The sequence below is a fragment of the Musca domestica genome, unplaced genomic scaffold, assembly GCF_030504385.1.
Source record: "Musca domestica strain aabys unplaced genomic scaffold, Musca_domestica.polishedcontigs.V.1.1 49, whole genome shotgun sequence".
NCBI lineage: Eukaryota > Metazoa > Arthropoda > Insecta > Diptera > Muscidae > Musca > Musca domestica.
The window spans coordinates 5,684,703-5,752,858 of record NW_026712344.1 but is presented as its reverse complement, the minus strand read 5'-3'; the positions used below and the strand labels follow the sequence as shown (position 1 = coordinate 5,752,858).

At 36.0% G+C, this 68,156-nt stretch overlaps 1 protein-coding gene across 1 annotated transcript; it reads left to right on the top strand.

The window, feature by feature from the left end:
* The first annotated feature begins 8,657 nt into the window (after nt 1–8,657).
* Nucleotides 8,658–28,209, top strand: LOC131800566 (cytochrome P450 4c3-like). Its single transcript, XM_059127924.1, has 7 exons — nt 8,658–8,691; nt 19,613–19,728; nt 22,389–22,505; nt 22,584–22,743; nt 22,957–23,026; nt 26,857–27,419; nt 27,572–28,209. Exons 1-7 carry the CDS (start codon nt 8,658–8,660, stop codon nt 27,910–27,912), a joined length of 1,401 nt encoding a protein of 466 aa, XP_058983907.1. The 3' UTR covers nt 27,913–28,209.
* Nucleotides 28,210–68,156: the final 39,947 nt, after the last annotated feature.

The following is a 68,156-nucleotide window of genomic DNA, read 5'->3' as shown; positions in this document are numbered from 1 at the left end:
TATACACGTATTTTACTAGCTAGGCTAGGATGTTGTATGATTCGAATAACTTGTTAAAAGGTAATGTAAACAAACTAAATGGGTTGTTCCTAAATTAAAATAACAAAATTTTCTCATTACCAAATAATAATTAACGTCGGTATAAACACTTACTTTGGGTTGGTTATAAGTAGTTACGATGACCAAAATTAGGAAAGCCATTATTTGGTAATGAAATGTATTTTTGGTGGGTAATCTATAAATAGAGAAGTAGCTGAAATTATCCTGAAAAGACAATACTACCAAGAAGTGGTTTCCAAATGCCAAAATTGCCTATAAAAATGTCCATAAGTATTTTATAAACTGGAGGCTCTTTTAAAATCTTCTTTACATTAATATCTGTCAAAAGTGTTCTCTTTCTCTTGTTCTCTTTCTCTCCAGGGGTCTTCTACTCAAAGGAAATATTTAAAGGTTTTCTATACAGATAAGACCTCCTGTATTCTGTTATAGGGAAGACCCTAAACAAGACTTTCTGATACTATCTTCGAGAGGTCGTCTCTAGAAATAAGGCCTCCAAAGGTCTTCTATATATAGGAGAATCAGAATACGTAAGATTTTCTCGAAGCCTTCTATAGAAAATTTTCTATACATAGAAAAATATGCTCAAGATCTTCTATATAGAGAAGACCCTCCAGAGGTATATGTTGTAGTCTTCTATGTAAAGCAATTTTTCAGAAAATGTTTTCTATACACATAATCCCCAAATACGGAAAGGCTTCCATATGAAATTGGCCTTGCAGAGATTTTATATTTTTTGATGCATAGGAGATCATTTTGAGGTGTTCTCCAAATAAAGTACAAGGCAAAGATCTTCTATGTAAAGAAGACTCCCGACAGATTTTCTTTTTAGAAAATACAGAATCCGATCCAATGTTTTTTTTGGACAAAAGACGCATAAAGGTGTCTATATAAAGGAGACCCTCAAGAAGTTTTCTACACAGAGCAGCCCTTCTTCTGTATATAGAGAACCCTTCTTCGGTATATAGAAAACCGTTCAGAGACGTTTTTTGAATACAATACCTTCCAGAAAACTTTTGTACAGAAAGAACTCTCCAAAGGTCTTTTACCCAGAAAATGGGTTACAGAGGTCTTTATCGCAGAGAAGACCAATCCGGGATCTTCTATACACATGAAATCTTCCAGAAGAAATCTATATAGTCCGTAGAGCCATATATCACTTCCTCAAATACAAGCTAAAGGTCTTCCAAAAAAAAGTAATTTCAGTGGTCTATCATATACAGAAGATCCTCTAGAGGTCTTCAAAAAAAAAAAAAAACTTCCAAAAATCTTCTGTACAAAAAAGGCAATCCAGAGATAACTCTTCAGAGTTATTTTACCCAGAAAAGGGGTTTTAGAGGTCTTTATCGCAGTAAAGATCAATCTGGCGTCTTCTATTCATATAAAATCTTCCAGAAGAAGTCTATATAGTCCATAGAGTTATACATCCCTTCTTCACATACAAGGCAACCTAAGGGTATTCGAAAAAGGTAATTTCAGTGGTCTTTCATACACAGAAGATCCTCTAGAGGTGTTCAATATATGAACAAGTAAAAAAGCAGCTATGTTCGACCGGGTCGAACTTTTAATACCCTCCACCATTTGAAAGGATCTTTCTTCTGGAAAGTACCACTTAAATGAAAACTGTTATATGGAGACTATACGAAAACGTGACCTGCATACAAAAATTGTTGTCATAGGCTGTAGTACCCACTACGAACTTTAAATATGAACTTTAATAAGAAGTCGTGGACCTGCAAACAAAAGTTTTTGTTATACGTTGTAGTACCCATTACGAAATTTCAATATGAAATTTGAAATAATTCCGGTAAATACTGTCGCTAAAATCATCGAAATACCGAATATGGGGAGGTACCGTTAAACTATGCATGTATGCAAAATTTTAGCCTTCCAATTCAATTCGTTTGAAAGATAGACGATCGCTAGATCGTCTTAGAATTTTACGCTGATCCAGAATATATATACTTTAAAGGGTCTATGATTATATTATTATTATTTATTATTATTAATTATATTAATATATTATTATTTAATATTATTATTATTATTATTATTATTATTATTATTATTATTATTATTATTATTATTATTATATTATATTATTATATTATATTATTATATTATTATATTATTATTATTATATTATTATTATTTTATTATTATATTATTATATTATTCTTTTTATTCTTATTTTTATTATTATTATTATTATTATTATTTTTATTCTTATTTTTATTATATTATTCTTATTATTATTATTATTATTATTATATTATTATATATTATTATATTATAATTATTATTATTACTATTATTATTATTATTATTATATTATTATTATTATTATTATTATTATTATATTATTACTATTATTATTATTATATTATTATTATTATTATTATTTATTACTATTACTATTATATTATATTATTATTATTATTATTATATATTATTATTATTATAATATTCTATTATTATATTATTATTATTATTATATTATTATTATTATTATTATTATATTATTATTACTATTATTATCATTATTATTATTATTACTATATTATATTATTATATTATTATTATTATTACTATTATTATTATTATTATTATTATTATTATTATTATTATTATTATTATTATTATTATTATTATTATTATTATTATTATCTTACTATTATTACTATTATTATTATTATATTATTATTATTATTATTATTATTATTATTATTATTATTATTATTCTTATTCTTATTATTGTTATTATTATTATTATTATTATTCTTATTATTGTTGTTATTATTATTATTATTATTATTATTATTATTATTATTATTATTATTGTTATTATTGTTATTATTATTATTACTATTATTATTATTCTTATTATTGTTGTTATTATTATTATTATTATTATTATTATTATTATTATTTATTATTATTATTATTATTATTATTATTATTATTTTGAGGAGTTACAAACGGGATACCCTCCATAATATTTATGGTGGAGGGTATAACAACTTCAAAAAATCTTCTGCACAAAATAGACAATCCAGAGGTCCACCAACCTGAGAAAATGTCTCAGAGGCTGCCTATACATAGAAACCCTTCTTGTTTATCTTATAGAGTAGTCAGCTGGTATCCGTTTATACGAAACTCAAGACTCGATTTTAATAATTAAATTACAGATGGAACAATTCTAATTACTATTAGAATAATTCGAATTTTAAATGGAATAATTCGAATTACAAATGGAATAATTGAAAATATTAATGGAATTATTCGAATTACAATTGGAATAATCGAATAATAAATGAAATGTTACGTCTTCCAATCATAGACCATATTTTTGTACAACCCCTCCTGAATATCCCGCACACATCAAACTAACGTTGAACAAATGTTTCCAAGCAATTTGAAACTTCTTATCTAATTACATGTTAATGTTAAATTGAATACCAGTTTTGGAACATAATTACCCCAGTTGAGAACCAATCTTAAATCTCTGGTCTGGCAAAAATGAAACTTGTTTTGGACAAAAGCAACAACATTATTCAAATATCTTTTTACATGTGAAATTCAATCAATTCGAAGACAATCAAGGTCAAATTTCAATCGGTGCAATGATCTTGTGGCTAACCAATTTGGATGTAACACAAATTACACACACACACTCACGCACACATATATATACCAATACCAAACTTTACAAGGCTCCACAAGCAAATATCATAAATTTGCTTAGTTAGTGTAGCAAATTAATGTCTGGCGTCTCATAAAACGTTTCACACGTATTTTTTGTTAATGTGATTGATTATTGGGTTCAATATTGGATTGAATTCTGAAAATGTTTTAAAACCTAAGAACAGGATGTCATATTTAACACAAAACATTTTGTAGTATATATGTATTTCAAAATGAATGAATATGTATTTATATATTTTTCATTCCATCCCAATATTATATACTAAAATCATTAACAAAGCTTTTCCAAAAAAATAAATAGATCTTTACTTTGTTCAAATATAATCTTATTCAAACACACAAAATCTGTTTGTATATGTAGTGGTGGCGGCGATCGTCAAATACGATGCGCATTTACTCACGTCTGACATACACACAGAGTGAGCCAGTTCGAGCCAGTTGATTGCTGCTGATAAATAGTAGTTCAAAAGATATTATCGATGCTGCCGTTTTAATGTTCGTTGTTGGTATAAGCAGGCAACAATGCTTCAACGACCAATGGCGCTTTCATTGACAGGTGTTACAGTGGCACGAAAAGTGTTCAACATAATTATCATAGAAAGAAGAAGTAATTCGGAAATAATGGATCAAGTATTGTGAATATAGAATATGAAGAGGTATACAGGGTGAGATGAAAAAATTGCAACCAACTTCAACCTAAAAATGGCTCGTGAGCTGAACATATCGCAATTATCCATTCGGCAAATATTGAAAAATGAGCTCGGGGTAAAGCCATTGAAATTCCAAAAAGTGCAAGAACTTACACCGCAACAGAAAGAAAATATACTCAAAAGAGCTAAAGAGTTGCTTCGCATGGCCAAAAGTGGTGAACTGCCGAATTTGGTTTATTGCCGGATTTTGTTTTGATCGTATTTACTTGCCAAAGAGGTCAGCTGAAAATGTGCACCTTCGGTTGACCACCAGAACTCAAGCGCCGGCCATGGTGATGGTGTATTAATCGTCCGTGACATCAGAATAGATCAATAAATCATAAATATTATCGCGAAAATATTCTGGGGAGCATATTTAAGCCTTGGACACGCAAACATTTTGGCCGCAGACCTTGGACGTTCCAACGAGACTCACTACCATCGCAGTCAGCACGCGGTTGGCGCTAAATAATACCAAAGTGTCGATCACTTCAAGCAAGCGCTTCACCGGGAAAGGGTCAAACTACCGCAGAGCAGCATTCGGGCAGCGTGTGACGGTTTTATTGGCCGTTTGAAGGCCATAATTCTTGCCAAAGGTGACCAATTAGAACAAATCTAAATTTATTATAAAATTTGATACTATTCCCGACATTTTTTGCTTCTATTCAATAACATTAAAAAAAATGTAAAAATTATGGCGTATGGGTAAAATTCTAAGTCGATTTGGCCATGTCCTTCCGTTCGTCTGTTGGAATTACGCTAGAGTCCAAACGGCCTGTGTTAGGAAGCTAAAATTTTGCACATTTGGCACATTTTGCCATTTGCATGCAGTTCGGTTCACGTTATGCTATAGCCCTCATATAATTGTACCTCCCCATATTGGGTACTTTAGTGAGTTTAGCCTCAGTTTCTAGCCATTTACAAATCATATATGCCTGGATACCACTTTTACGGGTCTTCCATGGAATAAAGAGCTTTTATGGCTGTAAGCCTTCTATGGGTCTTCAAGGAGTTCTTAAATGTAAACGGCATTCTCGTCATTGAAATTCCATAGAAGGCTTCCAGCGATAAAAGCTCCCTATTCTATCTAAGTCCCGCAAAAATTTAAATTTAATTTCTAGCGGAATACCTTAAAATTCGGTATTTGAAGTTAATAATATATTACATTTTCTGTGACAGAAAATGGTTTTTCAGCTCATAATGGGTTCTAACTTTAAAATACCATGTACGGATCATGTATATACCACTTTTGCGGTTCTTTCATGGAAAAGGGCTGGAAACCTTCTATGGGTCTTCAAGGAGTTCTTGAATGTAAAAGGCATTCTCGTCATTGAAGATTCATAGAAGGCTTTCAGCGATAAAAGCTCCCTATATAAGTCCCGCAAGTTTTTTCCCGATAAAATTTTATCAAGGCATGCATGACTTGTAAATGGTCTTTTAAAGATTATTGTAATCATTATTGACCCGTATAAAGTCATTTAACAGTAGAAACTTTCTAGTCAAATAGAAAGCATGAAAATTGTTTTAGGCAAAGAAGTTCTCTAAAAGACATTAAAACTATCTACAAAAAGACATTGAAAATTAATATTCTTTTAATAAAAGACCCGTGAAAGATTTCCCAGTTATTTAAAAGTCTTCTACCCACCGAAGACCTATGAAAGGCATCTATCCACATAGAGACTGTCAAAGATTTTTGTAGGATTGCAAGTTTCCTATTTTAAAGATTGTTCCAAAGGATGCATATGGCCTTCTCTCGCATTGTCTAAAAGATCTCCATGAGTCCCCAAACCTATAAAATAACTTAGAAAGTATTTAATCTATGGAAGTTCATTTCTGTATTATTTAGGAAGATCTTTATTATAAATGAACCTTAGAAGGATTTATGTAGAAGAAATTTTAATAGCGTTCTTTAGGCAGAACTCATTTTATATACAGTGCTTTGGTGAAGGACTTGAACAGTTCGTCTACTGCTACATGGCTGTTACAGGATTTCCGTTTGCAGATCTTAAAGTAGTAGAGTTCTTACGGGAAGAAATTTGACAGCTTTCCTAAGGTCAGAAAACAAGTTACACCGATTGTACTGCAGGAAGACCTTAAGTGGGGTAGATTATTTTTTGTACAGGGTTGCCCATATTCGACGGACCTTTGGGCCCTTTGGCTTGTCCGCAGGCAACATTCTTTGCGTCAATTGAATTTTGTACGGGAACAAATGCAAATCAATGCGAATAATCCGTTGTAAAGTGGGCCGAGTCATGCCCAACTGCTGAGAACGGCGTTTTTGGGATGTTCTTGGGGACCTCTCAACACTGGCTCGTACGGCAATGATATTCTCGGCCGATCGCCTTGGTCGACTTTTATATGGCCCCTTCGGATTAGAAAAAGCCTTACCAGTCGAAAATTTTTCGTATAAACGCTTAATGGTGTTCTTAGAAGGCGCACTTCTCATATTTTTGTAATGTTTTAAAAGCACGTTGAGTTTTCACAATTGACTTCTTCTGTTGAAATTTCAACTATTTCAGAGCGCTCACGTGGCGTGTATTGATTCATGGTAAAAATCTGCTTGGACTGACGCTTCAAACGCGGTATGTTATTAAGCGATGTGACATATCTGTCAAAAGTTATGGCGTTGCCAGATGGGTCCGTCGAATATGGGCAACTCTGTATATCTTCTATTTCTAGAAAACCTTTTACTATTCTTCAAGGCCTAGATATCTATTAAAGGTTTTTTGTATTTAATATGCCATTTACAGATCTCCATTTAAGACTTGTAAATAATTGGTTGACATATTACAGATCTATGGCTTGAAGACCATTTAAAGACTTCCAGAGAAGATCATTTAAAGGTCTTTTATGAGTAGAACGACGTATTACAGATCCTCTATGGCATGAAGATCATTTAAAGTTTTTCTATGAATATAAAGTCTTCTAGAGAAGATCTTTTACAGGCCTGTTATGGCTAGAAACATTTGATAGGCCTTACAGATGATTTTTTAAAGACTAGTTTCTGTGGCCAGATGATCTTGTATGGCTAGAGTACCTTCTACTAGTCTTCCATGGCCAGAAGACCTTTTATATAAAAACTATTTTACGTCTTTGAAGACTAGCTTCTATGTTCAGAAGACCTTTTTTCTTTTATGGCTAGAGCAACTTGTACTAGCCTTCCATGTCCAGGAGAACTCCTATATCAAACAATTTTTATGGCTAGAGTATCATTCAGAGTTCGTCTATGCCCAGAAGACTACTTACAAGTCTTATATACCCAGAAGACCTTTTATATGTCCATTCAATGCATTCCTTCTTAATACCGTATACGATTTTTTATTTAGGGAACATCACTTTCGTTGTCTCTCTTTCTCTCCCTCTCTCTCTTTTTGGGGTTACTTCATAGCACTTTAAATCCCAATTTCAAAGAGCATGCGTAATAACATTTTGCTCTGCACTTTCATCTACAGTTATGACCTTCCCGCCCGAGGGTTTAAAACAAACCCGTACAACAATGAAAAAAATTAGACGAAAAATACCGGGTGCAAATTATTTATTAACACTTGGATACTGAATTTTGTTTACCAATTACTAAAACAACAAACAAAAACATTACCTCTACATTTTTTGCGACACCTGTAAATGAAATGTTTGGACATCACATGCTGATGTGTCTGTGTGCGTGTGTCTTCCAGAGTACCCAACTCAAGCAGCATTCAAAGTCACTATAATAATTTATTTGATTAATTCATTACATAAATATAAAAACACATATACATTCAAAGACCTGTACGACATGCATGGACCACCTCATGCTTCCGAAGAAAAAAACCCGCAGCAATGCCATAGAAACGGAAACTACATTTTACAACTACGACAAGTCATCTCACCCATTATCATCGGAGTTATGTCTCCCCGCCAATTTGTCTATTTTGGCTACGCATTACACTTCATTTCAATGGCTCTACAGTTCAGATGCCACAGCCACGATTTGAGTTTATATTATGGCTTTGTTCCAGATTAAAACGATGACGAAGCATCAGTCTAACTGAAGTCTGACCAAAGTCGATAAAAAGCATCTCTTCGGCCGGGCGGTTATATTGTAAAATTTTGTACGCATGTGTGTGTGTGTGTGGTTTGTTTATTTATTCGCATGTGAATGACTGACTTCCACCGGTAGTAGTTAAAATAAACGTCATACTGATATGCTACCAACAACAAATAATGCCCAATGCTCTTGTTCGCAGTGGTCATAAACGTATGTGCTGACATATGTATATCGAACGTAGCCCTCAAGTGACGCTAGTTTAGCCTATTTACATTGTAGTTTGATTACTAATAACACTGTGCGACACAAAATATAATTACAAGGAAACCAAGTAGATTATGAAACAAGAGTATGTGAAAAGTCACGCGTATCGGCGTTTTGAAAGTTTCCATCGGGAGGTAACCAAAAGAGTGGAGTAAGAATTCCTTGAAAATGCATGAATTTTCGGTATATAGTGTCAGAAATCAGGGAAGGATTTTTACAAAACAGATTAACCCACATCGTGTCACAATGAAAAAAAGTACATTAAGATGTTATCGCACTGGAACAAAATAGTTCGAAATAAAATTTTGGGTCTCAGAATACACCAAAATTTACATAAACGCTGGATATCATTAAAATTAATATATAATAACACTCCACCTAAGTTTATGAAAAATAGTTCTATTTAATACCATATGATTCTATGATTAAACCCTATCCTTCCGTCTCTCCATCCGTCAGTGAAAATCACTCTAACTTCCGTCTCTACGTTCAGAGCCATTAACCCGTCTTCCTAAAGCAGCACTAAAACAAGTGTATGCATTGGAAGCAATGTAGTTGTTGTGGACAAAAAATCCATCACTACAAAAAACAAAAAACGTTGCTGTGAAAAAAAGATCTGCCAATAGAACTTGAGTCGAACCTGGAGAGTTTCTAGTGTATAATTCGCATATGCTAATTTGCAATAAGTTCGAAATATATACTACTTTCCAGAGAACGGCCCTTGTAAGCCATCATCCACATCAAATATGCCTGATGAGCCGCTTAACCAACGGCGAAACGCGTCGCATAGTGGTGAGTGTGTGATAGTGTCTATCTGGCTTTCCTTTTCACTGCAAATTTCAGATCATTAGCTCGTCTCGAAAGAGAAAACAAACACTTAAATCATAAAACATATGATCTTCGCCTTAACAAGGCAAAACTCAAAAAGACGTAGGTTGACAAAAGTTTTTTGAAATGCATTTTAGGTATGTACGTAGAATTTTGTATTAAAAATAGGGAATAGTACAGGGTGAGGTAAAAAACTGCAACAAATTCAAAAGCCATAATTTTTACATTTTTTTAAATTTTATTGAATGAAAGCAAAAATGTCGGAAATATCATCAAATTTTAGAATAAGTTTAGATTTGTTAGTATTGGTCACCTTTAGCACGAATTACAGCTTTCAAACGTCCAATGAAACTGTCACACACTGCCCGAATGTTGCTCTGCGGTATTTTGGCCCATTCCCGGCGAAGCGCTTGCTTGAGGTGAACGAGACTTTGGTATTTTTTAGTGCCAACTTTGCTTTCCAAAATACTCCAGACGCAATAGTCCAACGGATTGGTATCCGAGATTTTGGTCGCCACTGTGCGCTGGAAATGAAGCTCAGTGCGATGGTGCTGACTCCTGTTGTAATGTCCAAGGTCTGCGGCCAAAATGTGTGCGTGCCCAAGGCTTTAATACACCCTCCAGATTATTTTCACGATAATATTCGGTCGATAAATACGAGCGGAGAGCAACCATCGGTTGTTATGGCGGCCCACACCATCACCATGGCCGGCGCTTGAGTTCCGGTGGTCAACCGAAGGTGCACATTTTCAGCTGACCTCTTTGGCAAATAAACACGATAATTTTGTTTGTTTACAAACTGCTGGACAACGTATGTGTTCTCATAAAAGAAAACCAAATTCGGCAGTTCACCACTTTCGGCCAAGCGAAGCAACTCTTTAGCTCTTTGAGTCTATTTTATTCCTGTTGCGGTGTAAGTTCTTGCACTTTTTGGAATTTCAATGGCTTTACCCTGACCTCGTTTTTCAATATTTGCCAATTGGAATATTGCGATATGTTTAGCTCAGGAGCCATTTTTCGGCCACTGCGAAGGGGGCTTCGATCAAGTCGCTTCTTTAGTTTTCGAACCAATTCTGCTGATGTTGCTGTGTTCTTCCGTCCACTTCCTTGACGTCGGGCTACGCTACCAGTAACACGGTAACGAGCGATGGTACGAGACACAAAAGATTCATTCACATTTAAATGCTGGAGTGCTCTAACGATAGCCACTTGTGTGTTTCCAGCCAAATATAAAAATAACACGCTTGAATTCCATCACGAATAACTTCTTTGAGCTGTCACTGGAATAATTAAAAAGCTGTTGGACGAGTGGCTTATAAATGACAGGAGTCTGAAGTTAATTGCAGTTTTTTGATCCGACCCTGTCGTCAAAATAGTGAATATAGGGAGGTACTTTATATGGGTGCTATACCAAAACGTGGACCTGCACAGACAATTTTCTGTCATAGGCTGTAGTATGCATTACGAACTTCAAATATCAAATTTGAAACAATTCCGGTGAATAATGTTGCTAAAATCATCAAAATACCGAATAATGGGAGGTGCCGTTATAAGGGCATATTCGACGGACGGACCTTTGGGCACTTTGGGTCCATTCCAATCGACGAGGCTTGTCCGCAGGCAACATTCTTTGCGTCAATTGAATTTTGTACGGGAACAAATGCAAATCAATGCGAATAATCCGTTGTAGCGAGCCTTACCCAACTGCTGAGAACGTCGTTTTTGGGATGTTATTGGGGACCTCTCAACACTGGCTCGTACGGCAGCGATATTCTCGGCCGATCGCCTTGGTCGACTTTTATATGGCCTCTTCGGATTAGAAAGAGCCTTACCAGTCGAAAATTTTTCGTATAAACGCTTTATGGTGTTCTTAGAAGGCGCACTTCTCAGATTTTTTAATGTCTTAAAAGCACGTTGAGTTTTCACAATTGACTTCTTCTGTTGAATGTAAATTTCAACTATTTCAGAGCGCTCGCGTAGCGTGTATTGGTTCATCGTAAAAATCTGCTTGGACTGACGCTTCAAACGCGGTATGTCATTAAGCGATGTGACATCTCTGTCAAAAGTTATGGCGTTGACAGATGGGTCCGTCGAATATGGACAACCCTGTGTGTACACACAAGAAGAAATTTTCAGTACAGAACACCTATGACAAATAAGAATTTAGGTGGCATAAGGACGACCTGAATATCAAATATCTCTCTGTAAGCCCACTGAAGTTTTCAAAATTGTTTATAAATACTTCTTCATTATATACTTCCTGAAAAGGGCAAGAGTCTAGAAAACCACGTTATGAAGAACAAGTAAAAAAACATTAAGTTCGGCCGGGCCAAACTTTTAATACCCTCCACCTTAGGGTAAAATAAACATTAGAAGAAATGTGGCAAAAGCCATTAAAATGCCGATTATGGGGAGGTACCGTAATATGGGGGCTACACCAAAACGTGGACCTATAATTACAATGTTTCGCCACACGAACTAGGACCCATTATGACCCACAAATACCAATTTTTAGGTAAATCAGTGAAAAAATGTGGCAAAAACCATCAAAATACCGAATATCGGGAGGTACCGTTATATGAGGGCTATACCAAATCATGGACCCATACATGCAATGTTTCGCCACCGGAGCTGGAACCCATTATGACCAACAAATACCGATTTTCAGAGAAATCCGTGAAAAATGTTGCAAAAATCATCAAATTACCGAATATCTGGAGGTACCGTTATCTGGGGGCTATACCAAATTATGGACCCATACATGCAATGTTCCGCCACCGGAGCTGGAAACAATTATGACCCACAAATACTAATTTTTAGACAAATCCGTGAAAAAATGTGGTAAAAAAAACTAAAATACTGAATATCGGGAGGTACCTTTATATGGGGGCTATACACAATGTGGACTTATACATGCAATGTTTTCAATACCAACCATCCTAGACACAATGCAAATAGCTCTGCTAAATTTTGGAGCTCTACGTCAAATGTGGGCTGTATCGCGATTTCAACAGACAGACAGACGGACAGACAGACAGACAGACAGACAGACAGACGGACATCGTTAAATCGACTTAGAATTTTATGCTGATTATGAATATATACTTTATGGGGTCTAAGACGAATATTTAAGGATGTTACAAACGGAATGACAAAGTTAATATACCCTCCTTTCCAAGGTGGAGGGTATCAAAACATTCTACATCGCTGATGAGCCATCCACATTAATGGTACTTCAAGAATTCCGTAGCTTATGCTTTTCGACAGCAATTCGAATTAGTTTTCAAACACGGGTAGACACTCAAAGAAAATGTCACAGCTTGACAATTATGAGAAAACAAAACTCTTTGCTGTTAACTTAGCTTACCGGCGCCTTCCACTCCAACAAGATTACGATCTTTCCGTGTAATTTCTAGTAAACATGATTGGACAGCTTGAATTGTTAAAGTTTATATTCAATTATTCAGAAAATTAAACAAAATGATTTTTGGTTGTTGTTTTAATTGTTGTACTTACCGATTGAACAATTTCATGGTATTGACATTCGTATTGTTTTCAAACGAGTGTTGACACTGCTTCAATTATGTACGGTCAATGATTTGTAACGAAAACAGTTAGTGAAAAAAAATAAGAGGAGAATCAAATTTTGGTAAAGTCACTTGTATGATTACTTTAATTGAGAATAAAATTTGTTATATTAGGCAGTTGGTTGGAAAAAAGGCAGCTACAAAAACGAAAGACTTAGAACACAAACTTGAATGACATTTGGTTGGCTGGATTGTGGCGGCTGCAACAACTATTACCACAAATGGAGTTCAAGGCAAACAAGGCCGCCACCATAACCACCACAAAAACAGAATCTTGTGGTTAAAATTTTGTTTAAAATCATGTTACTTGTTAAGCACATTTATTAGGAAACCAACATTCGCACAAGAAAATCTAAAAGGTTTTGTGGCTACACTACTCTTCTCCCCACACATTTTCCCTTCTGATCACATAAATTTGATATCAATGCACTTGAGATTGTTTTTATGAACACTTCAAATACCTGTGATTAAGTTCTTAAGCTTTGGGAATGACATCACAAAAATTTTGCAAACACCTAAAATAATAAAACATCAAATTTTTTGGGTAATTTTTTTTAATTCCCTCCGTTGGGGCCAAACTAAATTGCTTTAGAACCAAGGTCATCAGCATCGTTGGTGTTTTTGTTTTGCCACCATGGCTTAGAATTTTTGTCGTAGACTCTCAACAGATGCGGGAGCCAGTCGTCATCAAGAGGCAAAAAATTGTTCGTTTTGTTCAAAACTACAAACAATAATTGAATTTGGCAAATACTGTTGTCGTTCTTGTTGTTTTTTTTTTCGTTGTTGCTGCTGCGATTGGTAATAACCAGAAATTCAGTTTTATTTTATTAATGCTGAGAATATTTATTTGTTTCTCGCCTGCCTAATGACATTTTAATTTTCACACACAATGCGGTTTTTCTATGTAATTTGATGAAAATGGTGTTTAGTCATTTTGATGGAATTTGGGTAGATTGAAGTATAGAATGAAACAGCGATGACAATTTTTAAGAAGAGAAGTTAGTTCATGGGAAATTTTGAATACATTTATGTTGGGGGTTAGGTTAATGAAGATAGAAGTAAAACCAATCCAATTGGAAAGGGTCGAAGTAGCGATGCACTCCGTTCGAGTTACGTTTCGGGCATTCTAATCTCCTTCTTAGCACAGTGGTTTACTTTTAAACTTTTGTTTAATTCCATAACAAGTAAGAAGAAGACCATAGATGTGCGGGGCGGATCATTTGATATCCTACAAATCTACATTTTGCGGTAAAGTTTCTGCGGATTTGACTAGAATGAAGATACCCCTAAGAAATATCCTCGTATCAACTACATTATAAAAGCAAATCTTGAACCTGATTGCTCCTCTTTTCGAATAATCATCATAGATCTGGAACCAATAATTTCCAAAAACATACTAAAAAAGCATCTTTCAAAAAGAACAGAAATATAACATTAACAAAACCAGTAAAGAAAGTCTTAAAGTTGGGCGGGGCCGACTTTATGATACCCTACACCGCTTTGCTAATTAAGTAGAGCTCCACATAACAATTAAAAGTTTTTATGAGAGAATTCAATCATACGCGCTATGATTATAATTATAATTTAAAGTTCAAAGGACTAAATATGCCGAAGCATTTGTATCTTCATTTGGTGCACAATTAATTTGAAATCGGATAGAGATATATATGGGAGCTATATCCAAATCTGAACCGATCTCGATAAAATTTGGCAAAGATATTTCTGAGCTGTATTTGATATATTTCCCTGAATATCTTTGTTACGGAGTGCATATTACGGTTGTGGGTAACAAATATAACAAATCGGAAGAATAATATATATGGAAGCTATAGCTATATCTGAACCGATCTTCACCAAATTTGACATACTGGCTTCTAGACTCAATTCGGTCGTATGTGCCAAATTCCATCCCATTTGGACAAATATTAGACGTTTGGTGCACAATAAAAGGTAAATCGGACGAAGTTATATATGGGAGCTATATCCAAATCTGAACCGATCCCGATAAAATTTAGCAAATGTATTTCTGAGCTGTATCTGATATATTTCCCCAAATATTGTTGTTGCATATTGCATATTACGGCGGCGGTGGACAAAAATAACAAATCGGATGAACAATATATATGGGAGCTATAGCTATATCTGAACCGATTTCGATCAAATTTGGCATACATATTTTCAGGCCTAATTTGGGTGTATATGCAAAATTCTATAAAATTCGGGCTGATATTACACGTTTGGTGCACAATAAAAGGCAAATCGGACGAAGATATATATGGGAGCTATAACTAAATTTTGACCGATTATCTCCAATTTCAATAGGGTTCGTCCTTGGGCCAAACAAAAGATCTTTGCAAAATTTCATCTGGATCGGGCAATAAATTCGACCTGTACTTTGTTTACAAAAATACATGGACAGACGCACGGACGGACGGACAGACGGACGGACGGACATGCATAAATCGACTCAGAATGTGATTCTATGCAGATCATCAAAAGGAACTATGGGTCTATCTCGTTTCCTTCTGCCTGTTACAAACAAATGCACAAAGACATAATACCCTGACCACCTTGTGGTGTAGGGTATAATAATAAATAAATAAATAAAATAAAACAAGTAAGCAAAGGCTATAGTCGTGCAGGGCCGACCTACAACACTAAATTATGTTAGAAGTCCCTTTATGTCCAAATCCATTTTGGAAGATTAAGCTTTTGAAATTATGTCACAGAGCACTGACCAGATATTACCCTTAGCATTTTGAATAGGGACATTTGCCCAATATTTACACACTCCGTCGTGCTGTTAGTTGTTGTGGTCCATTTTATAGCTAAATATAATCCAGTGGTCATCTAAAATGCTACGATTCTTCCCTGCCATTAACTCTCTTCTTAAGCGTGTCGATTAGCTTCAATTGAGTGATCAGGATTCTTTTCTGTTTTTGGTCCATTTAAACACATAAATATATTGCGGACATCTTTGAAAACAATAGGCCCTGCACTTCTGAGCCTAACCATACCCTTGTCAAAATTTTCGTGAGGATCGTGTTGTGAGGTGAAAAAATATTACAAAACAAACACTTCAATATTATAAGTCAAATTGAAAAAATCGCATGCGATAAAAAATATGAAAAAATAAAAAAATGTCACAAAATACTAAAAAAAATCTATATTAACATCATTATTGGCATCTTTTTATGCGATTTTTTTAGATGTTAAACTTTTATGCAAAGAGGGCATTCTGAATTGACAAAATTTGTCAAAATCGGTCCAGCCATTCTTGAGATGTAAGCATTCTAGCTAACATCCCCTTCCTTTGTATACATACATTTTATATATTTCGCTATATATATCTGATATATTTGCTATCGGCATCTACGTAACGGTCAGAATTAACCTGTTCGTCTATCTGTAATTTTGCCGGAATTAAATATATTCTCGGTTTAATAGAAAATTTGACTTTTATTTATCACAAATGTTGTGGCCTATTTCACCCACTAAATATTACCCGATGACCACCAACATTGGAAGACTTCTGCCCAGCACTAAGCTCTAACCCCATACTAACACCCGCTTCGATTGGTCTATATTGTGACATGTAGAGCAACTGCAAAATCAGGAAAATTTTTTGGTCCATTTCGACCCCTAAATATTGTGCGATCATCTCCAAAAGAAATAGGGTTCTATTCTGGTTCTAGCCCCACCTTCATTCTAAATTTCGTGAAAATCGGGCCATAATTGCGACCTGTAGAGTGATTACAAATTAACATGGACAGGCGGACGGACGGACATACATAGCTAGATCGGCTCAGCTCGGCGAGATAGGAAGATCCATATATACTTTCCTATGTGGGAAACCGATATTTCGAGGTGTTTCATAATTGATGGCCCAATCAAACTTATAATACCCCCAACACATAGTGTTTTAGGGTATATACGACATTTGGAAAAATTCAAAACATTGAATGTGGGGAAGTACCATTATATGGGGGCTATACGGAAACGTGGACCTGCATAAGCAGTTTTCTGTTATTAGGAACTTCAAATACGAAATTTGAAACAATTCCTGTGAAGAATGTCGCTAAAATCATCAAAATACCGAATATAGGGAAGTACCATTATATGGGGGGCAGACGGACGGACATCGCTAAATTAATATATAATTTAATGCTGATCAAAAATATATATAATTTGTAGGGTCTACAATGTATATTTCGTGGTGTTACAAACGGGATGACAAACTTAATATACCCTCCATACTATAGTGGAGGGTACTGTGGCTGAGAGTATACAAAACCGGCAAAACCGACTGATACTTCTTAGCTTGTTTTCAAATGGATTTGGCCCAAAGAGATATGGGATCCGAAGTTGCCAGGGAGAGCATGGTTTGCTCTTAGTTTAATGTAAAATCAAATAAATTCTTATAAAGCAAATTAACCCCAAAAAAGTTCTAATGTAAACATACTATTAGATGGGACAATGTTCTCAGTTTTTACTTTATATCATAGATCATAGATGCCCAGTAGTGGCTGATTTCAGCAATTTCAACTCACACGTATTCTTACGCTCTTTTGTTTGATCGCCAATCAACCAATAGGAAAGCAGAAATATGAGTGGGAGAGACAAGCTACACAGGCAGAAGTTCTGTGTAATATTATACTATAATAATTATAGTTTGAGAAATACACTTTTACTGCGTAACTGCAATAAGAGTACCAACATAGAAGAGTTCATTACTTAATTGCTAATTGAATAATGATTAATTATTTCATGAAAAAAAAAAAAAAAAACAATAATTTTCCATTTCGTTTTTTTATTTTTTGGTTGTTTGTTATAATTTAATAAATCAATAGAATTACTAAAATATGTACATTCATTAATTTTACATTTCCCACAAAAAGAAAAAAAAAAAAAAAAATGACGATACCCGCCACACATGTTGTTTCGTCGCTATCTCGTTGACGACTAAATAAAATGAATTGAAAAAATCTTTTCTTCCAGTGTTATTTCGTCGCTCTCACCAATACTATTACATTGGGCAACTATGCTTTATATCAATATGTAGAACATGAACATACTACTACTACATATGTATTCACACAATGTAAAAAAATTACAACCGTACGATTTATTTGTTTTCGATTTCATTTAAATCCACAATTTTTACATATTTTAAATGCAATTTACTCCAAAGTTGTGGTCAAGTAGAATATATATGAAAAATGTTGCCTTTCTACTCGTTAAAAATGCGTATTATTAATCGCATTTATTGTTGTATCTAATTTTGGGACACATAGTCAGCAAAAACAACAAAGGTTATTTAGAGTTCATTTAAGAAATTTAAAAAAGGTTGACATTTTGCTATTTTTGTTGTTGTTGTCTTTTTGGTTTGCATAAATTATTCTAAAGATTACCTTAACTCCAAAACGACAACATTGAGCGCCACATAATATATTTATTGAATTGCCCCCCTGAAAGAGATAAAAAAGTCATTAATTTATTATTATATACATAAGAAAAAATAAAATACGATTTCTTTAAATTCGCTTTTGTTGAAGCATCGCATATTGAGGAATGCCCACCGCTTTGTTTGTATTGTGTTTTAAGCAAAAAGTAATCCGAGATTCTCTTTTTGTTACTATTCGTGTCCAATTATAACCTCAAACGCATATCTATAAAGGGAAATTGCATTTGATACGAATAAGTTAAAGGTATATTCCTGTGGCCGAAATGTCTTAGGATACTTGACGCGATGTGAGTTCATTTATCTTTCGTTAACGAATTATACTTTTTTTAATTGTTATCTAAAATTCGGGGTCAAGAAACGTGGATTTCTAATAAATATAAAACAAAAACTTAGAATTAGAATTGAAAAATATTGTTCAAAAAAATTTCGGGATATTTTTATACCCCACGTTCCCGTACCTACAATAATCTACTAGTTTTGAAATATTTCAATTTGTAATCAATCTTCAGGTCGCAAGTATGGCCCGCACGAAATTTTGCAAGGATTTGTCATAATACATTTCATACTCTAAATTTATGCATTGAACATCCAAATTGATGTATTCTCCGACCTGTCGTAAACTGAAGACCGACTGTAAAAGCAGGAAAAAATTGTGTATCTGTTCCATTTCATTTTCGAAAGAAAAAATTAAAAACGTTGACCTTTGACCTCGAATAGCTTGGTTTACACACGTGGGATTACTGGAGTCTCTTAACATTCTTTTCGTAGCGCTAAGCTTTACACTAAAATTAAGGTTTGTTGAATTTGTGTATTTTCAAAAGTCTATTTTGGAATCTAGAACCTGTTTTTCGTGAATTTATATCCAACAGAATTCAAAATCAGATTGTTATTTTGCCACAGGCTAGTAACATTTAGTTTAAATATTATTAATTAATAGACATTAATTTATTAAAATAAACATTTTTGTTCTTGTTTTTTTTTTTTACAGAATTATTCTCCCGTCTAACCGGCTCTCAACGCATGTGGGGCGCGCGCATTGGCATGAATAAAGCCTGGCAGGGTCAAACACCTTATGTCTTGTTATTTGATCCAGAAACTGTTGAGGTAAGAGTTATAATTTGAAATTGGGTGTTTGAATTGTCTTTGAATGGCAACAAAAGTCTACTGGAGAATTTTGAACTAAATATTGAGTGAAATAATTGGTATGAGGGAGGACACTTGGACTGCAGAGTAAGGATAAATATAACAAGTAAAAACACCTAAAGTTCGGCCGGGCCAAACTTTTAATAGTTTCCACCTTAGGGTAAAAGAAACATTAGAAGAAATGTGGCAAAAACCATTAAAATGCCGAATATCGGTAGGTACCGTTATATGGGGGCTACACCAAAACGTGGACCTATAATTACAATGTTTCGCCACACGAACTAGGACCCACTATGACCCACAAATACCAAATTTTAGACAAATCAGTGAAAAAATGTGGCAAAAACCTTCAAAATACCGAATATCGGGAGGTACCGTTATGTGGGGGCTATATCATATCATGGACCCATGAATGCAATGTTTCGCCACCGAAGCTGGAACCCATTATGACCAACAAATACCAATTTTCAGACAAATCCGTAAAAAAATGTGGCAAAAATCATCAAATTACCGAATATCCGGAGATAACGTTATATGGGGGCTATACCAAAACGTGGACCTATAATTACAATGTTTCGCCACACGAACTAGGACCCACTATGACCAACAAATACCAATTTTCAGACAAATCCGTGAAAAAAGGTTGCAAAAATCATCAAATTACCGAATATCGGGAGGTACCGTTACATGGGGGCTATACCAAATCATGAACCCATACATGCAATGTTCCGTCACCGAAGCTGGAAACCATTATGACCCACAAATATCAATTTTTAGACAAATTCGTGAAAAAATGTGGCAAAAAAACTAAAATACCGAATATAGGGAGGTACCTTTATATGGGGGCTATACCTCAACGTGGACCTATACATGCAATGTTTTGCCACACGCTCAGGGACCCGTTATGACCTACAAATACCAATTTTTAGACAAATTCGTGAAAAAATGTGGCAAAAAAAACTAAAATACCGAATATCGGGAGGTACCTTTATATGGGGGCTATACCACAACGTGGACCTATACATGCAATGTTTTGCCACACGCTCAGGGACCCGTTATGACCTACAAATACCAATTTTTAGACAAATTCGTGAAAAAATGTGGCAAAAAAACTAAAATACCGAATATCGGGAGGTACCTTTATATGGGGACTATACCAGAACGTGGACCGATATATCTCATTTTCAATACCAACCATCCTAGACACAATGCAAATACCTCCGCTAAATTTTGGCGCTCTACGTCACATAATGTGGGCTGTATCGTGATTTCAACAGACAGACGGACAGACTGACGGACAGACAGACAGACAGACGGACATCGTTAAATCGACTTAGAATTTTATGCCGGAGCTGGAAACCATTATGACCCACAAATATCAATTTTTAGACAAATCCGTGAAAAAATGTGGCAAAAAAAACTAAAATACCGAATATCGGGAGGTACCTTTATATGGGGGCTATACCAAAACGTGAACCTATACGTGCAATGTTTTGCCATACGTACAGGGCCCCGTTATGACCTACAAATACCATTTTCCAGACAAATCCGTGAACAAATGTGGCATAAATCATCAAAATACCGAATATCGGGAGGTACCGTTATATGGGGACTATACCATTTTCAATACCAACCATCCCAGACACAATGCAAATACCTCTGTTAAATTTTGGCGCTCTACGTCATTATTATTATTATTATTATTATTATTATTATTATTATTATTATTATTATTATTGTTATTATTATTATTATTAATATTATTATTATACCCTCCACCATAGTATGGAGGGTATATTTGCGATGTCCTCCCTATTTTTGGTGTTTTCGTGATTTAAGCGACATTATTAAACGGAAATGTTTCAAATTTGGTATTTGAAGTTCGTAATGGATATTACAGCCTATGACAGATGTTTGTCTGTACAGGTCCACGTCCTCGTATAGCCCTCACATAACGGTACCTCCCCATATTTTGGTATTTTGATGATTTTACTGACATTATTCAGCGGAATTGTTTCTAATTTGGTACTTGAAGTTCTTAATGAATACTTCATCCTAAGACAGAAAATTATCTGTGAAGGTCTACGTCTTCGTATAGCCCCCATATAACGGAACCTCCCGATATTCGGTACTTTGATGATTTTAGCGACATTATTCACCGGAATTTTCATTTGTTGGGCAGTACAACCTGTGACAGAAAATTGTCTATGCAAATCCAGGTCTTCGTATAGGCCCCATATATTACTATCTCCCTATTGGCGGTATTTTGTTGATGTTACCTACATTATTTTTTTAAGTTTCGGATTTGAATATTGTAATCGCATATGACAAAAGTTGCCTATGCAGGCCCAAGTCGTCGATTAGACCCTAAAATAACGGCTACATTCGTTATTTTTAAGATTTTAACAGAATTTTAACGGAGTTTATTTATTTATTTTATTTATTTTTTTTTTTTTTTTTTGAAAATTACCAAATTCGTCCCAAATGGTGGCCGAGTATTGAAATTTCGGCCCGTCCGAATTTACAGCTGTTTACTTGTTATTATTGCTATTATTATTACTATTCCTACTTAATGATAAATACTTTAAAATTCATCGCCATTTCTTCTTTTCCAATTCCAGCCCATTCTCAACAGTCAGAAATTCATTGACAAAAGTGGTGATTACGAATACTTGCGACCCTGGTTGGGCACTGGCCTTTTGACAAGTTTCGGTCGTAAATGGCATTCCAGAAGAAAGGTAAATAAAAACACAACATAATTCCCATCATCATCGTTACCATCATCATCTTCTTCTTCTCTTCTCCGCCATCAATAGATTTTAACACCAGCTTTCCATTTCAAAATTTTGGATGATTTCATTGATGTTTTCAATGAGCAAAGTGCCATCTTGACAAATAAATTGGAGCGTGAATTGAACAAAGAATCATTTAATATCTTCCCCTATGTAACATTGTGTACCCTGGATATTGTCTGTGGTAGGTATCATAAATAAGAAAAAAAAAATTACAATCATGACTCTAAAAATAATTACGCCTGGCGATGATTTGATGACCATCAAATGGTCATTGTTGTCATTCGTAATGATGTATTACAGTCTTGCAATTGTAGGGCCTAATTGTTTTTTTTTTGGCCCATTCAAACTTTGTGATGAAAAAGAGTTTTATGATTTCGGTTTTGGTCTATTTCAGAAACCGCTATGGGTCGCAGCATTTATGCCCAGAGTAACAGTGAATCGGATTATGTTAAGGCTGTTTATGGGTAAGTATTTGTGTCATTAAACATTTCTATGCAGCTAATTCGAGCTATAAACTGAAGCTGGCTACTTGGCAGTTATCAGCATCGTTTTTCAACACTTGCATTGTGGTTTAGTGTAGTTTTATTTATTTATTTCCGGTAATTTAGAGGAAATACGTATTTTAAAAATTTGTTTTGTGGGAACTCTTTTGATTTCTAGATATAATCAAGGTTAGGCTATGACACCACTGTTTCAAGGTGAAGGTAGTTAAAATTAATTGAAATAAATATAAAGGGCGTAAATACAAAAGACAATTTTGTCAGAGACGAATTTTTTATGTGCTCTTAAATTAAGGATTTATGTAAAGTTGTAAAAAGAGGTAAAAGTTATTTTACTACGGGAGATATATTCCTCTATTCAAGCGGGACCTTTAGAGTTTCTTAAAATTATTTTTGGACTTTATGAGTTAATCTATCCATAGTGCTTTGGGCTTCTAGCTTTAAAATTATTTCTTTGTTTGGTGGATCTTTATATCTTCTACACGGAAAAATCCCAGAAGTTCTTGTATTCATAAAATATATTCAGAAGGTTGTATAATTTTTTATCCTCAGAAGTAATAAGACTCCTGGCTGTAGAAGGCTTTCAGTTGTCGTTTATACATGTAGCAGACTTTCAGAAGGTCATATATCCCCAGGACGTTACAGTATCATTATTATATTTAGTCCTTTAAAAGGATCGTACATATATAGGGAATCCTTATATAGTGTTCTACCCATAGTTAACATTTGGAGTTATTATATATATAAAACCCTTTAGGAGGGCCTACTACCCTTTAGAGATCTCAAGGAATTATCATAAATTTCCCCTAGAAAGTCTTCTATTCATAGAAGGACTTGCATCAGGGGTTTCCTTTTAAGGTTTCGGTCCACCTGAAAAAGTTATAATAGGCTTTCTATACATGAAGACCTTTAAAATGTCGTATATGCATAGAAGACTATTGAAATATATTTTATCCATGGAAGCCCTTTAAAAAACTTCTGCCAATAGAAAATATTTTAATTGTTTGGTCCATAAAGGACATTTAGAGGTTTTCCGGTCCATAGATATCTCAAAAGAGGTATCTTTTCTCTAGAAGCCCAATTTTTTTCTCAATTTTTTAAAGGATCTATATAATGTCGTCTTATATAAAGTCTTCTGAATATACAGAAAGTCTTCCATCCATAAAAATCTTATAGCCACAGAGGAAAGTCTTCAAGTCATAGGGGAACTATAGAAGGTCTTTCGGTCATAGCAAATATTTTAGCCATAGAATACCTTTAGGATTCCGCCTAACCAGAGAAGGCCTTTGAAAAAGAAAAGGGCATTGGAAGGTCTTTTCCTATAGAAACCCTTAAAAGTACTTGTGACAATAGAAGGAATTCGGTATATAAGAGAACATTTGAAGGTCCTTCGTCCTAGAAGAGCTAAAAGAACTCTTCCTTCTGTAGTAAACACAGTGGGAAGTCTATAACTCATGGATGATTGTTCAAAATCATTCATATCCTGGAAGTCCTATAAAAAGTTGTTTAGCCTGGAAAATTTTTTGGAGACTTTTAATCCATTGAGGGCGTTTGGATGTTTTTATACCCTACACCACAAGGTGGTCAGGGTATTATGTCTTTGTGCATTTGTTTGTAACAGGCAAAAGGAAACGAGATAGACCCATAGTTCCTTTTGATGATCTGCATAGAATCACATTCTGAGTCGATTTATGCATGTCCGTCCGTCCGTCTGTCCATCTGTCCATGTATTTTTGTAAACAAAGTACAGTTCGCATTTATTGTCCTATCCAGATGAAATTTTGCACAAATCATTTGTTTGGCCCAAGGACAAAAATTCAAAAATTTAGATATAGCTCCAATATATATCTTCATCCGATTTGCCTCTTATTGTGCACCAAACGTGTAATATCAGTCCGAATAGTATGGAATTTTGCACGCACGATCAGATTGGACCTCAAATTTGATCGAAATCGGTTCAGATATAGCTATAGCTCCCTTATGTATTGTTCATCCGATTTGTTATTTTTGCCCTCCGCAGCCGTAATATGCACCCTGTAACCACAATATTTGGGGAAATATATCAAATACACCTCAGAAATACATTTGCTAAATTTTATCGAGATCGGTTCAGATTTGGATATAGCTCCCATATATAACTTCGTCCGATTTACCTTTGATTGTGCACCAAACGTCTAATATTTGCCCAAATGGGATGAAATTTGGCACTTACGACCGAAATGAGTCTAGAAGCTAGTATGTCAAATTTTGTAATGATCGGTTCAGATATAGCTATAGCTCCCATATATACTGTTCATCCGATTTGTTACCCACAGCCATAATATGCACTCCGTAACAACGATATTCAGGGAAATATACGAAATACAGCTCAGAAATATCTTTGCCAAATTTTATCGAGATCGGTTCCGATTTGGATATAGCTCCCATATATATTTTTATCCGATTTCAAATTAATTTCGCACCAAATGGGCAATACAAGTCCGAATTTAAAAGATACAAATGCTTCGGCATATTTAGTCCTTTGAACTTTAAATTATAATTATAATCATAGCGTGTATGATTGAATTCTCCCATAAAAACTTTTAATTCTTATGCGTAGCTCTATTAAATTAGCGAAGTGGTGTAGGGTATCATAAAGTCGGCCCCGCCCGACTTTAAGGCTTTCTTTACTGGTTTTATCCATAGGATATTTTTAAAAGTTATTTGATACATACGAGAATTTTTAGGGGTCTTCGGTACGTTGGAGACCTATGGAAGGCCATTTGTCTGATACATGATCTTTAAGACGATTAAATAATGCGGTATTTTTTCTTTAGAAAAAGTCTCTCTTTAGACGATGCCTCTCTTTAAAAGAACTGAAAGAAGTCTTCTCTCTTTAGAAGATCTGAAAGATATCTACTAGCTTTAGATGATCTAAAGGAGGCGGTATTATTTTTTCTATAGAAATTACTCGGTCTCTAGGCAACGTTATGGAGGTCTTCGATCCATTGGAGACCTTTTGAAGGTCTTCCGTATACTTGTCTTCTAAAGAAGAATGTCGTCTTACCTCTTTAGACGGCCAGAAAGAGGTATATTTGTTTGCTTGTATAGGAGACCTTTTGAAGATATTGACCTTTAAGAAGTCTTTAAGAAGGCCGTGTTCTCTCTTTAGAAGAGGTATATTTTTAGTAAAACTGAACCTTCCCTTTTAAAATGACATTAGGTGACTGAAAACTATCTTCTCTTTAGAAAAGCGTTTCCTTTAGAGCTGACGAACTATCGATAATCACATTATTAGAAACATTCGATAGTACTACTTTAAAATAATAATGAACAATAATTAACAATCCCGAAAGGAATTTTCTTCTTAGTATCAAATTCCTCCTCAAAAGTGTTAGACATTTGGAAAGGGAAGAAGGTATAAATCCGGTGTGCTTGTAACATATGAAGTGAATCCAGCCTATGTATCCATATTCTTCCGGGTATTACTACCAATCTGCCAATGGTAGCAAATCCATGTATTTAAAATATCCTTTGAATTCTAATGCCTTTTTTAAAATAACGGGTTTTACATTACCTTCGATTTTTAAAAGCTTTTTTTCCTTTCGAGGAAATATAAAATGTTTTCCTACACAAGAATTGTATAAATGTCCCTATATTATATACGGAAATATGTATAAGGTCTACATAATCTTATTCAGATCAGCTATCTCTAGAAAACTTATAAAATATCGTCCATATATGAGTCAATACAACGCACACATATTCTCTTCATTTATATTAATCAAATGTATTGTTATCTCCCTCCTTCGCAGCATCGGTGAAATTGTCCAATCCCGTCAATCAAAACTGTGGCTACATCCCGATTTCATTTTCCGTATGACCGCCGACGCTAAACGTCACACCAGCTACATTAATACCCTACATGGTTTCTCCAACAAGGTGATTCGTGAACGTAAAGCCGAATTGCGTGAGAATATGAACAACAACAATTACGACAGTGTTGCCGATGCTTATGACGACTTGGGTAAAAAGAAACGTTTGGCTTTCTTGGATCTGTTGATTGAATACTCACAGGAGGGCACAAAATTGTCAAACTCCGATATTCGTGAGGAGGTTGACACGTTTATGTTTGAGGGACACGATACCACATCGGCTGCCATTTCATGGACGTTGTTCCTGTTGGGTTCTCATCCTGAATATCAGGAACGTGTTGTCGAGGAATTGGAGTCGATATTTGGTGATGATCGTGACACACCGGCCACCATGAAGAATCTCATGGATATGCGTTATTTGGAGTGCTGTATCAAGGAATCTTTGCGTTTGTTCCCCTCTGTGCCAATGATGGGTCGTTCCATAAATGAAGATGTTCAGATTGGTAAATATTTACCCTCTTAAAGGGAATAACAATGCGTTTACATTCATGACTTTCAACATGATAATTGGCTAAATCACGATAGCCTACTTCGTCATGATAGAGAGCGGAAAAATATTCTGAATACGATAAATTTTTGGTTTTGTCTTTTCCAGGTGACTATACCGTACCAGCTGGCACCACAGCCATCATTATGACTTACATGCTGCATCGTAATCCTCGTGTCTTCCCCAAACCGGAACAATTCAACCCCGATAATTTCTTGCCTGAGAATTGTGCCGGTCGCCATCCCTTCGCCTATATCCCCTTCAGTGCGGGTCCACGTAATTGCATTGGTCAAAAGTTTGCCATTCTCGAAGAGAAGGCTGTCATCTCCACAGTATTGCGTAAATATAAGGTTGAAACCGTAGATCGTCGTGAAGACTTGACACTTTTGGGTGAATTGATTTTGCGACCCAAGGATGGTTTGCGTGTTAAAATTACCAAACGTGAATGAATGAATGAAGGAATGACGAATTGACTGTAATGTGATTGGTCTATTCTGAGATTATCTTGCCAACTTCGAAAGATGAAAAGAAATTGCAACAAATTATTAGTAGTAGCTATAAGTTTGTAAATAGCTGTCGTCTATCTCTGTAGAATTTTAAGTTTTCCTACCAACCCCCTCCCCCTGCCTTTGATATTTGTATCTCAATTTTTCAGCGGGGCAATTCAGCCGTAGATGTTTATACCAAAATTTATTTTATTCGTTTTAGGCTATAAGTTGAATATTATTTTCGTATATTTGATATTATAAGTAAATATAAAAATAAAAAGAAAATTTTGAAAATTATTTACACTGTTACATCTTGATTAGTCATAGACATTATGGATCCATTTACCTGGTAATGTAAAAAAAAACTACCATTTAATAGGTTGTTCCTTGAAAAATAAAAAAAATATCATATATTCCCCCTATACCAATGAACGGACGAGTACGGGCATCAATCTCGGCAAATCCCCTTGCTGCAAGTTCAATATAAAAACAAGTAAACAAAGGCTATAGTCGTGCGGGGCCGCTTATGTGATACCCTACAACACTACAATATGTTAGAAGCCCTTTTATGTCAAAATCCATTTTAATAGAGTTCGCTTTTGAAATTATGTCACGGAGAACTGCCTAGGTATTAATCTTCGCATTTTGACCAGGGACATTTGCCTAATATTTACGCACTTCTCTTAATATATTGCGGACATCTTTGAAAACAATAGGCCTATCCCTTCTGAGCCTAACCCAACCCTTGTGAAAATGTTCGTTAGGATAACCCCAGCCTGTGTTGTAAGGGGAAAAACATTACAAAATGTATACTTCAATATTATGAGCCAAATTAAAAAAATCGCATCTGATAAAAAAAAAAAAAAAAAAACAAATAACAAAGTCCTATAAAATCTATATTAACAAAATCTATATAACATTGTCATCTTTTTATACGATTTATTTAGATTTTATACTTTTATGCCAAGAGGGCATTCTGAATTGACAAAATTTGTCAAAATCGGTCCAGCCATTTTTGAGATATAAGCATTCTAGCTAACATCCCCTTCCTTTGTATATATACATTGCATACATTTCGCTATATATATCCGTTATATCTACTATCGGCATATACGTAACGGTCAAAATTGACCTGCTCGTCTACTTGTGATTTCCACGGGATTAAAAATAAATTAAATTAAAAATTAATGGAAAAATGACCCTCAAAATTGGAAGGCTTCTGCCCAGCCCTAAGTTTTAGCCCCACGCTAACTTCCGCGTCGATTGGTCTATTATTGCGACTTGTAGGGCAACTGCAAAATCAGGAAATTTTTCAGTTTTTGGTCTATTTCAACCTCTAAATATTACGCGATCATCTCCAAAAGCAATAAGCTTCTATTCTGGCCCTAGCCCCACCTCCATTCTAAATTTCGTGAAAATCGGGCAATAATTGCGACCTGTAGAGTTATTACAAATTAACATGAACAGACGGACGAATGGACATACATAGCTAGATTGACTCAACTCGGCGAGATAGAAATTTCCCTGTATACTTTCCTATGTGGGAAACCAATATTTCGAGGTGTTACATAATTTTTGGCCCAATCAAATTTATAATACCCCCAACACATAGTGTTTAGGGTATAATAAAATAAACAAGTAAAAAAGCTGTAAGTTCGGCCGGGCCGAACTTTGAATACCCTCCACCATTTGAAACGAATTTGGCTATTTTCAAAAAAAAAAAAAAAAGGAAAAAAAATCCGTTAAAAATTCTTTTCAAATCTTAAAAATACCGAATGTAGCCGTTATATTAGGATCTATACGACGACGTGGACCTGCATAGGCAATTTTTGTCATAAGCCATTACAATATTCAAATGCGAAACTAGAAAAAAATCAGTTAATAATGTGGCAAAAATCATCAAAATACCGAATATAGGGAGGTGCTATTATATGGGGGCAATACGAAGACATAAACCTGCACAGAAAATTTTCTGTCATATTCTATAGTATCCATTACGAACTTCAAATACCAAATTGGAGAACAGTTCTGGTGAATAATGCCGCTAAAATCATCAACATAGCGAATATCAGGAGGTATCGTTATATGGGGGCTATACGAAGACATGGACCTGCACAGATAATTTTCTGTCATAGGCTGAAGTATCCATTACGAACTTTAAATATATGGAGGAGCTATACGATGGCGTAGACCTGCACCGATAATTTTCTGTCATAGGCTGTTATATCCATTACGAACATCCAATACCAAATTTGTAACATTGCCGGTGATCAATGTCGCTAAAATCATTAAAATACCAAATATCGGGAGGTGCCGTTATATGGGGGCTATTCGAAGACGTCGACCTGCATAGACAATTTTCTGTCATGGGCTGTATTATCCATTACGAACTTCAAATACCAAATTTGAAACGATTCCGGTGAAAAATGTTACTTAAATCACCAAAATGTCGAAAATAAGAAGAAGGAGCATTATATGGGGCCTATAACTAAAATGAAGACGCATTTCATTCTTCCACTAGCTCAAATTTTAACAAAGTGGGATATTCAAAATTTGCAGTAAATCAGACGTTGAGAGAGGAATTCTTTTCAAATGTGTTGCCCTCAATGATCGCAGTCTGACATCCATGTAAATAGTTTAAACTAAATTGGGTACTCCCCTCGGTTAGTAAAAAATGTGTGTAATTTTTCTGTTATATTTGAATTTTTGTGGAAGTACAAAAAGTGGACCCATACATCTTCGATTTTCACACTTTTTCTAATGTCTGTAAAAATATTCGTATATACGAAATTGAAGAAAAATCGAACATTTATATCAAATTTTATATGAGTAATTGTTAACTTAAATGTTGCCTTTTGGTAGTGGAGGTATTTCAAACAGTGGACCAATATCCTATCCTATATGTATGTAACTTTTCGTTTTGCTGTAGACAAAACGGTCTACAACGTTTTAACTTAATCACTTTCAATAATATTTTATGTATTAATGTTGAAATTACATTTCTACGTTTACTATTTTTAGCTTTCCTTGGTTTTTAATAGAATTTTTTATTTTTTGTTTGTTCCTAAAAGTATGCAAGGAAAAGTGAATAATTATTACTAGTCGAATTTCAAATATACTCATGTGTGTGATTTCGTCGAAAAAGGGTTATCGTTTCTACTAAACAATGTGCCTGCAATGAAAAAATTTCCACCGATAGATGGATATAGTAGTTTGTTGTCATCGAAGACATAAACCGGTACTTGTAGTTTATGTTTCCCTCACCAGGTGCTAATCGTCGTAATATTGTTGTTAATGTATGAATAGTCACGAGCAGTTAGTCAACAGATAGATACAATTAGATGGATGATATTGATGGTTTTAAAAAGTTTTAAATAAATAAATATTGATTTTTCAATTTCTTCGCTCCGCTTCCCTTATACGAGGTGTTTCGGAGACACCATTAATTATGTATTTTGTTGATAACCATACGATTACAAATGAATTTATCAATGTCTGCCTATTTGGTGCAATTATGGGAAGGACTATATGATTTGTATTACAATGGGCGTTATCGGTCGACGTTTATTAGTAGATGCCAAATATCTTTACTTCCTAACTTTCGATATTCTGTAATCAGATATCTGAAATTTTCTCATCCTCTAAAAACTGACTCATGACCATTTTAAAATATCCAAATCATAACTAAATAATTGATAAAAAAAAGTAAGCAAAGGCTATAGTCAATTGGAACCTGTAGAGCGACTGCAAAATCAGGAAAATTTTAATTTTTGGTACACAAAATCTTCAAAAACAAAAGGTTTTAATTCTGACACTACCACTAATTCGATACTATTTCGTTTATATATATATCGTACTTATTTTTAATGCATTATGATTTCGCCAGGATTAAAAATTTTCGCGGTTTAGTGAACATTTTCTTATTTTTTGACATAAAAGTTATGGTTTATTTTACCTGCAAAATATTGTCCGATGACCAAACCCAAATGGTAGGGTTCTGCCCAACCTTAAACTCAAACTCCATGCAAAATTCAACGTCGATTGGTTTATAATTGTGGCTTGTAGAGCAGGAAAATTTTCTGTTTTTGGCTTATTTCAACCCCTACATATTTTTCGAACACCTCCAATCTGATCCATCTTTAATTTACCATTTTCAATTCCGTGAGGATGTGGCCATTAATTACGACCTGGGCCTCAATTCTTGTTTTATGAAAATGTGAAATGAAAACATTCATAAAGGAAAGAAATGTCAAATGAAAAATTTTATAAAGAAAATATTTTTCATTTCATATTTTCATAGAACAAGAATCCACCCTCTGTAGAGTGATTACAAATTAACATGGACATACGGACGGACGGGTATACATAGCTAAATCGACTCAGCTCGGCGAGATAGAAGATCCATATATTGTTTCCTATGTCGGAGACCAATATTTCGAGCTGTTATATAATTTTACTGATCGCAAATAATAGCCAAAAATTACGAGAGTGAATATTAAAGGAGTTATTGCCATTTTATAACAAAGGGTGTTTTTTTACAAAAAAAATTTAAATGTTGATGAAACTTTTTTATTTGTTTCACTATACTCTGACAAATCATCATGAATAGACTCACGCTTGAACAACGCTACGAAATTATCCAAATTTACTTTGAAAATCAGGCTCTAGAGCAGTTGGCAAATGACCCGTGGTTTTATCGCAAAATTGTGTTCAGCGATGAGGCGCATTTTTGGCTTAACGGGTTTGTTAATGAGCAAAATTGCCGCATATGGAGTGAGACCAATCCACAAGAGACCCTACAGACTCCATTACATCCAAAAAAATGCACCGTATGGTACGGTTTTCATGCTGGTGGCATCATCGGACCTTATTTCTTTAAAAATGAGGCCGGAGCTTGCGTTACGGTCAATGGAGATCGTTACCGCACCATGATCAACGATTTTTTGTTTACAAATATGGATTCAACAGAATGACGCTACGTGCCATACAGCGAACGCAACCATCGACTTATTGAAATCAAAATTTGGAAAACCAAAAATTGGACGTCCAAAATGCATTTCGTCAAGAACAGACGCGGTGCCCATATGCCTGAAATCATTTTCAAATTTTAATGTCACGTATTGATCTTTCAAAAAAAAAAAAAAAAAAAAATTGATTAAAATTTATTTTTATACCCTACAACACTATATGTTGGGGGTATTATAAGTTTGATTGGGCCAAAAATTATGTAACACCACGAAATATTCGTTTCCCACATAGGAAAGTATATATGGATCTTCCTATCTCGCCGAGCTGAGTCGATCTAGCTATGTATGTCCGTCCGTCCGTCTGTCCATGTTAATTTGTCTCTACACTCTACAGGTCGCAATTATGGCCCGATCTTCACGAAATTTAGAATGGAGGTGGGGCTAGGGTCAGAATAGAAACCTATTTCTTTTGGAGATGATAGCATAATATTTAGGGGTTGAAATGGACCAAATACTGAAAAATTGCCTGATTTTGCAATTGCTCTACTGGTCGCAATTATAGACCAATCGACGCGGAAGTTAGCATGGGGCTAGAGCTTAGGTCTGGGCAGAAGCCTTCCAATTTTGATGGTCATCGGGTAATATTTGGTGGGTGAAATAGACCATAACATTTGTGTTAAATAAAAGTCAAATTTTCCATTAAATCGCGAATATTTTTAATCCCGGTGAAATCAAAAATTTACGAACCGGTCAATTCTGACCGTTACGTAGATGCCGATAGTATATATATCGGTTATATATAGCGAAATATATACAATGTATATAGAAGGAAGGGGATGTTAGCTAGATTGCTTATATCTCAAAAATGGCTGGACAGATTTTGACAAATGTTTTCAATTCAGAATGCCCCCTTGGCATAAAAGAATAAAACCTAGGAAAATCGCATAAAATGATACCAATAATGATGTTAATATAGATTTTGTAGTATTTTGTGACATATTTTTTATCACATGCGAATTTTTCAATTTGATTTATAATATTTCGTAATTTTTTCCCAACTTAAAACACAGGTTGGGGAAATTATATAAGTATTGCAAATATCGTCCGATCCTCACGAAAATTTTGATAAGGGTGGGGTTAGTCTAAGAAGGGCTAGGCCTATTCTTTTCAAAGATGTCCGTAATATATTAGGGGTTGAAATGGACCAACAACTAAAAATTTTCCTGATTTTGAAGCCGTTATAATAGTCACAAATAGAAACCAAAGGACACGAAATCTCACATGGACCACTAATTTTGTGTGAAAAAATACCAGCATTACTTACAGGCTATATCCGAAATACACAAAAGCCGAACTTCTGGCTTTTTTATGCTGATTTCGTTGACGAATATAGCCAAATATCGTAGACTCATCATCGTAGTATAGATGAGTCTAAATTTGGAGATATAGAGGGGCTTCTTGCTTTTGGAGATTATTGCAAAATATTTAGGGGTTCAAATCAACCAAAAAACATAAATGTTTTTCCGATCACACAATTGAAGCCAATCGACACGCCTGTGAAGAGAGTAAGGACAGGGAAGAATTCTAGCATTTTGGATGACCATTGGATTATATTTAGTTGTAAAATGGACAACAACAACAACTAACAGCCCGACGGAGTGCATAAATATCGGGCAACTGTCCCTAGTCAAAATCCTAATTTCAAAAGCGAAATCTTCCAATATAGATTTGGACATAAGGGGGCTTCTAACATATTGTAGTGTTGTAGGGTATAATATAGTCGCCCCGCACGACTATAGCCTTTGCTTACTTGTTTGTGTTATTTTTTACAATTTCTGTCGGGCATAAAAAACACCCTTTACTTAACAATTCATGCATAAAATATTCATTTAGAATATTTAAGAAGTTATGGTAATTGTAAAATATTTAATAATTGAAGCCGTGATAACTCATCACAAATAATAGCTGAATGCGCCGAAAACTCAATATCCAAAGGGTTATTATAATTTTAACATATTCAATAATTCATGCCTAAATAACTGATCACAAATAATAGCTAAAAACGCCGAAAACTCAGTATTTAAGGAGTTATAGCCCTTTTAAAATATTCAATAAATCATGCCTAAATAACGTGTCACAAATAATAACTAAAACGCCGAAAACTCAATATTTAAGGAGTTATGGCCCTTTCAATGCATGCACAAATGATAACTAAAAACGATGAAAAGTAAATATATAAGAAGTTATGGTGATGTAACTTAAATAATAACTTAAAACGCCGAAAAGTAAATATTTAAGGAGCTATGATCACTTTAAAATATTTAATAATTCATACATAAATAAATGATCACAAATAATAGCTAAAAAACGCCGAAGAATGAATATTTAAGAAGTTACGGTAATTTTAAAAAAATATTCAATAATTCATACCTAAAGCAATGATCATAAATAATGGGTAAAAACTCCGAAAAGTGAATATTTTACGAGTTATGACCATTTTAAAATATTCAGTAATTCATGCCTAAATAACACAAATAATAGCTGAAAACGCTATATAATATTCAGTAATTCATGCCTAACTAAATGATCACATATAATAGCTAAAACGGCGAAACGTGAATATAAAAGGAGTTATGACCATTTTAAAATATTTTACAATTTATGCTTATATAATATTAAAAAACCCCGAAAACTCAATATTTATGGAGTTATGTTTATTTTATGTCCAAAAGTCAATATTTAAGGAGTTATGGCCATTTTAAAATATTCAATAATTCATTCCTAAATAAATGATCACAAATAATAGCTAAAATGCGAAGCCGAAAACTCAATATTTAAGGAGTTATGGCCATTTTAAAATATTAAATAATTCATGCCTAAATAATACATAATTCATGTTCAATAAATATCTGATCACAAATAATAGATAACAAGTAAGCAAAGGCTATAGTCGTGCGAGGCCGACTATGTTATACCCTACAACACTACAATATGTAAGAAGTCCCCTTATATTCAAATCCCTATTGGAAGATTTCGCTTTTGAAATTAGGAAATTTTTGAAATTAGGATTTGGAGTCGATTTTACAGCTAAATATAATTCAAAGGTCATCTAAAATGTTAGAATTCTTCCCTGTCGTTAAGTCTTTTCACAGGCGTGTCGATTGTCTTCAATTGTGTGATCGGAAAAACATTTCTGTTTTTGGTTAATTTGAACCCTTAAATATTTTGCAATCATCTCCAAAAGCAAGAAGCCCCTCTGTATCTCCAAATTTAGGCTCATCTATATGATTTGCTTGTCTACGATATTTGGCTAAAGTCGTCAACGAAATCAGCATAAAAAAGCCAGAAGTTCACCTTTTGTGTATTTCGGATATCGCCTGTAAATAATGCTGGTATTTTTTCACACAAAATTAGTGGTCCATTGTACCCGCTGTCCTAAACTCTAACTTTATTATTGTAACCTTTATAACGGCTGCAAAATCAGGAAAATGTTAGTTGTTGGTCCATTTCAACTCCTAATATATTGCGGACATATTTAAAAACAAGTAAGCAAAGGCTACAGTCGAGCGGGGCCGACCGTTGAATACCCTACAACACTATAATAAACGATACAGTTTATATAGGCGAGATACTCGAAAGAATTGCACAAGATATTGTGACAAATAATAAAAGAAAACCATTTCGAATAATAGCAACTTTAACTAATTTGCTCATTTCGAATTTATTGGAAGATATTGCAGGTAAATGGTCTTCCTCGATCTGGAACCAATATTTCCCAAAGACCTATAATCTCTCAGAAGTGGCAAAAGATTAACATTTATTATTGGTTTTTGACTGAAACGCATCTATATGAGATACAGATATTTGACTATATTCTTCAACGAAATCAGCGTTAACGAAATAGTCAGAAGTGTGTCTTTCCTGTATTTGTGAATTCTCCAAAAAGTCACTGGAATGGACATTTTCGTATTTTGTCTACAAAAGTTGGCAAACTCCTTTACACATTGAATATTTTTGTATGGCCATCCAAAACTGCTTGGCTTTTGCAATGTCCGGTAACCCCCATGCAAAATTTCGGATGTATCGGACCATAAATGTGATCTGTATATGATATGCTGATATCCTAACTACTTAGTTTTGTTAGCTGTAGAAATATAACCAAATGTTTCATTCAAAAAGAAAATGTGCCAAAAATATGACAACATTGAAGAAATATTAGTAAATGTTAGAAAATCAATATTTTCATCTTTAGAGAGATATTTTTATGCGATTTTTTAGACGTTTTTTCTTTCCTGTCAAGAGGCCATTCTAAATTAATGAGAACTGTCGAAATCAGTTCAGCAGTTCTCGACATATAAGAGATCTTTCAAGCATATCTCTTTGATAGACATATATATCGCACATATTTTGATATATATCCGTTTTGTTGGATGTTAACATCAATGTAAAGATCAGAAGTAACCTTGTCATTGCTCTGTGATTTCGACGGGATTTAAAATATTCGCGGTTTAATGAAAAATTTTGAGTTTTTTCAACACAAAAGATATGGTCTATTTTACCCGCTAAATATTATCCGATGACCACCCAAATTGGTAGGCTTCTTCCCCTCCCTAAACTCTAGCTACAAGCGAAGTTCTGCGTCGATTGGTCTATAATTGCGACCTGTATAGCTACTGCAAAATCCGACATTTTTTCAGTTTTTGGTCCATTTCGACCCCTAAATATTATGCGATCTTCTCCAAAAGAAATAGGGTTCTATTCTGGCCCTATACCCACCTTCGTGCAAAATTTGTGAAGATCGGGCCATAATTGCGACCTGTAGAGTGATTACAAATTAACATGGACAGACGGACGGACGGACATACATAGCTAGATCGACTCAGCTCGGCGAGTTAGGAAGATCCATATATACTTTCCTATGTGGGAAACGAATATTTCGAGGTGTTACATAATTTTTGGCCCAATCAAACTTATAATACCCCCAACACATAGTGTTGTAGGGTATAACAATAGGCCTAGCTCTTCTGAGCCCAACCCTACCCTTGTGAAAATTTTCGTGTCACAAAATACTACAAAATCTAAATTAACATCATTATTGGCATATTTTTCTGCGATTTTATACTTTAATGACAGCAGGGCATTCTGAATTGACAAAATTTTTTTCAAAATCGGTCCAGCCATTCTTGAGATATAAGTATTCTAACTAACATCCCCTTCCTTTGTATATACACATTGTACATATTTCGCTATATATAACCGATATATTTACTATCGGCATCTACGTGACGGTCAGAATTGACCTGTTCGTCTATTTGTGATTCCGCCGGAATTAAAAATATTCGCAATTTAATGGAAAATTTGACTTTTATTTAACACAAATGTTGTGGCCTATATCACCCACTAAATATTACCCGATGACCATCAAAATTGGAAGGCTTCTGCTCAACCCTAAGCTCTAGCCACATGCCAACTTCCGCTTTGATTGGTCTATAATTGCAACCTGTAGAGCAACTACAAAATCAGGATTTTTTTCAGTTTTTGGTCCATTTCAGCCCCTAAATATTATGCGATCATCTCCAAAAGAAATAAGGTTCTATTCTGGCCCTAGCCACACCAAAACTTATAATACCCTCAACACATAGTGTTGTAGGGTATAAAAAGATGAATATTTAAGGAGTTATGGCCATTTTAAAATATTCTTATTCTTAATAACTGATCATCAGAACATAGACTGAAGCTTTCTAACTCGTTTCCTATATATTTCTCTACCAATTTTTTTAAGCCACTTCTTCTTTTCTTGAACGCTACAACTATTTTCTGGCATAACTTCTTTAAATGCGTCTCCATAGGATTTTCTCCACTATATATGAATATTTTAATTATTCGGCGATCTTACTGGGGTTTTGTCGAATCCGCAATTCTTCAACAGCATTTGATCACTTTTAAGGTCAAATTATTAATTTTGTGGCGCCTGTGCGTTGCTTATGTTTAAGCGTCTTTGTGTTATCCATAAATGAGGTTTGATGTATCTGGGACACACCTAAATGCAATAATTGATTATTCCATATGGCGAGAGTGTCGAACCATATTGGCGGAATGAATGCACTTTAAAATTAGCAAATTGGCGTCAAATAAATGAGAACAACTGATTTGTTTTGCTCGCTGTCGGAGTGAATCTGGAGTATCACAAGCCTCACGGAATAGAACAACGTTGTTGCTGCCACTTGGTTGGTTGCAGCCTATCTGGTGAACAATGTGGCGCCATAGATTAAGTGGGCCTTACAGTGATTATGGCGTCGATATTTCATATTGAAATACGCCAATATTTCAAATACAAAAACCAATAGAACACTTTGCAATATGTCGATCTATCTGTCTGCCTATCCGTCCGATTGTCTGTCTGTTTTGCGTATCGTTTTGCATTTTTGCGCTCATACAAACTTGCAGACACTAGGACAGCCAATGTAAACGAATGTTCGAACAAATCAATGGACAATCAATTAACTGAGTTGGTGTTAATCGGAAGAGGAGGGCGAGGCAGTGTTGCAAAAAAAAAAGAAGAACAAACAAATATCTTATGAATTGAATGCATTTTAAATCCCACTAAAATATTGAAGTCACTACAATTTTAATACCCAAATGGAATTATGAGGCTTAGGTTTCTTTTTCACACGCATACTGTGGAAAATAAGAAATATGCACAAATACGCAAAAAGTTATTTGTGTGTGTGTAGGGGTTATTTCTACAATACGTGACCAGGGGCTGGATTCTTGTTCTATGAAAATATGAAATGAAAAATATTTCCTTTATAAAATTTTTCATTCGACATTTCTTTTTTTTATAAAAGTTTGCCTTTCACATTTTCATAGAACAAGAATTGAGGCCCAGAATACGTTTTAAATAGAACAGTATACAGGGTGAGATAAGAAACTGCAACCAAATTCAGACTGTTGTCATTTCAAAGCCACTCGTCCGACAGCTGTTAAAATTATTCCAGTCACAGCTCATTATATTGTTTACAAGCGTACAAAAGTATTTTGCTGAGAAATTTCCAGAAAAATGTTATTCGTGATGGAATTTAAGCGTGATAGTGTAATTTCTTTATATGTGGCTGGAAAACCACAAGTGCCTATTGTTAGAGATCTCCAGCATTTGAATGTTAATAAATCTTTTGTGTCTCGTACCATCGCTCGTTACAGTGGTACTGGTAGAGTAGCCCGAGGTCAAGGAAGTGGACGGAAGAAAACAGCAACATCAGCAGAAATGGTTCGAAAAGTAAATAAGCGACTTGATCGAAACCCGCGTCGCAGTGGCCGAAAAATGACTCGTGAGCTGAACATATCGCAATATTCCATTCGGCAAATATTGAAAAATGAGCTCGGGGTAAAGCCAATGAAATTCCAAAAAGTGCAAGAACTTACACCGCAACAGAAAGAAAATAGACTCAAAAGAGTTGCTTCGCTTGGCCAAAAGTAGTGAACTGCCGAATTTGGTTTTCTCCGATGAGAAAACATTCGTTGTCCAGCAGTTTGAAAACAAACAAAATGATCGTCGTTACTTACAAAAAGGTCAGCTGAAATGTGTACCTTCGGTTGGGCACCAGAACTCAAGCGCCGGCCATGGTGATGGTTTGCGCCGCCATTCGACCGTGGCATCAGAATAAATGCCGAATATTATCGCGAAAATATTCTGGAGGGTGTATTAAAGACTTGGGCACGCAAACATTTTGGTCGCTGACCATGGACATTCCAACAAGACTCAGCACGCGCCAGCCAAGAATGGTTACAAAATGAGGTTTCTCGATTCATTTCCAGCGCACAATGGCCATCAAAATCTCCGCATATTAAATCCGTTGGACTATTGTGTCTGGAGTATTTGGAAGCAAACGTTGCCACTAAAAAATACCAAAATGTCGATCACTTCAAGCAAGCGCTTCGTGGGAATGGACCAAAATACCGCAGAGCAACATTCGGGTAGCGTGTGACGACTTGACGCCCATAATTCGTGCCAAAGGTGACCAATTCGAACAAATCCAAACTTATTCCAAAATTTGATGCTATTTCCGACACTTTTTGCTTTCATATAAATTATGGCGCTTGATTTTTTTTGCTGTTTTTTTATACCCTCCACCAAAAAAAGTATGGAGGGTATATTAAATTCGTCATTCCGTTTGTAACTCATCGAAATAATCATTTTAGACCCAACAAAGTATATATATTCTTGATCAGCGTAAAATTCTAAGACGTTGTAATCACGCTACAGTCTAAACTAATTAAGGTAGGAAGCTTAAATTTTGCACAGATCTCTCTTTTGTCTGCATGCAGGTCAAGTTCGAAGATGGGCTAAATCGGTCCACGATATCGTATAACCCCCATATAACGGTACCCCCGATATTCGGTATTTTGATGATTTTAGCCACATTTTTCAATGGAATTGTCTGAAAATCCACACAAGTAGTTCCTTGTGGGTACTTTATACCTCGGCAGAGAATTATCTATATAGGTCCACCATATTGTATACCGCCCATATAACGGTACCCCCGATATTTGGTATTTTGATGATTGTATCCACATTTTTCAATGGAATTGTCTGAAATTCCACAAAAGGAGTCCCTTGTGGACATTTTACCCCCTCAAAAATAATTGTCTATATATGTCCACGATATCGTATATCTCCCATATAACTGTACCCTCCGATATTCGGTATTTTGATTATGTTAGCCACACTTTTCAATGGAATTGTCTTAAAATCCCCACAAGTAGTTCCTTGTGAGTACTTCACCCCCTGAGAGAGAATTGTCTACACAGGTCCACGATATCGTATATCCCCCATATAACGGTACCCCCCGATATTCGGTATTTTTATGATTTTACCCACATTTTTCATCGGAATTGTCTGAAAATCCACACAAGGAGTTCCTTGTGGGTACTTTATACCTCGGCAGAGAATTATCTATATAGGTCCACGATATCGTATAGCCCTCATATAACGGTACCCCCGATATTCGCTATTTTGATGTTTTTTGCCATATTTTTCAACGGAATGGTCACAAGGGGTTCTTTGTACACAAGGGGTTCTTTGTGAGCACTTTACCCCCCGACAGAGAATTCTCTATATAGGTTAACGATAACGTATAGCTCCCATATAACGATACCCCGCGATATTCGGTATTTTGAAAATCCACACAAGGAGTTCCTTGTGAGTACTTTACACGCAGACATAGATTTGTCTTTATAGGTCCACAATATCGTATATCCCCCCATATCGGCAACTTCCTATATTAGATATTTTAAAGATTTTAAAAGAATTTTTAATGGATTTTTTTTTGAAAATTTTCTAATTCGTTCCAAATGGTGGAGGGTATTCAAAGTTCGGCCCGGCCGAACTTATTGCTTTTTTACTTGTTTTATTTCACACAGTAAACGATAATTAAAAGTTTATTACAGTAACTACTTACCGAACTGGTACTCCCGGTTCTCCTTAAATTAAAAGAAAAAAAGTAGCTCCGAGTAGGAAAGAGCTGTAGACTACATAGGCTTCCATATAAGGGAAGACCACAAAAAAAAACGAGAAAATATTTACAGGAAAAATAGGGGAAATATCACATCTCATTATAAGTCTCTGAACAAAGGACAAGTTTAACTTAAAACTTGACCACTGTCAATTTGGGTTGTAGTTAATTTCAAGTGGACCTAATAATATTCCAACCCAATAGAGTTTTGGGATCTCATGCCATTTTTGAGGGTCTTCTTATCAAACAGAAAAAGGTACCAATATTGTCAGCTCTATTTTACAACATTTGAAATTTTTGAAGAGAGCTTTCGATTATTTTATGTATCATTGGCTTAAAAAATTAGTCATGTCGTTCCACTTTTAGGTTATTCCGATATAAGGGTAAACCTCTGTTTCAAGTAATTTTTTGACGCATTTTTCATTTTATTTTGCCAAATGTTAAAATTTTGAGTTCTGATTATGTAAAAAAATCTACTTGCAAAAAATTATCAATTTAAGCCCACGTTTTCGTAATATTTTTCAAAATATTAGAGCCCCTTTTTGTATGGCCAAGGCTATAGAAAGAATCCTAAACGACGTTTTGTCTAAGTACTCAAAAGACTTTTTGGAGTTTGTATATACAAACCGAATACCTCAATTCCACTTGGAATGTACTCCAGTTTAGCTGTTAAGCAGTGGAATTGAGGCATTTCAAATAAAGCAAAATAGATAATGTTTTTAAGAAACATATTAAGTTTGCACATTTCTTTTGTTTGAGGCTTTTAGTGAAATTCCTTTCCCAAAAAAATTGAGTTTTATGGGAGATTTTGGCTCACGTTAGAAGCGTAGTCAAGTAAAAGTCAAATAATGTTCCCATGTCTGTATATATAACAAGTTAAAAAGTATCTGCCAGTTTTGCCGGCAATGCATACCCTCAGCCTTCTGTTGACTGCTGTTATGATTTGAATAATTTGTTTAACACTTATGGAGTGGGTTCCAAAGGAAGTGGCCAATATTGGCCATTTCGTATAGGCCCTAAATAAATATCGTATAGATATTGCGACAAAATCTTGAATCCTATGTGGGCTGGAAGCAAAAGAAATGGTCCGATCTCTACCATCTTTATAACAGATCTTTGGAAATATTGAGATGTACCAAGTCTTGAATGGAATCGGATATTTTATGAGCTTCATGGATATTCAAAATTTTGCGTCTTTGTGGGGAGGTAACAAAAGTAGTGGACCGATATATCCCATCTTCATCTTCTATCTTTTGATAAAAGAAATAAAGGGATGTGTAGAATATAAAGAAAATCTGATGCTTATTTCGGATTTTTGGACTTTGACCCCTTGTGGGGGAGGTACCAGAAGGAGTGGACCGATGTATTTCATCTTAACGCCAGGTCTTGTTTTATTAAAAATATTGGGAGGTGTGAAATTTGAAGACAATCGGACTATTACATCACATTTTATAAGAGTTGTAATTATTCAAAATGTTGACCCTTTGTGGGGGAGGTACTTGATGGAGTGGGCCGATATTGTCCATTTTCGCACATAACCTAGCACTGACGCAAATATTAAGATTTGCAAAGTTGGAGCAAAATCGTATTATCGTTTCTCTTTCTGAGCAGAAAATATATATTTTTTTGGAAATTTCGATCCGAACTCGATCTAAATTTTACAAAAATATTACGATGTACCAAGTTTGGACCAAATCGAATACTCCCTTCGAGAATTATCGTGCGAACCAGTCAGCCAGACAGACGGACGGACATCGCTAGATCGACTCCAAATGTCCTGAAACGGATTTGGTCCAAAGAACAGGTATTTCGACTAGGCTCGATTAGATCGTATCAAATGATATATACCCTCTATAGCCATATGGCTGAGGGTATAAAAACAAATGTCGTTCGTTGGCTGGCCCGATTTGTATAATTTTTATACCCTCAGCCATATGGCTACAGAGGGTATATATCATTTGATACGGTCAAAACGTGCCTAGTCGAAATAACGGTTTTAGACCCTAGGTCTCTTGGGACAAAATCCGTTTCAGAACATTTGGAGTCGATCTACCGATGTCCGTCCGTCTGTCCGTCCGTCTGTCTGTCTGTCTGGCTGGCTGGTGCGCACGATAACTCTCGAAGGGAGTATCCGATTTGATCCAAACTTGGTACATCGTAATATTTTTGTCAAACTTAGATCGAGTTCGGAGATGGGCAATATCGGTCCACTCCTTCTGGTACCTCCCACACAAAATGTCAAAATTTTCAAAGAAAATAATTTATTGCTTAGCAAGAGAAAGAATAATCCGATTTTGCTCGAACTTTGCGAATCCTAATATTTTCATCAGTGCTAGGTCGTGTGCGAAAATGGACAATATCGGTCCACTCCATCAAGTACCTCCCCCACAAAGGGTCAAAATTTTGAATAATTAAAACTCTTATAAAATGTGATGTAAGATTCCGATAGTCTTCAAATTTCACTCATCCCAATAATTCTATTAGCCCAAGGTCGGGTGTGAAAATGGAATGTATCGGTCCACTCCTTCTGGTACCTCCCCAACAAAAGGTCGAAATTTAAAAAAAAAAATATTTTTTTTTGCACAAAAAGAGAAATGATAATCCGATTTTGCTCTAACTTTACAAATACTAATATTTGCATCAGTGCTAGGTCAGGTGCGAAAATGGACAATATCGGTCCACTCCTTCTGGTACCTCCCCCACAAAGTGTCGAAATTTTGTATACCCATAAAGCTCATAAAACGCCAAATTAACATCTGATTCCATTTAGACCCTGTATATTTCTATCAACACAAGATCTGCTATAAAGGTGGTACAGATCGAACCATTTCTTCTCCCCCAAACATAGAGTTCAAGATTTTGAAAAACAAAACGCTCAAATAAAGCGAAATAAACATTCAACTCTCTTCAAATTTCAAATATTATTGCTAAAACAAGATCTGTTGTGAAGTTGATATATATCTGCCAACCTCTTCTGGGGTCACAATTTTCAATAATTTTATCTGTCATAACTTTCGAAACCATTTAGCAATTCTTTACTACTTGCTATGATCAAATATTTCTCCCAATAAGAAGCCTGATATGAATATGAAATTTATCGGAATTTGCGATTTCGCATAAAATTGGACATAAATATCCTTTCTTGTAATGTTGCCCAATATTTCGCTCAATATTTTTTATTTGTATCAGATGAAGTAACAGTGGAATATTTCGTTAGATTCTTCTTGTACATCACGCATATTTTAACATTTTCTAAAAATTATTACAAATCTCATATAAAGTGAAGGAGTTTGCGGATATAATCCATACCAGGAACGTCGGAATATTTATACCCTACAACACTATGTGTTGGGGGTATTATAAGTTTGATTGGGCCAAAAATTATGTAACACCACGAAATATTGATTTCCCACATAGGAAAGTATATATGGATCTTCCTATCTCGCCGAGCTGAGTCGATCTAGCTATGTATGTCCGTCCGTCCGTCTGTCCGTCTGTCCGTCTGTCCATGTTAATTTGTAATCACTCTACAGGTCGCAATTATGGTCCGATCTTCACGAAATTTATAATGGAGGTGGGGCTAGGGTCAGAATAGAACCCTATTTCTTTTGGTGATTATCGCATAATATTTAGGGGTTGAAATGGACCAAAAACTGAAAAAATTCCTGATTTTGCACTTGCTCTACAGGTCGCAATTATCGACCAATCGACGCGGAATTTCGCATGTAGCTAGAGTTTAGGGCGGGGAAGAAGCCTACCCATTTGGGTGGTCATCGGATAATATTTAGCGGGTAAAATAGACCATATCTTTTTTGTTGAAAAAATTCAAAATTTTTCATTAAACCGCGAATATTTTAAATCCCGGCGAAATCACAAAGCCATCACAAGGTTACTTCTGATCTTTACATTGATGTTAACATCCAACAAAACGGATATATAGCAAAATATGTGCGATATATATGTCTATCAAAGAAGATATGCTTGAAAAATCTCTTATATGTCGAGAACGGGTGAACTGATTTCGACAGTTCTCATTAATTCAGAATGGCCTTTTGGCAGGAAAGGAACAACGTCTAAAAAAATCGCATAAAAATATCTCTCTAAAGATGAAAATATTGATTTTGTAAAATTTTCTCATATTTTTTCAATTTTGTCATATTTTTGGCATATTTTCATTTTGAATTAAACATTTGGTAATATTTCTACAGCTAACATAACTAAGTAGTTAGGATATCAGGATATCATATACATATCGCATTTATGGCCCGATGCTTACGAAATTTTGCATGGAGATAAGATGAGGGTCAAAATAAAAGCCTATTCTTTTTGGAGATGATCGCCATATATTAAGGGATTGAAATGGACCAAAAAATTGTAAAAATTGCCAGCAGGTCGTAATTATCGCCCGATCCTCACGCACATTTGAATGGGGGTTACCGGACATTGGAAAAGCCAAGCAGTTTTGGATGGCCATCCAAAAATAATCAATGTGTAAAGGAGTTTGCCAACTTTTGTAGACAAAATACGAAAATTACGAAATCCATTCCAGTGACTTTTTGGAGAATTTACTTCTGACTATTTCGTTAACGGTGATTTCGTTGAAGAATATAGTCAAATGTCTGTATCTCATATAGATGCGTTTCAGTCAAAAACCAATAATAAATGTTAATCTTTTGCCACTTCTGAGAGATTATAGGTCTTTGGGAAATATTGGTTCCAGATCTAGGAAGACCATTTAAGTGCAACATCTACCAATAAATTGGAAATTAGCAAATTAGTTTAAGTTGCTATTATTCGAAAATTAGATAACGAAACCTGATGGTTTTCTTTTATTATTTGTCACAATATCTTGTGGAATTCTTTCGAGTATCTCGCCTATATAAACTGTATCGTTTATTACAGTGTTGTAGGGTATTCAACGGTCGGCCCCGCTCGACTGTAGCCTTTGCTTACTTGTTATATCATATTTTTGGAACCGATACTAAATATACAATATTGGCCCATTCTTTCGGAATCTGCTCCATAGAGGGTCCAAGGTTTGAATAATTGTAACACTAGTCAAATTATATTTAAATAATCGAACACAGGCTGTCGGCAATACCGACTGATACTTTTTAACTTGTTTAATTCAAATATTTGACATACCATCTTAGGTTTTTATGGAAAGAAAAATTGACCACGCCCTGTCATTTGCAAAAATAACGAAGATATCAGCTTGAAAATTACTAAACGATATACTGCAGATTATGTCCCCAACAACTAGCCACGCCTACGTTTTAATTTAATTATTTAAATATGGTGTGTTAAATGTGAAGTGACTCATCAATCAAGAACGGATGTTTGTAATTAAAGTTGAAAGGGTTTTATAATAGAAAATTTTGAGAAAAACTGCAGAAAAGTCAGAAAATGGGATAAATTGAAAGTAGCTTGTAGAAGTAGATTGAATTTTGTATGGAATTGTTCCAGAATGGTTTCCAGAATGCGAAATTGAAAATTGTTGGTGGAAAATTAGGATTCTTGAAATTTTGCATGTCGGTCAATGTTGGTGCGTATGGGTGAGATAAGGCTGGGTTTTGGAAAAAAACAATATATTTGGTATTATGTGAACGAACTGAGCTAAGATCTTGGCATTCGGTGTAAGAATTAAGTTTGACAAGTGGAGTTAAAAGGAGGAGAGGTTTTTGGAGCTATGTACTAAGTGTTTTAAGTGAACGGATAGATCTAGAAATTTGAAATGTTAGTTTTGCAGTCACTTCTGGTGGATAGGCTTAAAATAAAGAAAAGATTTTGGAAAGACGCACTAAAAGTACATGAAATGTCATAAATGGCATTAAATTAGGTATTTCGTGAACGGATAGTGCTTGTCATCTGAAATTTGGCATTAGGGTCTCTGTAAGTTTGTAGGGTTGTGATTTGGCTTGTTTTGGCCACTACTTCGGTGCATCCGCTATAAAGGGTGAACATTTTGAAAAAATTTTTGATATAAAAATTTATTTTAATAAACGGACGTAGGCTGAAGGTACACATCTATCGGCAAAACTATGGTGGTGACCTATGGTGAAATTTAATTAGGAATATTTTTGTGTTTGAAGTCATCCTTCTAAATTGAAATTTTTTTAGAAAATTGTGCATAAAATCATATGAAATACTAATTTAACCTTTAAATGTGTTTTAAATATTTCTAAATTTTTGGAGTTCATTTTAGATTTACAGGGTGAGATAAAAACGGCAACAAAGTCAAAAGCCATAATTTTGACATTTTTTTTATACCCTCCACCATACTATGGAGGGTATATTAATTTTGTCATTCCGTTTGTAACTCCTCGAAATACTCCTGTCAGACCCAACAAAGTATATATATTCTTGATCAGCGTAAAATTCTAAGACGATTTAGCCATGTCCGTCTGTCTGTCTGTGTGTGCTAATTTTGCACACGTGTATATTTTGCCAGTAGGCAGGTTAAGTTCGTAAATGGGCCATGTAGGTCCATGTTATCATATAGCCCCCATATAACGGTACCTCCCGATATTCGGTATTTTGATGATTTTAGCGATATTATTCACCGGAATTGTTTCAAATTTGGCATTTGAAGTTCGTAATGGATACTACAGCCTATGACAGAAAATTATCTGTGCAGGTCCACGTCTTCGTATAGCCCCCATATACCGTACCCCCGATATTGGGAATTTTGATGATTTTAGCGACATTATTTACCGGAATCGTTTCAAATTTGGTATTTGAAGTTCGTAATAGATACTGCAGCATAAAACAGAAAATGGGCCATGTAGGTCCACGTGTTCGTATAGCCCCTATGTACCGTATACCGTACCCTCCGATATTTGATATTTTCATTTTAGCGACATTATTTACCGGGATTGTTTCAAAATTCGCATGTGAAGTTCGAAATGAATACTTCAGCCCATGCCAGAAAATTGTCTGTGCAGGTCCACGTCTTAGTATAGTCCCCATATAACGGTACCCCCTATATTCGGTATTTTGATGATTTTAGCTACATTATAAACAGATTTTTCTTCAAGTTTCGCAATTTAATATTGTAATAACTTATGACAAAAGTTGGCTATGCAGGTCCACGTCGTCGTACAGGCATTCGGTATTTTAAGATTTTAACAGAATTTTTAACGGATTTTATTTATTTATTTTTTTTTTTTTTTTGGAAATTGCCAAATTTGTACCAAATGGTGGAGGGTATTAAAAGTTCGGCCCGGCCGAACTTACAGCTTTTTACTTGTTGAGTCTATTTTCTTTCTGTTGCGGTGTAAGTTCTTGCACTTTTTGGAATTTCAATGGGTTTACCCCGAGCTCATTTTTCAATATTTGTCGAATGGAATATTGCGATATATTCAGCTCACAAGCCGTTTCTTTACTTTTCGAACCATTTCTGCTGATGTTGCTGGCTTCTTCCGTCCACTTCCTTGACGTCGGGCTATGCTATTCACATTTAAATGCTGGAGTGCTCTAACGATAGCCACTTGTGGTATTCCAGCCAAATATAAAGAAATCACACTATCGCGCTCGAATTCCATCACGAATAACTTTTTTTCTGGAAAATTCTCACTAAAATGCTTTCGTACGCTTGTAAACAATATAATGAGCTGTCACTGGAATAATTTTAACAGTTTTCGGATGAGTGGCCTAGAAATGACAGCAGTCTGAAGATGGTTGCAGTTTTTTCATCTCACCCTGTATAATAGACCCTACCGGCTTCTTTAATATGGTAGATGCACCCTTCCATATCAGACCATAGGGGCTTTAATTTTAGGAAATCCCATAGAATGTTCCAAATTAGTGAATACCACTAGATCTTCTGTATTATGGTCTTCTATAATACATGGTCATGGTCAGATCGTGGATCCATCATATAGAAACTGTTTATCCAATTTGACCCTGGAATGGCGACAGTTGTTTTTCACAACAACCTTTTTTATAAATGATAGATGATGCATTTATATGTCAGCAACGGAAAATCGCAAAACAGTCTCATGGCTTGATGGCCCAGCTAATGCCTCCAATCGCAATCACAATTGCCAATATTTGTAAATATAAGCAGTAAATGACGTTATTCAGTCATCGAGTACCTACTTTGGCCCATCAGCCTTGGCAAAAATTTATTGCATTTCTGTTTTTTTTTTTCATTTTTTTTCTAGATTTAATCTCCCCTCATTGTCGTGATTTGCTGGCGTTTTATTGCCGATATTTAAACTCCATCAATCGTTGTCAAATGATGTTGATTCAAATGTTAAATGGATTTTTCCCCATAAGTCCAATCATAAATAATAATTTCTATATTTATTTCACATATATAAATGTATTTCGCTAGATGTACAAATTTTATTACAAATATCTGAGAAAAGTGAGTTCGTGTAAATATCGCAAGCCGAATGATGAATGCTTTTTTAAAGCCACAAATTTTTGCAGATTATTTTAGATTTTGACATTGTGGTACAGAAAAAAATCAGCTAGGATGCAACACATGATTTGGGAGAACTTCCAAAATAGATGAAGATAACATAAACAATTTTTTATTAAAGATTCCGAATAATATATCTCATTTTCAATACCAACCATCTTAGACACAATACAAATTGTTCTGCTACATTTTGACGCTTTACGTCAAAGAATGTAAGTTGTATTGTGTTTTCAACAGACAGACAGCCGGACATCGTTAAAACGATGTAGCGTATCTCGACGTCAAGGAAGTGGACGTCAGATATCAGCAACATTAGCAGAAATGGTTAGAAAAGTAAAAAAACCGACTTATCGAATCCCGCGTCTCAGTGGCTCAGCTGAACATATCGCAACATTCTATTCGGCAAATATTGAAAAATGAGTTTGGGATAAAGTCATTGAAATTCCAGAAAGTGCAAGAACTTACACCCCAACAGAAAAAAAAGACTCAAAAGAGCCAAAGAGTTGCTTCGCTTGGCCGAAAATGGTGAACTGCCGAATTTTGTTTTCTCTGATGAGAAAACATTCGTTGTCCAGCAGTTTGTAAATAAACAAAATGATCGTGTTTACTTACCAAAGAGGTCAGCTGAAAATGTGCACTTTCGTTGGCTACCAAATTTTAGGGTGTATTAAAGCCTTGGGCACGCAAACATTCCAACAGGACTCAGCACGCGCCACCCAAGAATGGTTAAAAAATGAGGTTCCTCTCTCATTTCCAGCGCACAATGGCCATCAAAATCTCCGGATACCAATCCGTTGGACTATTGAGTCTGTAATATTTTGGAAAGCAAGGTTGGCCCTAAAAAATACCAAAGTTTATCGTCTTATATGCAGGTGTGCTACCCTCCAAGGTGGAGGGTATAAAAACAAAGAATAAGTAAATTTGGCAGATCGACCTTTTTAATTATTGGTGGAGTGCAACACCATTAAATTAGTATATTTCACTGCTCTCTACCCCGTGAGCCAGTAATGCCAAATTAAAACCGAATGGTAATAAACTCAACCTTAAGTACCTAAATTCATAGATGCCTGCTACCAACGGACTAACTTGACAGAATATATAATATATTGTTGGACTATGCTTCATTTATAATGATTTTTATACCCTACAACACTATGTGTTGGGGGTATTATAAGTTTGATTTGGCCAAAAATTATGTAACACCTCGAAATATTGGTTTCCCACATAGGAAAGTATATATGGATCTTTCTATCTCGCCGAGCTGTGTCAATCTAGCTATGTATGTCCGTCCGTCCGTCTGTCCTTATTAATTTGTAATCAAGCTACAGGTCTCAATTATGACCCGATCATCATGAAATTGAAAATTGAGGTGGGGTTTGGGTCCGAATAGAAGCCTATTGATTTTGGAGATGATGACAAAATATTAGGTCCACCCAAAAACAGACAAAATTCTTGATTATGCTGTTGCACTACATGCCACAATTATAGACCAATCGACGCGAAATTTGGCATGGAGTTAGAGTTAAGAGCTCGGCAGAAGCCCTACCATCATCGGACAATGTCTATCAAGTAAAATAAACCATTGCTTTTATGTAAAAAAAATACGAAAATTTCCAATAAACAGCGAATATGAAATCGCAAATACATTAAAAGGTCTTTTCTGACCATTACATTGACGCTGCTGGTCAAGATTTCGGATATGTAGCGAAATAGTTACAATCAATATGTTATTTCGCTTATAAGTCAAGGACCGCCGGACAAATTTTGACAATTTTCAAAAAAACAAAAAAACGCGTAAAAGGTTTGATAATTAATTTTTAATTTTTAGGTGTTATAAGTTATGTATTCATTTCGAATATAGAGGTCAGATCTTGTTATTATTATTAGTTTCCTTCGTTCGAACAATCCCCATAGATCTGGAGTCAATAATTTTCTAAAATTTTAATTTTATTCACTTATTTCATAAATATGTAAGTGACGATTACACTGTGTGACGAAATTCAATTTCTTCAATAGTTACAGTGAAAAATTCAGCAAATTATGAAAGTGGAGCTATAAAAGTGGAGCCATTGGGAAGGAACTTGAACAATTTCCAAAAAACTCCGTCGAAAAACATCGCTCAAATGAAAACCGTTATATGTGTGCTAAACAAAGATGTGGACCTGCATAGGCAACTTTTGTAGCACCAATTACGAATTTTAAATACGACATTTGGAACAATTTCGATCATAAATATGTCGCTAAAATCATGAAAATACCGAATATCGGTATATGGGGGCTATACGAACCTGCAGAGAAAAATTTCCGTCATATGTTGAAGTACCCCTTACGAACTTCAAATACGAAATTTGAAAATTTTGAAAAATACCGAATATCGGAGGTACCGTAGTATGGGGGGTATGCGATATCGTGGACCTATATAGACAGTTCTATTCCAGAGAATAAAGTACTCATAAATAACTCCTTGTGTAAATTGCATTGCAAAATGTGGCTAAAATCATACAAATACCGAATATCGGGGGTTATATGGTAACTATACGATATCGTAAACTGATATAGCCCATCTTCGAAATCGACCAGATCTGGGCAAAATTTTAGCTTCCTATTTAAATTCGCTTTCATTCTAGCGCGATTACAACAGACGAATAGAAGGAATAGCCCTGTCATCTTAGCATTTCACGCTGGTCAAGAATATATATACTTTGTTAGGTGTAAAATTATTATTTCGATGAATTACAAACGGAACGACGAACTTAACATACCCTCCATACTATGTATGGTGGAAGTTATAAAAAGAAGGCATGTGTATTGACGTTTTCAATGTTTACATTGAGAGAGAGGAAGAGAGAGAGAGAGAGGAAGAGAGAGAGAGGAAGAGAGAGAGAGGAAGAGAGAGAGGAAGAGAGAGAGAGGAAGATAGAGAGAGGAATAGGGAGAGAGGAAGAGGAAGGGGTAGAGGGAGAAAGATAGGAAGAGGGACAGAGAGAGACATAGAGGGAGACAGGATGAGGGTGATAAAGGGAGGGAGAGGAATAGACTTAGGAAGAGAGAGAGAAAGAGTGAGAGAGGAAGAGAGAGAGAGGAAGAGAGATGAAGAGAGAAAGAGAAAGATAGAGAGAGGAAGAGGGAGAGGGAGAGAGAAAGAGGGAGAGAGAAATAGGGAGAGAAGGTATAGAGGGAGAGATATGAAAAGGGCGATAGAGGGAGGGAGAGGGAGATAGATAAAGAGGAAGAGAGAGATATAGAGATAAAGAGGAAGAGAGGGAGGAAGAGAGAAAAAGAGAAAGAGGAAGAGAGAGAGAGGGAGAGATAGAGAGGAAGAGATAGAGAGGAAGAGAGAGAGAGAGAGGAAGAGAGATAGGAAGAGAGAGAGAGGAAGAGAGAGAGAGAGAGAGGAAGGGAGAGGGAAAAGGTCAATGACCCCTTGACCTGGGGTCAATGACCCCTTGACCTGGGGTCAATGACCTCTTGACCTGGGGTCATTGACCTTTTCTTTCTCCCTCCCTCTTCCTCTCTCTCTTCCCCTCTTCCCCTCTTCATCTCTCTCCCTCTTCCTCTTCCTCTCTCTCTCTCTTCCTCTCTCTCTCTTCCTCTCTCTCTATCTTCCCCTCTCCCTCTCTCCCTCTTCCTCTCTCTCTCCCATTGACCTGGGGTCAATGACATCTTGACCTGGGGTCAATGACCTCTTGACCTGGAGTCAATGACCTCTTGACCAGGAGTCAATGACCTATACCCCTTCCTCTCCCTCTCTCTCTCTCTCCCTCTCTCTCTTCCTCTCTCTCTTCCTCTCTCTCTTCCTCTCTCCCTCTTCCCCAGGTCAAGGGGTCATTGACCCCAGGTCAAGGGGTCATTGACCCCAGGTCAAGGGGTCATTGACCTTTTCCCTCTCCCTCCCTCTTCCTCTCACTCTCTTTCCTCTCCCTCTTCCTCTCTCTCTCTTCCTCTCTCTCTTCCTCTCTCTCTTCCTCTCTCCCTCTTCCCCTCTTCCCCTCTGACTCTTCCTCTCTCTCTCTCTCTTGACCTGGGGTCAAGGACCTCTTGACCAGGAGTCAATGACCTCTACCCCTTCCTTTCCCTCTCTCTCTATCCCTCTTTCTCTCTTCCTCTCCCTCCCTTTATCACTCCATTCCTCTCCATCCCTTTATCACTCTCTTCTTCTCTCTTCCTCTACATCTCTCCCTCTTTCTCTGTCCCTCCTTCGGTCTCTTCCTCTTCCTCAACATCTTTCCCCAGGTGACCCCAGGTCAAGAGGTCATTGAACCCATGTCAAGGGTCATTAACCGTTTCTCTCTCCCTCTTCAAAAGACATCAAAAGCAGGGGTAGGCAAAGAAACTCGAAATTTTTTGATAATCGTATGTATTTTGAAATTACAAAATATTTCAAGTGGTTTTTGCTTCTCTTTATACTGTGAGAAATAATTTATTATATTTAAATTTTTTGTTTTAAATGTTCTGTTTTCAAAACAACTCTAATGCCATGTTTACGTTAGAAGTTTTTGTAGGGTTAACCTATTTTGAGAGGATTTATTTGAAGTAAAAGTAATGGATATGACAATTTAAATCCAAATCCAGTGGGTTAACCCTCATATATATAAACGTACTATAACTTTAATAGTTTATTGTTTAAATTTTCTTTGTTTTTGACGTCAAGGGAGAGAGGTAGAGGGGGAGAAAGAGGAAGAGAGAGAGGAAGAGGGAGAGGGAGAGAGAAAAGGTCATTGACCCCTGGTCAAGAGGTCACTGACCCCAGGTCAAGATGTCATTGACCCCAGATCAATGGGGGAGAGAGAGGAAGAGGGAGGGAGAAAGAAGAGGTCAATGACCCCAGGTCAAGAGGTCAGTTACCCCTGGTCAAGAGGTCATTGACCCCTGGTCAAGATGTCATTGACCCCAGATCAATGGGGGAGAGAGAGGAAGAGGGAGGGAGAAAGAAAAGGTCAATGAGCCCAGGTCAAGAGGTCAGTTACCCCTGGTCAAGAGGTCGTTGACCCCAGGTCAAGGGGGAAGAGAGAGAGAGAGAGAGGAAGGAGAGAGGAAGAGGAAGAGAGAGAGAGAGAGAGAGGAAGAGGGAGAGAGAGAGAGAGGAAGAGGGAGAGGAAGGGAGAAAGAAAAGGTCAATGACCCCAAGTCGAGAGGTCATTGACCCCAGGTCAAGAGGACATTGACCCCCTCTTCCTCCCTCCCTCTTCCTCTCTCCCTCTTCCTCTCTCTCTCTTCCTCTTTCTCTTTCTCCTTTTCTCTCTTCCTCCCTCTCTTCCTCTTTATCTCTATATCTCTCTCTTCCTCTTCCTCTCTTTCGTCAATGACCTCTTGACCTGGGGTCAATGACCTCTTGACCTGGGGTCAATGACCTCTTGACCTGGGGTCAATGACCTCTTGACCTGGGGTCAATGACCTCTCGACTTGGGCTCATTGACCTTTTCTTTCTCCCTTCCTCTCCCTCTTCCTCTCTCTCTCTCCCTCTTCCTCTCTCTCTCTCTCTCTTCCTCTTCCTCTCTCTCTCTCTCCCTATTCCTCTCTCTCTCTCTCTCCCTCTTTCTCTCTCTCTCTCCCTCTTCCTCTCTCTCTCTCTCTCTCTCTTCCTCTCTCTCTCTCTCTTCCTCTCTCTCTCTCTTCCTCTCTCTCTCTCTTCCTCTTTCTCTTTCTCCTTTTCTCTCTTCCTCCCTCTCTTCCTCTTTATCTCTATATCTCTCTCTTCCTCTTCCTCTCTTTCGTCAATGACCTCTTGACCTGGGGTCAATGACCTCTTGACCTGGGGTCAATGACCTCTTGACCGGGGGTCAATGCCCTCTTGACCTGGGGTCAATGACCTCTCGACTTGGGGTCATTGACCTTTTCTTTCTCCCTTCCTCTCCCTCTTCCTCTCTCTCTCTCTCTCCTCTCTCTCTCTCTCTCTCTCCTCTCTCCTCCTCTCTCTCTCTCTCTCTCCCTATTCCTCTCTCTCCCTATTCCTCTCTCTCCCTATTCCTCTCTCTCTCCCTATTCCTCTCTCTCTCTCTCTTCCTCTTTCTCTCTCTCCCTCTTTCTCTCTCTTCCTCTCTCTCTCTTCCTCTCTCCCTCTTCCACTCTCCCTCCTCCTCTCTCCCTCTTCCCCTCTCCCTCCTCCTCTCTCCCTCTTCCCCTCTCCATCCTCCTCTCTCCCTCCTCCTCTCTCTCCCTCTTCCTCTCTCTCTCTTCCTCTCTCCCTCTTCCCCTCTCCCTCTTCCCCTCTCCCTCTTCCCCTCTCCCTCTTCCCCTCTCCCTCTTCCTCTCTCTCTCCCTCTTCCTCTCTCTCTCCCTCTTCCTCTTTCTCTCTTCCTCTTTCTCTCTCTTCCTCTTTCTCTCTCTTCCTCTTCCTCTCTCCCTCTTCCTCTCTCCCTCTTCCTCTCTCTCCCTCTTCCTCTCTCTCCCTCTCCCTCTTCCTCTCTCTCCCTCTTCCTCTCCCTCCCTCTTCCTCTCTCTCTCTTCCTCTCTCCCTCTCCCTCTTCCCCTCTCCCTCTTCCCCTCTCCCTCTTCCTCTCTCTCTCTCTCTTGACCTGGGGTCAATGACCTCTTGACCAGGAGTCAATGACCTCTACCCCTTCCTTTCCCTCTCTCTCTCTCTATCCCTCTTTCTCTCTTCCTCTCCCTCCCTTTATCACTCCATTCCTCTCCATCCCTTTGTCACTCTCTTCTTCTCTCTCCCTCTACGTCTCTCCCTCTTTCTCTGTCCCTCCTTCGGTCTCTTCTTCTCCCTCAACATCTTTCCCCAGGTGACCCCAGGTCAAGGGGTCATTGAACCCATGTCAAGGGTCATTAACCGTTTCTCTCTCTCCCTCTTCAGAAGACATCAAAAGCAGGGGTAGGCAGAGAAACTCGAAATTTTTTGATAATCGTATGTATTTTGAAATTACAAAATATTTCAAGTGGTTTTTGCCTCTCTTTATACTGTGAGAAATAATTTATTATATTTAAATTTTTAGTTTTAAATGTTCTGTTTTCAAAACAACTCTAATGCCATGTTTACGTTAGAAGTTTTTGTAGGGTTAACTTATTTTGAGAGGATTTATTTGAAGTAAAAGTAATGGATATGACAATTTAAATCCAAATCCAGTGGGTTAACCCTCATATATATAAACGTACTATAACTTTAATAGTTTATTTATTGTTTAAATTTGCTTTGTTTTTGCCGTCAAGGGAGAGAGGTAGAGGGGGAGAAAGAGGAAGAGAGAGAGGAAGAGGGAGAGGGAGAGAGAAAAGGTCATTGACCCCGTGGTCAAGAGGTCATTGACACCTGGTCAAGAGGTCATTAAATTTGCTTTATTTTTGACGTCAATTTTTAATCGGAATTCTTTGGTAGAAATTCGGAGCTATATTTACAAAATTATTTCAATTAGGGTTCATTTTAAAAGAAAAAACATGATGTCCCGTTTAAACAAGCCAACACTGTTCTATTAATAGAAAAGGCACGGTCGACGAAGGGGTTTTTGTTGTAACAGACAAAACTAACTTACATGGTTATGCTACTTCGTTCAGGTAGAACGAAAGCATAACAAGTAAAGACCTCTTGACCTGCGGCCAATGACCTCTTGACCTGGGGTCAATGACCTCTTGACCTGAGATCAATGACCTCTTGACCTGGGTCAATGACCTTTTCTCTCTCCCCCTCCCTCGTCCTCTCACATTCTCTTCCTCTATCTCCCTCTCTCTTCCTCTCACTCCCTCCCTCTCTCCTTCTTCCTCTTCCTCACTCTCTCTTTCCCTCTTTCTCCTCTCTCTTTCCATCTTCCTCCTCTCTATCACCCACTTTCCCTCTCTCCCTGTACCTCTCTCCCTCTACCTCTCTCCCTCTTCCTCTCTCCCTATATCAAATTTATCTTTATAAAATTTCTGAAAATGTCAAATCTTAAATTTTTGAAGGACATTTATATATTTTTTGTTTCTTTTAAAATGAACCATAATTGAAATAATTTTGTAAATATAGCTCCGAATTTCTACCAACGAATTCCGATTACAAATTGACGTTAAAAACAAAGCAAACTTAAAAGAATGAATTATAAAAGTTGGAGTTGTTTTGAAAACAGAAAATTTAAAACTGAAAATTCAAAGATAACAAATTAATTTTCACTGTGTAAAGAGAGGCAAAAACAACTTGAAATATTTTGTAATTTCAAAACATATACAATCACGAAAAAATTTTGAGTTTCTCTCTCCTACACCTACCAGGGCTAGGCAAAGAGTATCCCGTGGGATATCTGTGTGTTCACAAACACAATTGTAAAAAATAAATTCTTTTGAATTTTCTGTCAATTTGGTTTTGGGAGAATATTTAGTTGTGTTCGAGTAGTCGATGAGAAAGGTGCTGTCGGATATTTTTATGAATATTGCAGCATAATAAAAATTACAACTTTTAAGATTAATAAATCGGAGTATAGCCATTGATATTCCATAAAGTGCAACAAGAACTGCAACTGAAAGAATATAGACTCAAAAGAGCTAAAGGGTTGCTTCGCTTACTGAAAGTGGTGAAGTGGTTTTCTTCGATGAGAAAACATTTGTTGTCCAGCAGTTTGTAAACAAACAAAATGATCGTGTTTACTTGCTAAAGAACTCAGCTGAAAATGTGCACCTTCGGTTGGCCATCAGAACTCAAGAGCCGGCTCGCATTAATCGACCGTGGCATCAAAATAAATGCCGAATATTATTGCGAACATATTCTGGAGGGTGTATTAAAGCCTTGGAGGGTGTATTAAAGAAGGACAAAAAACGAGACGTTTTCAAAAAGTAAGAATTTACAAGCATTGGAAAAATACTTATTCGTATACGAGTATAATTTCAACAATCTCCAATCTTTTATATAAAAACTATTTGAAAATAGAAATCCAAATCAAGGTTTCTATATTAACTCTGACTTTGACTCAAATCTTGCCGCAGTCTACTTTAGACAACCTTAAAACAAGTTTCCCAATATATCGTATGTCCTTTACAGTTAATATGTGCCAAATATAGCATCAAAGTAAATATCCTCACCTTCGTCGTGTTTCGTCAATGTCACACAAACGCAAATGATTCAAAATCAACGAAATATATCTCGGCACTTAAACACCCAGTCAGGACGACAGCAACAGATTATGAACCTTTTAAGAGGATTAACAAATTTGAATGATTTTTGTTTGTGCTATAGTTGTTGTTCATCATTGTCCTTTGTTTTTTCGTGTTGTTTTTCATCAAAACACTTAGTTCCACAGAACCACTTGAGCATGACCACCAAGCCATTCAAACGGCTAGCCAACCAGTCAGCCACTTCATGAGTGGTGCTTCAAACAATTTTTCCCCATTCATCAATTCGCTTCCTAGAGAATGTGAAAGGAGAATTGCAGCAGCCACATTAACGATAGTTTGTTCTTTTTGACAGTTGTTGACTGCGATTGTTTGCATTTCGTGACGAAAACGGTGGCAATCATTCACTGAAATTTGGGAGTGTTTGTGTGTCTGTGTATGAGAAGAAACGCGTAAAACATAAATGTGCGATAAACTGAATTACTTAATTGAAACAACAAGGAAAAAATGATTGCATCTGAAATCCATGTTTCCCAAATTATTTGATGCCACCCATCTGAAAAAAGGCAAATTGTCCAACAAAACCATATGCCACACATCACTCCTTTCGAATTTGATATGAAATTTGTCGTTCTCTGTGTTATCAGCATCCGTTGGGAAATCAAAAGTTCACTTGCCGTTTGGTAGCGGTGTTGTGTATTTCATAGGGTTATTAAAAAGGGTTTAAAAATACATGATTGAGTGGAGATAAAACAAGTAAACGAAGTAAACGAATTTGGATATTTTCAATAAGAAGAAAAATCTTTTAAGATCTTAAAAATACCGAATGTAGCCATTATATTAGTGTCTATACGACGACGTGTACCTGCATAGTCAAATTTGGTCATAAGCCATTGAATTCCATTCAAATCCGAAACTTGAAAAATAAAATCGGTGAATAATCTAGCTAAAATCATCAAAATACCGAATATAGGGGTGTACTTTTATATGGGGGCTATACCAAAACGTGGACCTACACAGACAATTTTCTGTTATAGGTTGTAGTATCCATGATGAACTTCAAATACCACATTTGAAACAATTCCGGTGAATAATGTCGCCAAAATCATCAAAATACCGAATATCGGTAGGGACCGTTATATGGGGGCTATATGAAGACGTGGACCTGCATAGACAATTTTCTGTCATAGGCTGTAGTATTCATAACGAACTTCAAATACCAAATTTGAAACAATTCCGGTGAATAATGTCGCTAAAATGATCAAAATACCATTATATGGGGGCTACACGAAAACGTGGACCAGCATAGACAATTTTCTGTCATAGGCTCTAGTATCCATCACGAAATTTGAAACATTTCCGGTGAATAATGTCGCTAAAATCAGCAAAATTCCAAAATAAGGGAGGTACCATTATGTGGGGGCTATACCAAAACGTGGACCTACATGGCCCATTTCAATACCATAAGTCCTGCAGATATTTGAGTAAAATTTTATCAACCTACTTCATTTCGTTCGGAAGCAAGAGTGATTTTCACAGACGGACAGACAGATAGACGGACATAGAATATTATGTTGATCAAGAATATATATACTTTGTGGGGTCTTAAATGTATATTTCGAGGTGTTACAAACGGAATGAAAAACTTAATATACCCTCCATACTATGGTGAAGGGTTAAAAATAAAGGAAGTGGTGTTAGTTACAGAATGGCTTCATTCCTTAGAAGAGCGTATTTCTATGAAACATATTTTATGCATAGTAGAGCTTCTATTTATAGAAGAGGTCTATCTACAGAAGAGGTTCTACCCACCGAAGAGGTTCTATCCATTGAAGAGATTCTATCCATAAAAGAGCTTCTATCCATAGAAGAGCTTTAATTCACAGAGGAGCTTATATAAAATGAATAGCTTATATTCCTAGAAGAGCTTCTATCCATAGAAGAGTTTCTATCCATAGAGGAGATTCTATTCCACAGAAGAGCTTTTATCCATAGAAGAGATTTTATCCATAGAAGAGATTCTATTCATAGAAAATCTTAATTCACAGAGGAGCTTACATAAAAAGAATAGCTTATATTCATAGAAGAGCTTCTATCCATAGAAAAGCTTCTATCCATAGAAGAGCTTATATTCCATAGAAGAGCTTATTTACCGTAGAAGAACCTCTATACCATAAAGGGACTATGTAACTTTTATGAATAGAACGTCTCCAATTTTAAGAATGGGTTTTATCTTTGGATTCAAGATTCCCATTTTATAACCCTTTAGTCACATTGAAGCTTAATCATATTTCGCTTAGAATCCCTATTCAATTTTCTGCCTTATTAAACAAGTAGTGACATTTCAATACCGATTACATGATTGAATCATTCTGAACCCATCAACGGATGTGGTCACGTGGCCACTTTGTTTCTTCTGTTCGTTTTTGTTGCTGTTGACAAAGGCAAGTGTTTTGTTTTATTTGTTGTTGTTGGTGAATTGTGTGAAATGAAGCCGAAGTAGCTTGTCTGTCTCTCTGGCTGACCAAACATCACTCCTTCTTTTTTCCCGCGCCGCACCAACGTTGGCATGTCGTTAGACACGTGCAATCTGCGCCTAGCCTATGCATTGGGTGGTATGTGTCCCCGTTTGTCCTTGTGATAACTTCAAATCATTTCCTTAAACAAACACAGACTCCGGATTTTTCGTGGTAAATTCATCTTGTGAGTGTGATGGGTGGGCGGTTGGTTGGTTGTGTCAAAGTGGGTTTGTTGCTTGTTGTACAGATCGAACGGGGCATGAGGCGCGTGCTTTCATTTTTGTTTTGTTAGTTTTACTGATGCAGAGATCTTTGCCATAGAACAGCTCGAGAAAAAGGAAAATGTATGTACTGATACGAATGTTTATTTATGTGTGCGTGTGTGTGTATGTGTGAGCTTAGGTATATTTGTGAGTACTACAAGTTCCAGGTCTGCAAAAAATCAATTCTATACAGAGTAAATCAAGCATGTATATGCCATCGCTGTACCGTTAAATGGAAACGAATTTGACAGCAATGAGATAGTTGGATGCGTTTATATGGATGTCGAGGTAAAATGAATTGGTGTTTTGTTTACACCAAGGCAATAATGTTAGTTATTTTGAGAAGTTTACGTTGGATTATTAAAATAGATCATATTTCATAAGGATTTCCTGATATAGTACATTCGATTTTATTGTGACCTCCACTATAAAATGAAGGAATAATATATATACAGAGATTTCCAAAATAAATTAATAAAATAAATTAAAAAATAAATTAATGAAATGACGACTTCTTAGAAATGGAACGAAAAACGTTATAACAACGTGGAGAGGCTAAATATTTTCCGCCACAAAAGGTTATAATTTTGAAAAAACAAGTAAAAAATTATCGGTCGGTTTTGCCGATATATGTATACCCTCAGCCCTCTTTTGAAAGAATGGGTCAATATTGTTCATTTCGTATCGGACCTAAATAAATATGATATAAATATTAATATAGCAGATGGATAAATACATTTATGACAGATACAAATATTGAAAATTGTGTCCCTTTGTGGGTAAGGTACCAGCAGGTGTTCGCAGATATATAGCATCTTCACAACAGATCTGGTATTAGCAAAAATGCTTGTATGTGTGAAATTTGAAGAGAGTTGGATCCTTATTTCGCTTTCCTTGAGCGTTATGTTTTTCAAAATTAGATTATTTGTTCCCTTTCTGTGCAGAAAATATATATTTTTAATATTTCGACCATTTGTGGGGGAGGTACCAGAAGAAGTGGACCGATATACTCCATCTTTACATCAGACCTTGGGCTAATAAAATGATTGAGATATGTGAAATTTAAAGACAATTGGACTCTTATATCACATTTTATGAGAGTTGTAATTATTCAAAATTTTGACCCTTTGTGGGGGAGGTACTTGAAGGAGTGAACCAATGTTTGTCCATTTTCACACCAGACCTAGTACTGATGCAAATATTACGACCTGCAAAGTTGGAGAAAAAGCGGATCATCGTTTCTCTTTCTGTGCAAAAAATATATTTTTTTTTTTTGAAAATTTCGACCATTTCGAAGGAGTAGACCGATATTGCTCATCTTAACACCAGACCTTGGGTTAATATAAATATTAGGATGTGTGAAATTTGAAGACAACCGGACTCGTACATCACATTTTATGAGAGTTGTAATTATTCAAAATTTTGACCATTTGTGGGGGAGGTACTTGATGGAGTGGACCGATATTGTCCATTTTCACACCTGACCGAGTACTGAAGCAAATATTAGGATTTGCAAAGTTGAAGCAAAATCGGATTATCCTTTCTCTTTCTGTGCAAAGAATATTTTTTTCGCAAATTCCAAACTTTTGTGGGGAGGTACCTGAAGGAGTGGACCAATATTGCCCATCTCCGAACTCGATATAAATATTTAACCTTTTGTGGGGGAGGTACAGAAAAAGTGGGCCACATTCACATCAGATCTCTGTTTGTGAGAAAATATCCCACCTTCACCGCAGATCTTGTGTTAGTAGAAATATTGATATGTGTTAAATGTGAGGATAATCGGAATTTAATTCGCAATTTATGAGGGAGGTAACAGAATGGGTGGTTTGATATATTCCATCTTCACATCAGATCTTGTGTCGATAGAAATATGGAGTTCTGCCGAGGTATTAGGTGCTTCTTAATTAAGCCTCATGATTATTAAAGTATTTGATTCGTTGTCTGGGGGAGGTTCCAGAAGGTGTGGTCCGATATCTGGGGAGAAATTAGATGATCCTTTCTCTTTTTATGAGGTAAATTATTTATTTAATTATTTTCTTTGAAAATTTCGAGCTCTTGTGTGTGGAAGGTACCAGAAGGAGTGAACTGATATTGGCCATATCCGAACTCGATCTAAGTCTGGTAATACTATGACGATATACCAAGTTTGTATCAAATCGGATACTCCCTTCGAGAGTTATCGTGCGCACTAGCCAGCCAGACAGACAGATAGACAAACGGACGGACATTACTAGATAGGCTCCAAATGTCCTAAAATAGATATGGTCTAAAGAGACCTACGGTTTAAGCCCGTTATTTCGATGAGACACGTTTTGGCCGTATCAAATATAGCCCTATAACTGAGGGTATAACATCTATATAGGAATGGTATTCACTGCGTAGAAAATCAATTCTATAGCAAGAAACTTGGAACAAATCTGGATAAGAACTCATGCAAGATCTATAATGATGTTTAAGTACTTAGCAAGGGTATGGCCACTACTGAAGAGAAGGATATACAAAGATAAACCTATTAGAAACCTTAAAAAGTATTTAAACAATAATCAAACAGGATATGTAAGGGTACTACTTCAAACCACTAAATAAGTTCTCAACAAAGGCGAGTCGAGGGACCTCCTCAATGATGATATAACAAGGCTTTACAATATATGTAATGATAATACTGTAAGAGATTTAAAGACTCCATGAGTTTATTTAACGATATTACTGTCAAAGATCTCAATGAGAACTCAAGTATAGCTTTACAAGGATTCTATTTCAAGAGGCCCCAATACGTACTCAAGTAAGTCTCCATATGGACTTTAAGGGTACTACTTTGAGATACCTAATAAGTACAGTAAAGAGCACAGCTCTACAAGGATATGCAAGAATATTACTTCGGAGACCTTAATAAATACGCAAACAGGGCTCTATATGGATATATAAGCATACTACTGCGGGAAATCTCTAAGGATATGCAAGAAACCTTAATATGTACTCAAGAAAAGCTCTACAAGGACATAGATAGATAGATACGACTACGAGAAACCTTAAGAAGTACTCAAGTAATACGGGCAAGAATACTACAAAAACTTAAGATTTTTACGATCTAGGAGGACGAAAGGTCTCCCGAACATTAGAGTTGAAGATTTTTACGATCGAGAGAGTCGAAAGGTCTCCCGAGCATAACATTTAGAGGATTATGACCACGGGAGGCCCGAAAGGTTGATTTTTACAATCGACAGGGCCAAACGGTCGTTCGAACATTTAATTTGAGGAATTTTACGATCGAGAGCGCCGAAAGGTTTCTAATATTTAGCGGATTAAGCCAACGAGAGGCCCAGTAGGTCTCCTGAACATTAGATTTGAAGATATTTACGATCGAGAGGGCCATAAGAGCTCTCGAATGTTAGAGTTATTTTTTTTACAAAGGCCGAAAGGTCTCCCGAAAATTAGAATTTAATACGACAGATATTTTTTTCGGGTGTCGAATAATTTGATTCGCAGCAAAACAAAAATAACAATCAGTTTTTCTTGGGCTCCTTTTGTTGGTGTTGCTGCTGGTGAATTTGTTTTAGGTCACGTGTCGTGTCGTTAGATTTGTGCATGCCTTTTTCGTTTACGTTACTAATCTATCAAAAGTGTTGGCAGCATACGTACGCTTTCTTCCTCTCGACTCCTCTGTCAAAAAGCAAAGACGAATGAACGAACAAACAGAGATGCAGACAGACAGACAGAGAGATAGATAGAAAGCGAATACATCACTTTTCATTGGCAACTAGTAACCAGCCCACCACCCCAGTACAAGTACGAGCAACCATTCCGTTTGTTGGCAGCAAAAAGGGAAACAATCTGTTTCCTCTTTCCTTTGGATTTCTTCCTGTTAACCAACCAACCAGCAAAGCATTCATGAGATTGTTTCCCTTTTTTGTTTTGTTTTGCCATAGTTTTTCTAGCATTGTTTGTGCATCTCGTTTTCCTTTGTTGTTTTAATTTTGATTTGTTTTCTTTTGCTATTGTGGTCCTTAGGTTTGTCGTTGTTGGTGTTGTTGCTGGTATGTGTGTGTTTGTTTGTTCGTTTGATTGTTTCAATTATGGATTTTGCCACTTTAGGTGGCATTATCCCATTGCTGGTGTTGTTGTTTTTCTTGTTATTGTTTTTGTTGCTGGAGTAAGGTCCCTTTTTGTTTTTCGTTTACAATTGAGCGGTAAATAAGGAACAAGAAAGATCTCCATTTCGGTTTGGGAAAAAAGCACTTGTAATTGTAATTGGTAATTAAAGGACACGTTTTGCATAAATTATGAAATCTTGTCCTTGTTGCTGTTGTTTTTGTTTAAACACCATCACGTTATGCGTATGGGAATTAAAGATGAAAATGTTAATTAAAAAATCTGGGTTATTTCGTTGTCTTTTGTAAATAAAGTGAGGGAAAAACGAGCATGGAAATCCAATATTACCATAATTAGTGGGTAATCTTAATGTGTGGTAAAAAATGACATACACTCTAGCAGTTCAAATTACTTTAAGAATGTATATAATAGGATATCAAAGGAAGATGCTACCGATGTATTTCTATATTTAAAAGAAAACAGTAAAGTAAGTCTTAAAGTCGGGCGGGGCCGATTTTATGATACCCTACACCACTTTGCTAATTTAGTAGAGCTCTGCATAACAATTAATAGTTGTTATGGGAGAATTCAACCATACACGCTATGATTATAATTATAATTTAAAGGACAAAGGACTTTTAAATTCGGACTTGTATTGACATTTTGGCGCACAATTAATTAGAAATCGGATAAAGATATATATGGGAGCTATATCCAAATCGGAACCGATCTTGATAAAAATTGGCAAAGATATTTCTGAGCTGTATTTGATATATTTCCCGGAATATCGTTGTTACGGGGTGCATATTACGGCTGTGGGTAACAAATATAATAAATCGGATGAACATAATATATGGGAGCTATAGCTATGTATGAACCGATCTTCACCAAATTTGACATACTAGCTTCTAGACCCAATTCGGTCGTATGTGCCAAATTCCATCCCATTTGGACAAATATTAGACGTTTGGTGCACAATATAAGGCAAATCGGACGAAGTTATATATGGGAGCCATATCCAAATCTGAACCGATCTCGATAAAATTTATCAAATGTATTTCTGAGCTGTATTTGATATATTTCCCTAAATATTGTTGTTGCAGAGTGCATATTACGGCGGCGGTGGACAAAAATAACAAATTGGATGAACAATATATATGGGAGCTATAGCTATATCTGAACCGATTTTTGGTTGTATGTGCAAAATTCCATACTATTCGGGCTGACATTACACAGGCAAAAGGAAACTAGATAGACCCATAGTTTCTTTTGATGATCTGCATAGAATCACATTCTGAGTCGATTTAGCTATATATCTTCGTCCGATTTGCCTTTTATTGTGCACCAAACGTCTAATACTTGCCCAAATTAGCACTTACGATCGAATTGAGTCTAGAAGCTAGTAT

Bases quoted from the DNA above. Each gene is read 5' to 3' on its own strand.
- LOC131800566 (XM_059127924.1), top strand. From the start codon at position 8,658: ATGCCCAATGCTCTTGTTCGCAGTGGTCATAAAC. The intron at 8,692-19,612 runs GTATGTGCTGAC...TTTTTTTTACAG, and splicing joins TGTTCGCAGTGGTCATAAAC to AATTATTCTCCCGTCTAACC. The intron at 23,027-26,856 runs GTAAGTATTTGT...CCTCCTTCGCAG, and splicing joins TATGTTAAGGCTGTTTATGG to CATCGGTGAAATTGTCCAAT.